Source organism: Anabrus simplex, chromosome 5, assembly GCF_040414725.1.
Source record: "Anabrus simplex isolate iqAnaSimp1 chromosome 5, ASM4041472v1, whole genome shotgun sequence".
Taxonomy (NCBI): domain Eukaryota; kingdom Metazoa; phylum Arthropoda; class Insecta; order Orthoptera; family Tettigoniidae; genus Anabrus; species Anabrus simplex.
Genome location: NC_090269.1, coordinates 453,940,345 through 454,012,433, shown reverse-complemented (window position 1 = coordinate 454,012,433; position 72,089 = coordinate 453,940,345). Strand labels below are relative to the sequence as shown.

At 40.0% G+C, this 72,089-nt stretch overlaps 1 protein-coding gene across 1 annotated transcript; it reads right to left on the bottom strand.

Annotated features, from left to right (window-relative positions):
• Positions 1-35,422: 35,422 nt before the first annotated feature.
• LOC137501078 (uncharacterized) lies at positions 35,423-36,796 on the bottom strand. Its single transcript, XM_068228000.1, has 2 exons — positions 36,726-36,796; positions 35,423-36,516 (listed from the first exon to the last, which is right to left on the bottom strand). Exons 1-2 carry the CDS (start codon positions 36,740-36,742, stop codon positions 36,075-36,077), a joined length of 459 nt encoding a protein of 152 aa, XP_068084101.1. The 5' UTR covers positions 36,743-36,796; the 3' UTR covers positions 35,423-36,074.
• Positions 36,797-72,089: the final 35,293 nt, after the last annotated feature.

Here is a 72,089-nt window from a genome sequence, read left to right as displayed (position 1 = left end):
AAAAGCTTCTATTCTCTTTCTTTCTGAGCTAGTTATCGTCCACGTTTCACTTCCATACAAAGCCACACTCCACATGAAAGTCTTCAAAAACATCTTTCTAATTCCGATATCAATACTTGAAGTGAGAAAATTTCTTTTCTTAAGAAAGCTCTTCCTTGCTTGTGCTAATCTGCATTTTATGTCCTCCTTACTTCTGCCATCGTTACTACCCAAGTAAGAATATTCATCTACTTCCTTTAAGACTTCATTTCCTAATTTAATATTACCTGCATCATCTGCCTTCGTTCGACTGCACCCCACTACCTTGGTTTTGGACTTATTTATTGTCGTCTTGTACTCGTTACCCAAGAATTTGACCATACGATCCAGCAGCTTCCCAAGATCTTCTGCAGTCTCAGATAAAATAACATTATCATCGGCGAATCCCAAGGTTTGGATTTCCTCTCCTTGGATTGTGATTCACTTTCCAAATTACTCTTTGATTTTCTTTACTGCCTGTTCTGTGTAAACACTGAAAATGAGGGGGGTCAAAATTGCAGCCTTGCCTGACTCCTTTCTCGATTGCTGCTTCTTTTTCAAAGCCCTCGATTCTTATTACTGCAGCCTGATTTTTATACAGTTATAGATAATTCTTCATTCTCGGTATAGGATCCCAATCACCTTCAGAATCTTAAATAGCTTGGTCCAATCAACATTATCAAATGCCTTTTCTAGATCCACGAATGCCATGTACGTGGGCTTGTCCTTCTTGATTCGATCCTCTAAGATCAGATGTAAAGTCAGGATTGCTTCACGTGTTCCTATATTTCTTCTGAAGCCAAATTGATCTTCTCCCAACTCAGCTTCAACTTGTTTTTCCATTCTTCTGTAAATAATACGTGTTAAAATTTTGCAGGTATGAGATACTAAACTGATGGTGCGGTAGTTTCCACACCTGTCAGCACTGGCTTTCTTGGGAATAGGTATAACAACATTCTGACAAAAATTGGATGGGAATTCTCCTGTCTCATACATCTTACACATAAATGGAATAACCTTGTCATGCTGGTTTCTAATAAGGCAGTCAGTAATTCAGAGGGAATGTCATCAATTCCAGGTGCCTTGTTCCTATTCAGATCGCTCACAGCTCTGTCAAACTCTGACCTCAAAACTGGGTCTCCGATTTCATCAGCATCAACAGCCTCTTCATGTTCCAGAACCAAATTATCTACATCTTTACCTTGATACAACTGTTGGATATGCTCCTGCCATCTTTCTGCTTTGTCTTCTTTCCCTAGAAGTGGCTTTCCACCTGAGCTCTTAATATTCATACACCTATATTTCCTTTCTCCAAAGGGTCCTTGATTTTCCTGCATGCAGCTTTTACCTTTCCTAGAACCATTCTTCCTTAGCTATCTTGCACTTTCTATCCACCTCATTCTTTAATTGCCTGTATTCTTTTCTGCCCTCTTCATTTCTAGCATTCCTGTATTTTTGTCGTTCATCAATCAGGTCTAGTATCTCCTGAGTTATCCACTGATTCTCAGTTAATCTTTTCTTCCTTCCTAACATTTCTTCAGCAGCCCTACTGACTTCATTTTTCATGACTCTCCACTCTTCCTCTATAGTGTATCCTTCAGCCTTTTCATTCAGTCCTTGTGCAACATGTTCCTTGAAACAATCCCTCAAACTCTTATCTTTCAACTTGTCTAAATCCCATCTTTTTGCATTCTTTACTTTCTTCAATTTCTTCAGTTTCAGATGGCATTTCATGACCAACAAGTTGTGGGCAGAGTGCACGTCTGCTCCTGGGAAAGTTTTGCAATCCAACACCTGGTTTCTGAATCTCTGCCTAATCATAATGAAGTCTACTTGATACCTTCCAGTGTCTCCACGTCTTGTGCACGTATACAGCCGTCGTTTGTGGTGATTGAACCAAGTATTGGCAAGGACTAAATTATGATCAGTGCAGAATTCAACCAGCCGACTTCCTCTTTCATTCCTTTGTCCCAATCCGAATTCTCCTATTGTATTACCTTCTCTTTCTTGGCCTACCACTGCATTCCAGTCTCCCATCACAATTACTGTAGATTCTCATCACCATTTACATACTGTATTAAATCCTCTATATTCTTCTTATATTTGGAGTGTACAGATCGGGAAAGGGTAGCACTGATGCGGATTCGGAATTATTTGATAGGATAGTCAGCTATGTGGGAAACGACATGGAAAGAAATGTGATTGTAGCGGGAGATCTGAATTTGCCAGATGTCAATTGGGAAGGAAATGCAAACGACAGGAAGCATGACCAACAAATGGCAAATAAGTTAATATGGGAAGGACAGCTGATTCAGAAAGTGATGGAACCAACCAGAGGGAAAAATATTTTGGATGTGGTGCTGATAAAACCAGATGAGCTCTATAGGGAAACTGAAGTAATAGATGGTATTAGTGATCATGAAGCTGTTTTTGTCGTAGTTAAAAATTAATGTGACAGAAAGGAAGGTCTTAAAAGTAGGACTGTTAGGCAGTACCATATGGCTGATAAAGCAGGTATGAGGCAGTTTCTAATAAGTAACTATGATCAGTGGAAAACGGTAAATAAAAATGTAAACAGACTCTGGGATGGGTTTAAAGAAATTGTTGAGGAATGCGAAAACAGGTTTGTACCTTTAAGGGTGGTAAGGAATGGTAAGGACCCACCTTATTATAATAGAGAAATAAAGAGACTAAGAAGGAGGTGCAGACTGGAAAGAAATAGAGTTAGAAATGGCTGTGGAAGTAAGGAGAAATTGATGGAACTTACTAGAAAATTGAATCTAGCAAAGAAGGCAGCTAAGGATAACATGATGGCAAGCATAATTGGCAGTCATACAAATTTTAGTGAAAAATGGAAGCGTATGTATAGGTATTTTAAGGCAGAAACAGGTTCCAAGAAGGACATTCCAGGAATAATTAATGAACAAGGGGAGTGTGTATGTGAGGATCTTCAAAAGGCAGAAGTATTCAGTCAGCAGTATGTAAAGATTGTTGGTTACAAGGATAATGTCGAGATAGAGGAAGAGACTAAGGCCAAAGAAGTAATAAAATTTACGTATGATAACAATGACATTTACAATAAGATACAAAAGTTGAAAACTAGAAAAGCGGCTGGAATTGATCAGATTTCTGGGGATATACTCACGACAATGGGTTGGGATATAGTACCATATCTGAAGTACTTATTTGATTATTGTTTGGCTGAAGGAGTTATACCAGATGAATGGAGAGTTGCTATAGTAGCCCCTGTGTATAAAGGAAAGGGTGACATAAAGCTGAAAATTACAGGCAAGTAAGTTTGACATGCATTGTATGTAAGCATTGGGAAGGCATTCTTTCTGATTATATTAGACATGTTTGTGAAATTAATAACTGGTTCGATAGAAGGCAATTCGGTTTTAGGAAAGGTTATTCCACTGAAGCTCAACTTGTAGGATTCCAGCAAGATATAGCAGATATCTTGGATTCTGGAGGTCAAATGGACTGTATCGCGATTGACATGTCTAAAGCATTTGATAGGGTGGATCATGGGAGACTACTGGCAAAAATGAGTGCAATTGGACTAGACAAAAGAGTGACTGAATGGGTTGCTATATTTCTAGAAAATAGATCTCAGAGAGTTAGAGTAGGTGAAGCTTTGTCTGACCCTGTAATAGTTGAGAGGGGAGTTCCTCAGGGCAGTGTTATCGGACATTTATGTTTTCTTATATATATAAATGATATGAGTAAAGGAGTGGAATCGGAGGTAAGGCTTTCTGCGGATGATGTTATTCTCTATAGAGTGATAAATAAGTTACAAGATTGTGAGCAACTGCAACGTGACCTCGAAAATATTGTGAGATGGACAGCAGGCAATGGTATGTTGATAAACAGGGCTAAAAGTCAGGTTGTGAGTTTTACAAATAGGAAAAGTCCTCTCAGTTTTAATTACTGCGTTGATGGGGTGAAAGTTCCTTTTGGGGATCATTGTAAGTATCTAGGTGTTAATATAAGGAAAGATCTTCATTGGGGTAATCACATAAATGGGATTGTAAATAAATGGTACCGATCTCTGCACGTGGTTATGAGGGTGTTTAGGGGTTGTAGTAAGGATGTAAAGGAAAGTGCATATAAGTCTCTGGTAAGACCCCAACTAGAGTATGGTTCCAGTGTATGGGACCCTCACCAAGATTACCTGATTCAAGAACTGGAAAAAATCCAAAGAAAAGCAGCTCGATTTGTTCTGGGTGATTTCCGACAAAAGAGTAGCGTTACAAAAATGTTGCAATGTTTGGGTTGGGAAGAATTGAGAGAAAGAAGAAGAGCTGCTCGACTAAGTGGTATGTTCCGAGCTGTCAGCGGAGAGATGGCGTGGAATGACATTAGTAGACGAATAGGTTTGAATGGCGTCTATAAAAGTAGGAAAGATCACAATATGAAGATAAAGTTGGAATTCAAGAGGACAAACTGGGGCAATTATTCATTTATAGAAAGGGGAGTTAGGGATTGGAATAACTTACCAAGGGAGATGTTCATTAAATTTCCAATTTCTTTGAAATCATTTCGGAAAAGGCTAGAAAAGCAACAGATAGGGAATATTCCACCTGGGCAACTGCCCTAAATGCAGATCAGTATTGATTGATTGATTGACTCATATATTCTTTCGATTTCTTCATCATCCGCTGAGCTAGTAGGCATATAGACCTGCACTATTGTGGTGGGCAATGTTTTGGTGTCTATCATGACGACAGTAATTATTTCACTATGATCATTGTAGCAGCTTACCCACTGCCCTATTTTCTTATTCATTATTAAACTAACTCCTGCATTTCCCCTGTTTGATTTTGTGTTGATAATTTGGTAGTCGCCTGACCAAAAATCTTGTTCTTCCTGCCAACGTACTTCACTTATACCAACTACATCTAACTTTATCCTATCCATCTCCCTTTTCACATTCTCTAATCTACCACAACGATTCAAACTTCAAACATTCCACGCTCTGACTCACAGAATGTCAGTATCCATCTTCCTGATGATCGCCCCCTCTCGTGTAGTCCCCACCCAGAGATCCGAATGGGGGACTAGTTTACCTCCGGAATATTTTACCCGAGAGGGAGCCATCATCAGTACATCATTCATACAGAGAGAGCTGCATGTACTCGGGAGTTAGTTACAGCTGCAGTTTCCCGTTGCTTTCAGTCGTGTAGCAGTATCAACACAGTTAAGCCATGTTGAGTATTATTACAAGGCCATATCAGTCAATCACCTAGACTGCCGCCCTTGCAACTTCCGAAAGGCTGCTACCCCCCTTTCGATGAACCATTCCTTAGTCTGGTCTCTGAACAGATACCCATCCAATATTGTTGCACCTGTGGCTCGGCTAGCTGCATCATTGGGACACGCAAGCCTCCCCACCACGGCAAGGTCACGTGGTTCGCAGGGGAGGAGATAGACGATATTGGTCGCAACTGCTCAATTATACCTTTGTGCAGACGACGCCCTCAGGCGAGTCAATTTAAAGTGTTAATTATTTTCTTTTCCTCCTGTATATGGAGAATTCATTGTATAGGGTTATTTTTAATGTCATAATTCTGAAACCCCCATTATATGATTCTTGTCATTTGTAGTAGTGCTACACAGTATCCAGTAGACAGTTGAACCCAGAGATCCTACTTTCATATTAGATAAGGCTCCATCTTAAGTATTTGTCCTTTTTCTTTTGCGAACGTGCCCCCCCCCCATGTGCTCGAGTTGCCGAGGCCAGCACAGAAACTAGGAGGGGAGCTGTTCGGAGCTCGTCAGGCAATTCGAGCCGCTCTTCACTCTAGTCTCATCCGTGGTTACGCGGAGGCATTCTTATGCGTGGGTCGTCCATTCGAGGCCCGGAAGGGTGTAATGTGGATTTGGTCCTGTTTTCCAGCTGGATGCCCTTCCTGACGCCAACCCTATATGGAGGGATGTAATCACTATTGCGTGTTTCTGTGGTGGTTGTTAGTGTGGTACGTTGTCTGAATATGATGAGGAGAGTGTTGGGATGGACACATACACCCAGTCCCCAAGCCAGAAGAATTAATCAGAAATGATTAAAATCCCTGACCTGGCCGAGAATCGAACCCAGGACCATCTCAACCAAAGGCTAGTGCGCTGACCATTTAGCCAACGATTTGGACTAAAACTTCTTCAAAGTAATAAATAATATTATTTGCTTTACATCCTACTAGCTACATTTTACAGTTTCTGGAGACGCTGAGGTGCCAGAATTTAGACTCACAGGAGTTCTTTTATGTACCAGTAAATCTAGCAACATGAGGCTGAAGTATCTGAGCACCTTCAAGTACCAGTGGACTGAGCCGAGATTGAAGCTGCCAAGTTGGGATCAGAAAGCCAGCTCCTCAACCGTCTGAACCATTCAGCCTGGTGTTCTTCAAAGTAAAACCTGTGAAGTGGTTCCTAATGTCTACCAATTTTAAAAAAAGAAGCTGTGCTTCATACTCTGTTCGAACACAAATCCACACTGAAAGAAGCGAGCACAGTAAGTGGTGCATCGTTTACTTCAAGAATGAACTGAGTTGTCCAGACAGATGAATATTCACCGTTTTCAACAACTTGTGAGGAAAGGCCCAGAAGATCTTAGAAGGCCACTTTAGACAACTTTAATGGACAAGTCATTCACCACATGTATATTACACATAACAGAATACCCACTTCAAAGAAAATTCATGCAAGATTACAGGCTTACACAAATTTTGAACAAATTATTCACACACTGAAAAACATTATTTATATTCTAGGATTCAGGTGGAAGAAACTCAGGAATAACCAAAAAGTCCTCAAGGAACAAAGCTGTACCAGGGCCAAAAGAAATAGGTTACTTAAGAAGTATCCAAAAGTACAGGAATGAGTTCCGTGCAATTGTCTACATGAAGAAGACTTCACACTTCTCATAGGGATTAAGCAAACCCTATTTGAACCTGGTTTGAAACGAAACATTCATGCTGGCGGGAAGTAGGGTTTGGTACCGACTATCTATGTAAGATTTAAATCTGGCCACAAAACAGGAATTATCATGACATGGACTTCGCAAATTATAAAAAGTGGCTGAGGGAAAGATTAATAGCTAATGTACTGTCCTCGTTACATATAATGCTCTCACAAAGTTAAGAAGCCAGTCCAGTGCGATTATAAAATAGAATGACAAGTGTCAAGAATGATGTTCCTAAACATAATGTAACATTCAGAATGGATGAACATATTGCTTCCATAACAAAAGAGGCCTGGAAGGAAATCTCTACAAGTGAATACAGTTCATTTCATGTGATGGTTTACTGGACCAAGGTGACCATAAACATGGGAAGTAACATGGACAGTGATGGAAGCACAAGCGAAGACCATCACTGCCAATGGAAGTGAAACAGGCACAGTTACAGAAGATGACAAAACATTGGGAGGGGCATATTCTAAGAGTTTTCCTGACTGGAAATAGTGACAGTCTTCTGTCGAACTGTTAACGTACTGATTTATGTGTAATTGAATGTGTGTAAGGATCTGCGAAAGTTTTCCCAATAGGAATGCCACAATTTACGATAAGACTGTATGTTTCATAAGGCCAGCATTGCAAAATATCCTAGCTTTCAATCTCCTATGTATGTTCATACCAAGCCCTCAATATCACTCTTCCTTGCCATGCTATTCCTGTCCTGCAAATGTAAGCATTGTCCACTGTTTGCATGAGCTGTAAGCTTTAACACCAATACCAGGAAAGCAATGAATAATAGAAACGAACATCAGCCAAAAGCTTTCCAGTGTACAACCGTTAGATAGAAAGGGAACAAAATACAGCACATATCAGGTGTAATATAGGACCCCTTATTGAAATAGGTACTGTAAAATGCTGTATAGAGAAAGCAGAGTCTATCTTCATGAACATGTGCCAACTCCTATCCTGAAATGATCTAAGCTCAAAAAGAGAATAATGAAGTGTTGTGTCCTCTCCATTCTGCTAAATACTGCACACACCGAGCTTGATAGCTGCAGTCGCTTAAGTGCAGCTAGTATCCAGTACTCGGGAGATAGTGGGTTCGAACCCAACTGTCGGCAGCCCTGAAGATGGTTTTCCGTGGTTTCCCATATTCACACCAGGCAAATGCTGGGGCTGTGTCTTAATTAAGGCCATGACCGCTTCCTTCCCACCCCTAGCCCCTTGGTGTCCCATCGTCACCATAAGACCCATCTGTGTCGGTGCAACGTAAAAGCAAATTGTAGAAAAAGAAAAAATACCGTACAGCCCTACACATTTCATTACCCACAGAAAAGAGAATCCAAACCTTCAAGAAGTAGATATACCAGCGAATGTTAAAAAATCTTGTCAATGAACCATTTTTGAAATAGGGATCTATTCCCTACAAAGAGCTGTCAACTGGAGCTGATCAAAACCATTAAAACAAGGAGACTGGAATATATGGGTCATATTATGATGAATCATTAAATGTACTGTCTGCCACAAGTAATACTTCAAGGAAAAAGTTTATAGCAGAGAACCTGGCAGAAGGTGAACATCATGGCTCGGCAATTTAAAAAACACATCCACACTACACTTCACAAAATGGAGACAGCAGTAGACTGACGAAGCCTGCTGCTGCAGGCCATCTAGTGGAGGGGCTCTGAACAATTCTAGCTATTAATTATTAAAAGGCGTACAACTACTTGAAGAAAATATGAAATGTATGTTTCAAATATTGGCAATTTCACTATAAATACCATCTTTCCAAGCATCTTCAAAATGTCTGCTTTAAAAAGAGGTCACTCATTGAAATTTATTCATTCATTTTCTCACAATTTCCATCATCAGAAAAAAGTTCATTGAAATATTAGATTGCCTCAAATTTGTTCACCTGTATTTGTGCTGGCTCCACCAACTCTGACTTGGTTTCTTCTTTCAAATGTGTCGCCTTCGATACAAGTTCATAATTGTCCTGTGGAAAAGCATATATATATTAAACACATTCTTTAGACACATCTGGCAATTTAGTCACCAACAAATGAGCATGACATTCACATTTTCCTAGTAAATGAGCCAGTTTCGATACTTAACCCACCAGTGGTCGCTACACGAGCAACATGCTCACGGTCATAGAAAATCATCTGCTCCTTTGTACAGAAGGTAATTTCGAAGTTGAGCCCTGGTGTACCTTCTCACTGCAGTTTTGAGAAGACAGATGCATTGAATGGCACATCTGTGACCTTGAGAAGGAAAGGAAGGGAGGAATTATCGAAGACCGTCAATGGTGAGCGTTTTGCTTGACGCGTGACCAGTCACATTGGCGCCAATTTCTATGTGTGTTATAGTTTTGCTATTGTTGTATGTTGTGTCATAGTTGAAACAGTTTTGCAACTTACTGTATTAATGTGTTGTGTAATTAGTACTTCAAGTCATGATATTTTGGCTCGGTTTGATGAAATTCCTAGTGATCACCTCAAGGGCAAGAACACTGAAAGTGAACACAGTGAACAGTTCGAGACAAAACATACCTGGAGGGCAATCTGTAGCTGGCGGAGGTAAATGAAATGACAATGGTTATATAGGGAAAGACAAAGTGGGGCAGAGAATGATCATGTACTTCTACTGAAAATATATTTACTCATCCTCCTTGTGTAAAAGGTGCACACCCTATTTTAGAAAGTTGTGAATAATTTGTTTCCAGATACAGTTATAACCATTTGAGATTTATTACTACTTGTAACTTTATTTGTAATTTTGAGTGTTCTTTATACCTTTTGAGATTTATTTGTATGTTCACGTAAGGTTTTAATAGATTTACGCTTGAAATCGGTTGGTACTTATTATGTAACACGTCATATCGAGCGCGAGCATTTTGCTCAACGTGCAACCACTCGCATTACTTTCATCCTAGTGACCACCGGAGGGTTAATTACAATTCTTTAGGAAGTTTCTACACATCAAGAATTCATAAAATCATGACAACTCAGGGTCCATCAGGAGTGAAAGAGTCCTGTTTGAATGCTCAGGGGTATTTTTTAATTGTGGAACAATTATATAACATAAAACCTTCTAAAATAACACTGAACGATGAGGAGAACATACTGAAAATTATTCTGCTCAATGTAAACAAACCAGAACTTAAAAATTTATCACTGATATCATTCACATCTAGTACCGGCAAATACAGCTTGGCAAGAAATACATATCTCCTGTTTTCTGTGAAGTGCTCAGCCTGAAGGCAGGGAAGATCCTCATCAGCTGCGATAGGTGTCACTTAGTATACAAACAAAGGGAATGAAGAGTGAGGTAGTTTTCCATTGCTTTCCTCTCCTGGCCACACAGTGCTGTTACACTTCCACTGAAATGTACACACAGACCAACCATATGAACATCAATTCCACACCCTTTCCCACAGGATGTGGCTGTATTAGGAATATTGTTACCAGGACTGCTCATTCCTCAGTTACTTTCATATCGTCAGAGTCAAGGATAAGACTGAGACACAAAATACAAGTGACAGAAGACATCAGGTATTGAGAACCAGAGATGGATTAGGGCAGACCACCTCATATGAAATAGGAGATAGAAGTAATCAAGGACACACATATCATATCACTCCTGTAGGTTATGTGAGCTCAGGCGACTGACCTTCATAAGTTATAAGAAGGCATACGGCTGCACTACTAGAGAAGAATATTTAAACAAGGCATACTGAATTATAACTGATAAACACATTTTAATGTTCATACAGCCACAATATTCATTTACTAGCTTATATTTCAGAAGAGGGTCCTGGGAGAGACTCTGGCTAAATAGGGGTGTGATGCGATTATAAGAACTCACCAAGAGAGTTCTCTCAGCCTCTCACACCTCATTTCTTCCATTTCTACCTACACGCAGTGCCCCTGTTAAGCCGAACAACCCAGTGGAAGGTTGATTATCCAATCCCAGCAGGAAACTGGGTCGGTGAGCATACAGGAATGGTGGGTCAGTGGAAGGCAACGAGAAACCACCACTGTTATTTTCCCAAGACAACCTCATGGCTTTACTCAATCTCAAATTAGATTCCGGAGTAAGTCCCCAGTTGAATCTCTGGGGAGGACAAGGTTGAGAGCAGCTTCGCCATATGAAGATTTATCTAAACCATCCTTACGAGTCGTCAGAAGAATAGCAACCTGGAATGTACAAGGTCTCTTGCAGACGGGAAAACTTCACATCATTAAAACAGAAATGAAACTTCATGATCCGGACATACTTGGACTTAGTGAGGCACGTTGGAGAGGCTGTGCCCATTTTATTTATTTATTTATTTATTTATTTATTATGCCTTTGTAGGTGGCGAAGTTAGGGCTCTTGGCCCTCTCTTACACTTAACCACTGTAGTGAATACAGTCTGAGTACATCATATTATACAGTAAATAATAACCTACACCTACACAAAAATACATTACACTTTTCTAACTCACATTCATTCGATCTTCCAGTCATACAAGTTAGTCAGCTGCATTTAGCAGGTAGTCTCGGCAAGCAGACTTGAATTTAGGTAATGAGGTGGAATTTCTGACACTGACTGGCAGGGAATTCCAAAGTCTAGAACCCGCCACAACAAAGGAATTGTTGTACATAGAGGATCGGTGGACAGGAATAGAAAGGGAGGAACCAGAGCGGGTATTACTGCTGTGAAAGGAGGACAAATACTTAAGCTGGGAAGAAATGTACAGTGGCTTGTCTTCAAAGAGCAGTCTGTATATCTCTATCAGTATGTGATACGTTCGTCGTTTGTCAGGTTTCAGCCATGAAATAGTGTGATAGTATGGGGTGACATGCGTATCATAACTCAGACTGTATATAAATCTAAGGCAAGAATTAAGCGCTCGCTGAAGTTTCAAAGTCTGCTCTTTTGTTGCGTCTACCAGAATGACGTCACAGTAGTCGAGGACGGGAAGCACTAGCGTTTGTATGAGTTTGACTCTCACAATACAAGGTAAAATATCGCTGTTTCTTTTAACCGAATGAAGTATCGAAAATATTTTTTACACACATTCTTAATATATTCAGACCAATTTAAAGTTTCGTTCATTGTCACTCCTAGATTTCTCACAGTTTGGCTGAATGGGATAACTCTACCATTCAGTATAACTGGAGGGATAGTTTCGTATCTTAGTGTGGCCAACAATTTTTGAGAGCCAATAATGATTGCTTGCGTCTTGGAGGGATTAAGAAGGAGGGAATTTTTCAAGGAGTAAGCATAAAGTCGCTGAAGGTCAGCATTGATGCCTGTTATGGCATGAGGCAAGTCAGAGGTCTTACAGTGACAATAAATTTGTAAATCGTCCGCATAAAGATGGTAGCTACAATTCTTTAAATTAGATGAAATGTCGTTTATGTACAAAATAAAGAGCAATGGGCCTAAAACACTACCCTGCGGCGTGCCTTCCTTCCTGGTTAGCCAGTGAGAGGTTTGATCAAAGGTTATGATTCGTTGCGCGCGATTTTTGAGGTACGATGAAAAGAAATTAATAGTTCGTTGATCGAAGTAGTAAGACTGCATCTTATTTAGTAGAGTCTGGATGTTTATAGTATCAAATGCGCTACTGAAATCGAGGAGAGTAAGTACTGTCAGCAGTCTTTGGTCCATTGCGTGTCGTATGTCATCAGTCACTTTAAGCAGGGCAGTTGCTGTGCTGTGTCCCTTCTTGAAGCCAGATTGCAATTGGTCTAGCAGAGAATGGTTGTTTAGGTATCCCAACACCTGCTCATGAACCAGACGCTCGAGTGCTTTGGAAATCGCAGGTAAGATAGAAATTAGTCTGTAGTCGGATGGTAGGGAGGGGTCAAAGTGAGGATATGAGTCATAATAGTGTCACTGTAATAATTCCAAAGAATCTTTACAATGCTGTTATGGGTTATGAGCCCATCTGTGATAGAATCATCTGCATTAAGATGAAGCTTCTCCTTGTAATATCAACATCATTCCGGTTTACACCCTCACTTCAGTTTCACTAGAAGAAGAAATAGAGGAATTTTATGACCATCTGGAAGATACCATCAGTAGGATACCTAAAAAGGAAATATTAGTCATCCAAGGGGATTTTACCGCGAAGATAAGGAAGACTATAGATGATAGACATATGAGACTTATGGTTGGACTGTTTGGTCTGGGTGTGAGAAATGAACACGGAGAGCGTTTATTAGAATTTTGTATGAATAACAACTTATCTATCTGCAACACCCTCTTCCAACCTCATCCAAGGTGCCGCTACAGGTAGATTTCTTCTGGGGATAAGGTTAGGAATCAAATTGATTTCATGTTGGTGAAGCAACGTTGGCAGACTTCAATCCTGAGAGACTTATATGCCCTCCCGTTTACATCCTTACTACAACCCCTAAACACCCTCATAACCATGTGCAGAGATCTGTACCCTTTATTTACAATCCCATTTATGTGATTACCCCAATGAAGATCCTAGCTTATACTAACACCTAGATACTTACAATGATCCCCAAAAGGAACTTTCATCCCATCAATGCAGTAATTAAAACTGAGAGGACTTTTCCTATTTGCGAAACTCACAACCTGACTTTTAACCCTGTTTATCTTCATACCATTGCCTGCTGTATATCTCACAACATTATCGAGGTCATGCTGCAGTTGCTCATAATCTTGTAAATTATTTATTACTCTATACAGAATAATATCATCTGCAAAAAGCCTTACCGGTACCTATTATTCCACTTCTTTATTCATATCATATATATATATATTGTCCCCTTCAAATTTGGCATAAAAGAAATATTTGTAATATCTACGAGTGTAAGATTATCATTTCTTTAGTACGGACGGAAATTTTTCCCAACTCCGTGTTACAAAGAGAAGTGTTCGCACGAAACCGGATTTTCCAAGCGAGGGGGTGAGCTATGGATTTTTTGTGTCAAGGTGCCAGCTGTCACCACGTGACCTGCTGGGAGAAACCAAGGCCGTCCGATCGATAACGAGCAAGGCCGCGCTACACCTGACAGTATTTTAATAAAATGTAACAGCCTATCAGGTGCAAGTCATTGACCAATCACACCCTCACCTTAAGATAATTATATAACGGTGTTTCCAGAAGGAATTGTCTCTCTTTGCTTTGAGTCTTCTTGGATGACTGTCTCGCTGGCATGCATGTCGCAGACACGCTTGGGTTCGATCACTCGGCAGAACAGACTCATTATCCATCCTAGATCTATGAGCTTAGCAGATTTTATGGACGAAGTTACGTATAATTTAACAATATAATTCATCGTGTGTGTGTGTACAGGGCACATCTTAAAACTTATTTGTCAGTTTCAGCTCCTATTACTTGTGAAGAAAGAAGAGGAATACTGCGTGCGGATTGAGATAATTCAAGATGCCACTACATCAAGAAGAGAAAGCCTACTACTATTCCATGTTCATCATCGCAGCTACAATGGTATATTAAAATGTAAGGCAATATCAGACATGGAGGAGATGACGACCGGCGGTGGATGACCTACCACATGCCCAGGGTCATCGACAGAAATCTAGTTTCATCAATCATTTAAGTAAAATTTTATAATATCTATCTGTTCATCTTTGTAGAGACAATGTAGAGATAACGCTTCCTTATTAATTTTCTTCTAGTCTTGCCATAGTTTGATATTTCATTTCTTCTTTCCATGGTGTAAGGTAGTTGTTAATTGAGTGTGAATGATTTTTGGTTCCTATTAGTTAATTAGTGATGTACGAGTGTCTTCAACATTTATTCTGGCTGTCCCATTCAATAGTACAGGAGTGATTTAAAAATCACTGACCTCTCCGACAATAATAATTTAATTTTGAAATAATTAACAATTTTTTTGAAGTCATGTGGGACAGATTGTCGGTACGTTTATTACGTCGAATTTTCCCTATACGTTATTATTGTCTTTATGTGGATTTCAAGCGTGTTAGTGTCATCTGGTAATATTATCGAACCTTAGCTCACGCAGATTCGTGATCTCGCACATTTAATAATAATAATAATAATAATAATAATAATAATAATAATAATAATAATAATAATAATAATAATAATAATAAAACTTCGTCACGAGTTAAATAAAGAAATTAAGGGTCATGAGTGTAAATATTGTTTACTCTTGTGTGTGAAATAATATGTGCTCTAGTAGGATAAATGTGAGCCTGGAAGACGGCCGAATCTTGACGGATTATTTATTGCATTATGGATCAGTTATTATGTGTTTGACTTGTGAATCCATTTATTGAGTCTCATGTGAAGAATACGTGTTGTTGAACATAATTTCTTCGACTGGAGCACGTGTTATTCGATAGCCATGGTATTTAAATAATAATAATAACGTCGTGACTCATGAACCATAAATGTGTACGTTTATATTTGACCTGCGTTATGTTCGTTTCTGTAACGATAATTTTCCCGATGATATCTATCGCTGATATTCTCACGAACATCGTTGTTGAACCTAGCTTCCTTATTTAAGTGATAATCCTGACATCATCACATTCGTAGTTGAAGCATTGGTATTTCTTTACCCGATACCATCATCAAAAATTTTCTATGACTTAGATTAAAATTAAAATGTAATACTCATGGATTAGAAATCATCGTAAACATTGTAAACTGTTACCGTGTACCCTAGTGTGAATGCTGTGTGTGTGATTAGTCATTATTTCTATGGACTGTGATATTTCTTGTGATTACAATTTGACTCGATTACTTGTTCGTTGTGTGAGTTCCGAATGGAAATATCATTATTTGTGTTGCTCCCATTTGTTGAGAAGTGAATCTTTAGTGGATTTTATTCCGAAATTAGAGAAGGGTTTAATGTCTTAGATAAAAATGAATAAGCAAGTGTTATGTCCGTGGACAGGAGTCATGAACAATTTATTGTAAAGCCTACAATACTAGAATTTTCAATGTGTGTAATACTGAAGAAGGATATTGCGTTAATTTGAGTAATTATTATAGGAAATTTTGAACTAATAACTATGGAAAAATTTTCATTTTATAAAATTAAATCTGAGGAAGACATGTTGAATGAAATTTCGACAGAAATTTTAAATTTAATTTTTTCTCATTTCAATCTATTGGAAGTAATGTTAATTTAGCACGTTAAACAGGAAGGGATATAATTTAATCACTGATGATAAATGAATCAGAAAATATTTATCAAAAATTTAATTTGTAAATAATCATGATAACATTAGAGAGAGGTCATCTCATAAAAATACGCTTATTATGTCAGATGCAGGCTAATACTCGTCTGTGTATTTCCAGAAATTATGTTACCAGAATTATGGGAAGAATATTTACGTTGTACCGAATAGACTGGCAGAGAAGATGTTTGAATTCCAAGATTCTGTCCAATTTAAATTTGTTATTTAAGAGTGCTGATTTATAATAAATGTTAAAAGCTAATATTTGATAGTTGATTTTATTGTCGCTAGTCCTTATTTCTATTCCTGCCCTTAAAATTTTTGCAAACCCAGAAAACGAACGGTCTACGATTCAGACTCTCGTTCTCCGGCTGAGTAGCCAGGTAATATGGGTGCTATATATATATATATATATATATATATATATATAAAAGGAAACATAAAGGTCCAAAATATTGCCTTGAAGAATTCCCCTCTTAAATACTACAGGGTCAGATAAAGCTTTGCCTACTCTAGTTATCTGAGATCTATTTTCTAGAAGTACAGCAACCCATTCAGTCACTATTTTGTCTAGTTGAATTGCACTCATTTTTGCCAGTAGTCTCCCATGATCCACCCTATCAAATGATTTAGACAGGTCAATCGCGATACAGTTCATTTCACCTTGTGAATCCAATCCCATTTATGTGATTACCCCAATGAAGATCTTTCCTTTTTTAACACATAGATACTTACAATGAACCCCAAAAAGAACTTTCACCCCTTCAACGCAGTAATTAAAACTGAGAGGACTTTTCATATTTGTGAAACCCACAAACTGTCTTTTAACCCCGTTTATCAACATACCATTGCCTGCTGCCCATCTCACAACATTATTGAGGTCACATTGCAGTTCCTCACAATCTTGTAACTTATTTATTACTCTATAGAGAATAACATCATCTGCAGAAAGCCTTACCTCTGATTCCACTTGTTTACTCATATCATATACGAAGAAAACAGAAATGTCCAATAATACTGCCTTGAGGAATTCCCCTCTTAATTATTACAGGGTCAGATAATGCTTTGCCTACTCTAATTCTCTGAGATCTATTTTCTAGGAATATAGCAACCCATTCAGTCACCCTTTTGTCTAGTGTAATTGCACTCATTTTTGCCAGTAGTCTCCCATGATCCACGTTATCAAATGCTTTAAACAGGTCAATTGCAACACAGTCCATTTCACCTCCTGAATCCAAGATATCTGCTATATCTTGTTGGAATCCTACAATTTGAGCTTCAGTGATGTTACGGCCACCCGCCTAAATACGGCTGCCATTATCACGAACTCCACTTGTCTTGCTCTACTCGCCACTAACAACACTCATGTAATCGGCCTTGTACTTTCGCTGCAGCCTCGCTTAATGCCCGACCTGCTGGACAGCTCACCGCATACTGATCTACCACTGTGTTATGTCACTCGCTGCGTCACTATCTGATGTTTCTCGAAGCCATATGCGCTTCCTTCACGAACTTTCTGTGATGGTATAAATTCGTCCCCTGATCCCTCGGTCTTCAGTCCAGCGCTGATACCGAGTGAGGTTGCAGGGCTGCCTAACAGGTTTCCAGTATTCTGCTGGGAAACTCTGTTTATTTTCTACAGCATTGGGTGAGCAACAGAGTGCTTTATTTATTATTATGGTTTGCCTACTGGAGTTTGGCAATCAGAGCCCTAAACTTAACTTCTGGTTTCAGTTTACATGAGCGTTTCCTTTTAACAAAAGAATGGCATCCAATTAATCAATAGATTCAAGAGTTTTGAAGGATTGAATGAACTGACTTTGTACTCTGCATCTCAGAGTGCTTAGGCGACTCCCACTGTTCCGATCCCATCCTTGTCACTCCCCATCGCCCTCCTTCCCTCCTTGTTTATTTGGAAACTGTATTGGTTTATCCCGTTCCGCTGAGCTTTGCAGTTTGCTACGCCCTTTTGAACTGTCTCAATTAATATTATGTAAATGGCATGGGGATTTCTTGTAAATTCATTATTCAAAATAATTGTTTTAATACTGTACCATGTAACAGAATGTTGAGTTTTGTTTTGGTTACCTTTCAAGCAGAAAGAATATATAGTCTTGATTAAACTTTATTATTGTTCTTCCTATTCCTTCCACTGTACTCTCATTGGCCCCAGCCTTTTTTCTTATCGGTCAGCTTGTCAATATATTTTTAAAATAGTTACATAGTGTGGATTGGTGCCTTCCATGAATTACTGCTTATAGATATATGTTTGGTTCTATATACTTCCAAAATATTGTAACAGTGGAATAACCTTTCCTAAAACCAAACCGCCTCCCATCGAACCAGTTATTAATTTTGCAAACATGTCTAATATAATCAGAAGGAATGCCTTGCCAAAGCTTACATACAATGCCTGTCAAACTTACTGGCCTGTAATTTTCAGTATTATGTCTACCACCCTTTCCTTTAATCACAAGGGCTACTCTAGCAACTCTACATTCATTTGGTATAGCTCTTTCAACCAAACAGTAATCAAACAAGTACTTCAGATATGGTACTATATCGCAACCCATCTTCTTTAATATATCCCCAGAAATCTTGTCAATTCCAGCCACTTTTCTAGTTTTCAAATTTTGTATCTTACTGTAAATGTCATTGTTATCATATGTAAATTTTAATACTTCTTTAGCATTAGCCTCCTCCTCTATCTGGACATTATCCTTGTAACCAACAATCTTTACATACTGCTGACTGAATACTTCTGCCTTTTGAAGATTCTCACACACACACTCCCCTTGTTCATTAATGATTACTGCAATGTCCTTCTTGAAACCTGTTTCTGCCTAATAATACCTTTAGATACACTTCTATTTTTCACTAAAATTTGTAAGACTGCCAATTATGCTTGCTATCATGTTATCGTTAGCTGATTCTTTGTGAGATTCAATTTCCTACCAAGATCCTTCAATTTCTTCTTAATTCCACAGCCATTTCTAACTCTATTTCTTTCCAATCTGCACCTCCTTCTTAGTCTTTTCACGTCTCTATTATAATAAGTCGGGTCTTTACCATTCCTTACCACTTTTAAAGGTACAAACCTGTTTTCACATTCCTCAATAATTGCTTTAAACCCATCCCAGAGTCTGTTTATTGTTTTATTTACCGTTTTCCACCGATCAAAGTTACTTTTTAGAAACTGCCTTACGCCTGCTTTATCAGCCATATGGTACTGCCTAATAGTCTCACTTTTAAGACCTTCCTTTCTAACACATTTATTTTTAACTATGACAAGAACAGCCTCATGATCACAAACACCATCTATTACTTCAGTTTCTCTATAGAGCTCATCTGGTTTTACCAGCACCACATCCATTATATATTTTACTCTAGTTGGTTCCATCACTTTCTGAATCAGCTGTCCTTCCTATATTAACATATTTGCCATTTGTTAGTCATGCCTCCTATCATTTGCATTTCCTTCCCAATTGACATCTGGTAAATTCAGATCTCCCACTACAATCACATTCCTTTCCATGTCGTTTCCCACATATCTGATTATCTTATCAAATAATTTTGAATCAGTGTCAGCGCTACCCTTTCTCAGTGTGTACACTCCAAAGATATCAAGTTGCCTATTATCTTTAGAAATGAGCCTTACACCTAGAATTTCATGTTTGTCATCTAACTTTTTGTAGCTTACAAATTCTTCTTTCAGCAGAATGAATACTCCCCCTCCTACCATTCCTATCCTGTATTTACGATACACACTCGAGTTTCATGAGAAAATTTCTGCATCCATTACCGGTATATCATTTCTCAGCCATGATTCAACTAATATTACAATATCTGGTAAAAATATATCTATTAAATTACTTAATTCTATTCCTTTCTTTACAATACTTCTACAGTTCAAAGCTAACATTTTTATGTCATCTCTACTTGATTTCCAGATCTGTTCCCTTATCACCGCACCCTAGGCCACCCCTTTTCAATGAATGTACCTCCCCATTACACTTCCAAACAAATTTCCTAACTTATACGTACCACTGTGGTTTAAGTGAAGGCCATCTTCGCGCAGATCCCTATCCTATCCCTATCTCCTACCCATCCGTTAGAATCTAGACTGGGGCCGATGACCTATGATGTTAGGCCCCTTAAAACACCAAGCATCATCATCATCATCAGGATCTAGACTCATTAGGATCCAGGACTCACAAAGTCCTTTCACATCATGGCCGGTCTTTGCTCCCAAACCAAGATGCCGCGCAATGATTGGTCGAAGAACGGTAGGAGGGGCGACCAGTGTAGATCACTAATGCAAGATTGCAGCACTCTCCAGAAGGCGTAGGAAACGGCCAGATTAATTTATGAAGATACGTATGAAGCTTTAAAGGAGTGTCTTTTCAGTCCACAGACAGAAATTTAATTAAATGTGATATGAACAATTCCAAAATTACCTTGTAGTGCGGGAGAAAAAATATCCATGGTGAGATAGCCAGTTCTGAAGGGGCTTAAACGTGTTATTCCATAACAAGGTTGACATTTGAGTAGAACCCCTTACAACATAAAATTATGTATCCGTATACAACATCATTGAAACTTGAATGATGTCCTGCTAAATGAGGCAGATCATTCCTTATGCTATGAAACATGCTACATTCTTTATCAGTCTCAGTACTAGTTGCCATTTCAGGGATCAGCCCTTATTGAGAGAATTTTTCATATTTTGCATTTTTCTTCACAGACGTGGTTCATTTTGCAGTTAGTCACATAATTCACACAAGAAACAGAATTTCTGATATATTGGAAGTTCATTTTCATAAAATACAGTACTTGAAGCACCTAGGATACATTGGTGAGAGGGACAAATGACCTTCGATGTTAGGCCCCTTTAAACAACAAGCATCATCATCATACATTGGTGAGAAAGACAATAAGAAATATTTTGCACTTATTGTTGTTGCAAATAAATGCAATCCCTCTTAATAAAGAATATGCAAAAAGCATGATATAACAAAAATAACTAGGAATACAGTATCCTATAATATGGTAATGACCCTAATAATGAAGATTAACTGAATACTAGGAGTACCTTGCATCCTTCAACATTGACTCTCGAAAGGAACCTAGGATGAAAACAATGGGATATCTGTCAAAGAGATGCTGGAGGTTTCAATGATGATAATTAAAGGTTAAGGACTGAACACTGCAGTTATGTGCCATGATGCCACTATTTTAACAATAGTTTCCTGGCAATACCAAAGCCTGTATTACTATAGATATACCACAAAAAAATACCATAATATTCATTACTACTGTGCTTGACTCATCAGTCCATGGACTGGGATGATGAAGCTTTCAATGTCACCGTATCCTATTCTATCAGCTTTTTCTCTAAATATTGTACCTCATAATTACTAAAATCTGTTTATCATACTGATATTGTACACTTCCCCACCGCTCTAACCCTTGAACTTCCCACCAAAATTGAACTTTGTCTCTAATAAGATAACACTAACACACAGTATTTACAGCAAGACACCAGCATTGTAACTTCATGGTGGAAGGTGATATTTCATCTCAATGGAACACTGTCCAGATATGTGCCATGAAAATTCCTCCCCCTACCAGTGAATTAGAATGGCTTCCCAAGATTAATGTATTTGTGCAATCTCAATAGCAAATGCATACACAATTGTAAGAGTATTCTGTCAGGTATGCCATAGCTTGATGCAATGCAGTTGTGGTTATTTCATACCTTGATATGTTCCAGTAGCTATTTCCACAATTAATACAATGCTTCTGGTAATTTCAATGTTCCACCAAGATGGGACTCTGTCTTACCGATACATAGAACTTGTACTGCTATCTGGAGGAGTAACTCTTAGACTGCTAGATTGGACTCTGTATTGAGGAAGACCTGGTGTGTTTATAATCCTTCCAAGATGACTGATGTTATTCATTGTGGGGGCGTTTTAAAGACATCATTTAAGCACCACTACTGGGTACTGGTTGTAGGAACACTGACATCACACAGTTTCCCAACTCCTCCATCCTGGAGTGTCCTGTGCAAGCCATAGGTAGACGAGAATAACTTATCATCATCAGCTCTCCCTTAACATAGGTTTTCAGTCATGTCTACAAATGTTTGACATTCTGGTTGTGTTTTTCAGGATCATAAGCCATGAAAACTCAACAGAATGGTTCAGAGTCAGGTAAATATATGCCTCCTCTTGAAGCTGGCTACACATCTTCCACCTGCCAGTACTAACTTTCACATCAGGAAGTAAATAAATTCGTAAGTAAATTACTGAAATTTACACAAAAGATTTAAATAAACTGAGAGGAAGCAGAGGTATTCCATTTTTTTCAGAAACATGTAAAAAGCTGAAAAAAACAAATTGAAAATTTCCATTTAACAGCACGCAGGCCCATGATATAATGACTTGGAAATCACAGTTATCAAAATTCACCATTGATGTAATGAAATCTAGTGAATCATGTGAAAAGACGAGCAAAAATCAATAATTAGCAAACTTCCTGTACACACACCAATACTACCCACAGCCAGTGAACAAACAGCAGTAAATCTGTTGGTGTCATATAAGAAATTATAGAAGAGAGGATCTGATCGATTTGCCTCATGAGTTTAGATGAGCAGGACCCAACGAGTCACCACATAAACAGAACAGTAATTTAAATGTCAATATCACTTATTTTTACCAAATGAAGAACATAAGTCCAAGGCATAGAATGGATCTCAAACAATCCCTCAATTTCAGGTAAAACAAGGGAAAAGTGAAGGTGCTCTGTCACTTGAGCATAGGGCTGTATTAGTTAATTTGACACTGAAGAAAAAAGTATTAAATAACCAAACTTTAAACTATCACTTGGCATAAATTGCTTGATATGTTCTGATGTCTAAAAGACCCACCGTTTCCATTTAACAATGAAGAGAACTTTGGATGTCATCACTGCTCATCTGATGGCCATCAACAGCAATATACTACAACATGTGGTAGCCCAGACTACCACCTGGCAATGAAAGGAGAACACAGTGAAACACCTGCAAAAGTACTTTTAACAAGTGGGAGAGTTTGTTTCTTGTTGCATTTAGGACATTATTGCATATGAATTGCTTTATATTACAATAAATCATTTAGAATAACCCTACATATTCACAAGAGTAGTATACTGAAGGATTTCACTTCTAATATTAGCACTAATTTCTTGAATATAGATTTTCGAATATGAATTAAATGCCAATCACTATTATGTAATCTGGAATGATACTTGCAATGGATGTCGTTGCTGTTACTTCAAGCCAGACTGGTTCCTCCTTGATCTCTACTGTCTGGTCCATTATACACTGGAAATTTATATATACTTGATCAGAAAATTGCTTCCACTGACTGTCTACTGAAACAAGGAACAGAAGAAATATATATTACTAGTAGTAGTGTCATAGTTTATAGACAAACCAGGTAAGCAAGCAGGCCTGCAGCTTTGTGTGATTATCAATACATTTATCGCATCCGCAGAGTCTCTAATCTTGCATGGAAAGCAAATCACATGCTCATGTATTTTATTTCAAACATTTAAATGCCCTGGTTGCAACTGAACCACGGGCACCCTGGTAAGAAGCTACTGCCGGTGGCTTGTTCAGGTCTGAAGACTACAGACCAGCCTGATACACAGTATCCTGTACTTACTTACTTACTCATTTCTACCTACTATATCCTCCATCTGTTCTATTTTGTACCATTGCCCTATCAAATTCCTACCCCACATACTTACCTTTGAAAACAGTTGAACAAGTTTTGGATTTCTCAATATGCATCCTAACAATCTCTTTTTAAGATAAGTTTCTGCCAAGCCTTCCTCCTCTTATCAACCTTATTCGCTATCCCTTTATTTGGGACCTCAACTATCAAACTGTCTTACAACACATTTTGGTAACATCATAATTCAGACATTTCTATCCTCTTTTTTAATGTATCAGCTATATTCCCTCTTCACTTCTATGTAATGAATACTCCACAGTAATGGGTTAAGAATACTTTTATTATAAGAGAACATATACTAGAGTTGAACATTAGTTTTCTTCCAGTAACAGTAACTCTCTTCAATACCGGGCGAGTTGGCCGTGCACGTAGAGGCGCGCGGCTGTGAGCTTGCATCCGGGAGATAGTAGGTTCGAATCCCACTATCGGCAGCCCTGAAAATGGTTTTCCGTGGTTTCCCATTTTCACACCAGGCAAATGCTGGGGCTGTACCTTAATTAAGGCCACGGCCACTTCCTTCCAACTCCTAGGCCTTTCCGATCCCATCGTCGCCATAAGACCTCTCTGTGTCGGTGCGACGTAAAGCCCGTAGCAAAAAAAAAGCACTCTCTTCAATATTGGGTACCAGCTCCAAGTATTACTCACGAACAGTGGGTGGGTTTATCTGAACAGAGGAAGGCCGTTGATGTCACTGATAAGGCCTCCTATACCAAATTTGGAAAAGGAATGTTAATATTGATGCATCACAGCCTGTAATTGTAGTCATGCCATGTCAACAAAACAAGGTGAAACTCTTTGTATTTGGCAGAGAAATTTGCTCTGCATCTTCAGCGACTGTTAACAGGAAGACTTCTACAATAATGAACAGTTGAGATTTTCCCTGAAAATGCGGAGCGAAGTTCTCCGCAAAATGTAAAGAGTTTCACCTTGTTTTGTTATTTTCCACTAATTGTAGGTACAAGACCTGCCCACATGCACTCCCTCGCTAGAATCCCCACATATACGTTAGCTAGGCCAGCTCACTCATTCCCACATACAATCTCACTCACTCGGGAACCCATAAACTTTCATCCGTCCTCCCACTCGTACTGAATATTCATACAGTAGAAAAATTATGTTATGTACAGAAGGTTTCATTATATATACATCCTTTTTACGCCTTAACAAAAAATGTCTGCAGGTAGTTCTTTTATCTGTGGTGGGAGTTCATTCCACAGCCGAGCAGAACGAATAAAGAATACACTTCGATATGATGCTGTTCTTGCAAATGGAAGGAAAAGGGACACACCTCGACCTTGTTGAGTGGAACGATAGTTGAAAGGGTTTATAATGAACGTTACCTGCGAGGGATTTTCTCAGGAAAGCAATATCTATTTGTTTACAGAGGGTTGTTATGGAGGGCAGTGACCTGGCTGTATTTAAATGACCATGTTGAATAATTTGTCATTCTGCTCGGCGCTGAACTCCCTCTAATTTCATCATGTTCTCCACCGTAGTAGGGTCCCAGGAAGGAAGCCCTTACAACAGTATTGGCCGTACTAATGACACATAGGCTGTCTGAACTGCTTTCTTCCTGGCTCCCAGTAGAGATCTGCGGATGAATTCCAGGACTCAGTATGGTTTGCACCTTATTTCCTCAACATACTTGCTCCATTTTAATTTGCTGCAAATGAGAATGCCAAGCAATTTTATTGAGGTACAAGGCATCAGGATTTTACCACACAGTGAAATTTGGTGTTGTAACTGTGATCTTGCTCTAGTGAAGCGTATATATTTACATTTCTGTACATTTATAGACATTCTATTTATTTTGCACCACAGAGCCACATTATCCAGATCTGACTGTAACTTATTTATGTCATTCTCATTGTGAATGGCTCTGTAAATGATGGTGTCATCAGCGTACTGAGCCACAGAAGACAATACACAACCTGGCAGATCCAGAGTAAATATCGTGTACAGAAGCGGCCCTATCACACTACCTTCAATCACACCCGAGGTGACTAAAGTTTGTTCTGACCTGTCCCCACTGAACATAGTGCTCTGCGTCCGACCTACAAGGAATGTATATCTCAAATATTATTATATATTTATAGGTCCACCTGTTCAATACAATACAATATAATCCACTATTTCATGTGGCTAAAATTTATACATAATACATAAAAGTATTTGGTACATGTTTCACCCTTTTTTTACGGGCATCATCAGCCTATATCAATCTTAAAAATAATACATATGAGTCTTTCCAATCTTATGAACTATAGTGTAAAATGTTAGACAATGATTTCATAAAATATTATACTATAACATCTAAAATAACGATATTGCACCAAAGTATGTTAAAAAAAGACAGTGAGTTAACAGTATTTGAAGATTAAAATGTAATTAAACATAAATATTTGAGAGTTTAAAACCCAAATGGATCCCCTTCTTATATATCATTAAACTGTGACGGCCTTGAGTATAAGCACAATCATCAAAAAGGGATGTTTGCTCCATTCCCATAGCATGAATCCAAGATAGTAAAATCACTGTCAGTTACTTAAAACAGAAGTGTGAACGTAATAAATATGTTAAAATGTATTCGGTTGATATATCTGAAAGTAGAAAAGAAAATGGAACTTCTTGTGGAGGCGTTGCTAATGATAAAATGTTGAGTCAAAGCTAGCAAATGTCAGTAATTATGTTGGTAGTCAAATGGATCAAAAAGATGGTCAAGTTCGTGTCATAACCCCGTTGAAACATTTGTTGGAAGAAATGATCGAGTTTTTACTGAAGCAAAATGTTAAAGAAAGTTTCTATACGAGGTATATGGAGCATTACAATGCCTTAAAACATAACAAATATTCAGCGATGAGCTCACGCATGAGTGAAACAGGACACCAGTTTACATCAATTGGTAAGGATCTCACTGTTCTAAGATGCATAGGCAAAGGAAAACTTATGAATGAATTAGAAAGTCTTTACATCTTTTTAGACCAAACTTGTAATAAAGACCATAATCTTAATGATGCCACGGAGGCAAAAAATCCTTTATATGAGCTAACTCCAAAGTTATTAGGCATTGTGAATTCATAACATAATACAATCCCACAGACTTTTAGAACTTTTTGTTCTAAAGCTTCCACCACCTCGTCAAATGTTAGGCCCGCCCATCTTGCTCCTAGCAGCCCTCCAATAACACCTGCGCGCAAGGATCCGCCCACCTTTACCCCCCCTCCATGTCCTTCACTGCCTCAGCCACACCGTCATAATACTAGAAGTAGAAAGCTCAGGTAAGCTAGCGTTGCTGGAACAGCCCGACGCACTTAACACGCACCGTACGAGTAAGTACCGCCTTAGGCATTTTGACGCACGGGAAGTCTCTTGTACAGTACTATTTAACTAACTTTCTTTAACATTTTGCTTCAGTAAAAACTTAATCATTTCTTCCAACAAATGTTTCAACGGGGTTATAACACCAACTTGACCATCTTTTTGATCCATTTGACTACCAACATAATTACTGACATTTGCTAGCTTTGACTCAACATTTTATCATTAGCAACGCCTCCACAAGAAGTTCCATTTTCTTTTCTACTTTCAGATATATCAACCGAACACATTTTAACATATTTATTACGTTCACACTTCTGTTTTAAGTAACTGACAGTGATTTTACTATCTTGGATTCATGCTATGGGAATGGAGCAAACATCCCCCTTTGATGATTGTGCTTACACTCAAGGCCGTCACAGTTTAATGATATATAAGAAGGGGATCCATTTGGGTTTTAAACTCTCAAATATTTATGTTTAATTACGTTTTAATCTTCAAATACTGTTAACTCACTGTCTTTTTTTAACATACTTTGGTGCAATGTCGTTATTTTAGATGTTATAGTATAATATTTTATGAAATCATTGTCTAACATTTTACACTATAGTTCATAAGATTGGAAAGACTCATATGTATTATTTTTAAGATTGATATAGGCTGATGATGCCCGTAAAAAAAAGGGTGAAACATGCACCATTGACTTTTATGTATTATGTATAAATTTTAGCCACATGAAATAGTGGATTATATTGTATTGTTTTAAACAGGTGAACCTATAAATATTATAATAATATTTGAGATATACATCAACTTCAATACGGAACCAAAATGAGAATAGTTACTTGTAACTACAAGGAATGATCGAAACCATGCCTGCAGGTTGCCTTGAATGCCATATTGGTTAAGCTTTAACAACAGTCGTTAATGAGGTACCTGATCAAAGGCCTTACTCCAGTCGAGAGTTATGCAGTCCACTTGGAATATATTAGACTGGTCCAGGGAATGTTGCCACTCATCATTTCCTGTTGTTAAAAGTGTAGTACAGGATTTCCCAGGGAGAAATCCATGTTGGTTGTTATTCAACAGGATTCTCTCATTCAGAAAATCCAGCACATGTTTAACAATTAGGCGTTCCATGCATTTAGACTGGGCGATAGTTGTCTACATTTTCCCTGTCACCGTCTTTGAATGCGGGAACGACATTTGCTTTCTTCCATTCTTCTGGCACAGTCCCACTTTTCATTGAAATGTTAATTATTGCACAAAGAGAAGATGCTAATGCTTCTGCACAGCGATGGAGAATTCTGGCCGGCACGTTGTCTGGGCCGTTCGCAGCATGAGGTCTAGCTCTCCGAAGACTTGTTACGACCTCGTTAGCAGTGAAGTACAAGCTAGTTAGGGGCGGAAAGGGAGGGGTTGTCCTTGTAGTGAACTTGTCTTCATCCTTGTCAGCAGTAGTGAAGATATTTTTAAATTTACAGTTAAATGTGTCTGCTATTTCTTGGGGAGAGGAAACTGATAGTCTGTTGTACTTGGAGACGGATGGAGCACTGTTGCCGCTTTTGTTTCTGATGAACGCCCATAGCTCCTTACTGTTGGAAGTAAGGCTGTGGATATATGAACAGTACGCATCACGGATTAATGATCTGAGTTTGTTCCTAGCCAGTCTGTACTTCTCTCACCTACTGTCACTTGGGTTTTCTTTCCATTTCCTGTATATACAATTTCTCTTCCGAATACCTGATGTTACCCTTTTAGTGATCCATGGCCTTTTTCGCTTATTAGGGATGGAAACTTTCGGCACAACTTGATCGACACATTCAAAAAATACTTTTTTCCAGTTTTCCCAGATCTCGTTGATATTTATATCGCCGGTGAAGGACGCGAGGGTAATAGGAAGACTTTTTGAGAGAAGAGAGGAAAGATCATTCCAGTTGGTGCGGGAAAATTATATATTGTTCTGGAGTGGAGTTTTGGGGAGGGTTTTCTGTAGGTCAAAGTTGTAATTATAGCTTGTGATCACAAAATCCTAGTATTACGTCCAAGAACTGGACGGATGATGGAGAGTTAGTAAGGAACAGGTCTAGTGTGGAGCGGGAATTTTGAGCAATACGAGTCGCTTCGAACACTAACTGATGGAGGAAAATGTCGTAGAAGGTGGAGAGAAAATTATTAGCAAGGGGATTGTTTGGTACAGGAGCGGCATTTCTAGACCAACTAATTTCCAAATTGAAGTCACCGACAATATAAATTGCATCGTAATTATTCTGTACTTGTTGCACACAATCCAGAGAGGATAGCAAGGCATCGTTCATCGTTTGCGAGGACTTCGGTGTACGATACACTGATCCAAAGAGGAATTTATTATTACCGCACGTAATTTCTACCCACACGGCTTCAGCTGTCGTCTCCAACTCGGGACGCCCAGTTGGATTACACTCTGGTTTTGCAGCAATAAGAACTCCGCCTCCTCTTGTTAGGATCCGGTCCTTACGGAACAGGAAAAATAATCTAGTAGCACTTCTGAGTCATTAATTGTGTCTGAAAGCCATGTTTCACTGATACATACAGTGAAGGGATCTAGGCTTGAGAGCGAAGCGAGAATATATTCTTTTCTACCTGGACGTAAAATGCTGCGTGCGTTAAACACAAAGAGAGTTAGATTATTATTTACATATTTACAGTGTAGCTATTTACAGAGTCACTGGTAACGTTACTGGTATTGGAAAAGAAAGAGTTCGTTAGTGGCGGCAAGTCCACGTTCTTTAATTTCCTGTATTGTACACATGTCCTGTGACTACTTGAAGAACAACTGTTACAGTTCACAAATAGTTGATTACGACGCCCACTGCTTTCACATACTGTACAATGCTGAGGTCCGGGGTTCAATTCAATGTCTCCAATTAATGCGAGAGTTAGGCACCAGAGCGGCCGCCCAAGGCTTTCACTGCCACACCAAGTGAGACACTTACGAGAACATTTCTTTCTTCAAATCACCACAAGACTTATCTGATTGCACCGTTATGTCACGGCTCTTTTTACCAACAAAACTACAATTAACGCACTTGTAACCACCGGCATCTTGAACTATCACGGCATAAACCCAAAAGCCCATATCATGTCTTGCAAAAAGAAGTATGCATACCACAGAAACAAAGGAACAGAGTCACTGAACTTACTAATCCTGTGAGTAGATACGACACAGGTGTACCATTTAGGAGAAATGAACCACGGTGCAATCACAGTTACTCAACAAGTGGTTGCAAAAGGAAGTCTGCATAGAGAACGGTTTTGTGAGGAAATGAAAGGACTTGGTCTATATTTACAGGGGATATATGTGTAAATATAGGGGAAATGTGTTGTCTGCCCAGCAAATAGAGAAATGATGTCAGTTTGCAAGAGGGCAGAACGACTGAGAGATGGCGTGTATCATCATCACATGCGCAAATACTGAGCCATGGCATGTTCAGTAGAAGTAGGTAACTTATAGTAAAATGGTCTATTCCTTTAATTCACTCCGTATATATGTGCATTTAGCAATGATTTTTATATTCTAATGGAATCTTACCCTGGAGCAGTTATGTTGATGCTGTATTTGATGACATCACATATGTGCAACAGATATTGAACGTATTAAATGCTGTACATAAGTCAAAAGGTTACAATGGAACCAGAAACTAACAATAAAATAAACCTTTTGACGTCACAATTGTTAGGTATAATGGTAATCTGTCATACAAAGTATACATGAAGCCCACTCTGAAGTCACAAGTCGAACAACCCCTTACACACACAAAACTTCAAACAAAGCGTCACACAAAGTTTGAAATAAAACAACCACCCTCTGGTCACCCTAACACACACATCCTCTTAACCAATACACCGACGCTCCCGTGGATGCTTACCCCTCTTCACGGGCTGGAACAGGTTAAAAGAGCCTGGAGCTGGACTCGTGTGTAGACAGAGCAATGGGTAACAGCAATATTAAGAACCCGCACCCCTCCCAATAAATGAAAGAACGGGGTCAAAAGTATGGGGTTTATTGACAAACATAAAGCCATAGGGAAGACAAATAAACTAGGTAGCTTCAAATATTACTTACAGAGAGATGCGTCGAATACATAACACGTTGGCTTAACATCCAGTAATACTAAGAAGCTCATCGAATACAAACAAGAGTAGCCACACTCGCCTCTTATAATCCAATATCTCACAACCTATAGTTGACTTGTCTCGACTACGTGATGTGTGACATATCAATCACAGTAGTAAAAGTTGGACATACTTCGGGTAAAATTCACACAACATCAATGCAGTATGTACATCTCAATTGTAAATTAATATGCTCCGAGTTTCAAACGAGCATCACAAGAGACGCGCCTCTAAAGCAATCGACGATCTTGAAGACAGCATCCCAAAGAACAAAAAAAGATTAAGATAAAGATGGTTGCCATAGGTACGATGCGGGGTTAACAAAGTCAACAATGAAACAGATAAATCAAAGAAACAAAACAAATGTAACTAAATAAATAAACTAGTTCCAAAACGAAAATAAGGAGAAAAATAAAGCAAAAATGAAAATAACACCGTGAGATTACTATCAATGAGGCAGACAGACAGCACACACCCTAGAGACCAGAATAGGCCAGAATGTCAAGGTACATTACGAATAGCATGACGTGTAGTTTCATGGACTCACGAGCTCATATTGTAAGGAACGCCGCATTGAGGCAACGCATATCCCAACATTATCCTAGCAATAGTAATCACAATCAGCACGCCCAAGACGCATCCATATCGCCTCGCCATGGGCGAACATGAATATCAGTCACTACCTACCTCATATCAAAATCTCAGCCATGAAGGAAACCGATGAGCAACAAGAATGGTAGGTCCCAATGTAGGTCACAGGCACACGAACGAAGAAACCGACGAGAAACAAGAATGGTAGGTCCCAATGTAGGTCACAGGCACACAAACCAATCATACAACCGACTAATATCATTTTCCGTTCTCACGTGTTTATATAAGGACAAAATAGAACACACAAAGAAAAGGCAAATAGAAACCTGCAGTAAATAGACACGTATAAAGTCTGCGGAATGAAAATATAATAATTATAATGCCCACAAAACTACAGCACCACCAAAATATAACAATTACCTGCATGATAGCTGGATAGAGCGCAGAGACTACGTAATCATAAAACATCGACTCAAAGGAAGAGTCGGGCAACAGAATGGAAAAATCCAAGGCAGGAACAGCACACGACATCTATATATATATAATAGCTTGTCCTGACTGACTGACTGACTGACTGACTGACTGACTGACTGATTCATCATCGCCGAGCCAAAACTACTAGACATAAAGAAATGAAATTTTGGGGATACATTCATATTAAGATGTAGGTGCTCGCTAAGAGAGGATTTTTGGATATTCCGTCCCTAAGGGGGTGAAAAGGGTGTGAAATTTTAAAATGAGTGTATCTATATCTCAAAACTTCAAAAGGTTTACACATGTAAAAACTGGTATTTAGAATCTTCTTTAAAAATAGGGAAACACGTATTTTTTTGTTTTCAGAAAATCCCAATAGGAGGGGTGAAAAAGGGTGAAAATGGGTTGAATGCCTATAATGAGGATACTTATATCTCAGAAACTGAAGATATTACAGAACTGAAAATTTGTATACGGTATCTCCTTTAAAAGTAAAGAAACACGTATTTTTTTGCTTTTGGAAAATCCTATTAATGGCGGTTAAACAGGAGTGACAAATTGGGGTAAATTTTTTCGAAAGACTATATCTACAGAATATCTGAGAAACGTAAAATGTTACAGACGTCAAAAGTGGGTATTTCAAATCTCCTGTAAATGTAAACAAACATAGGTGATTTGTTTTTGGAAACTCCACTTTAGGGGAACTAAAAGGGGTGAAATTTTAAAATGAGAATTTCTACAGTAGGATATCTCAAAAAAGTTAACATGTTACAGAAGTGAAAAATGGTATATTTTATCTCTATTAAAAATAAAGAAACGTGTATTTTTAGTTTTCGGAAATACCACTTGGGTGGAGGGGGGAGGAAGTGACTGAAAATGGTGTTGAATCTTTTAATGAGGCTACTGATATCTCAAAACGGAAGATGTTACAGACGTGAAATTTGATATTTGGAATCTGCTTTAAAAGTAAAGAAACACGTATTCTCGGAAAATCCAATGAAAGGGGGAGGGGGTGAAATTAATGACAAATTAATTGACTTAATTGTATGAGAATACTTACATCTATTAAAAATTAAAGTTGTTACAGGCGTAAAAATTGGTATTTAGATCTCCTTTAAAATCAAAGAAAAACACGTTTTGGGGGAGGCGGGAGTGAAAAGGAGTTGAATTCCTTTCATGAGGACACATAAATCAAAAACTGAAGAAGTTAGAGTCGTGATAATTGGTATTTAGAAGATCCTTTACTATTAAAGAAACAAGTTTGTGGGCGGAAATTCACTTGGGGGGGGGGAGGAGTGTGAAAGATGTGAAAAAAGTGAATTATTTTTATGGGGATACTTATATCTCAAAACTGTAGGTTATAGACGTGAACATTGGAGTTTGGAATCTCTTTTAAACATAAAGAAACACGCCTTCTTTTCTTTTTTGGAGGGGGGTAAATAAAACTAACGACGGTGGGGTGTAAAAGGAGGTTAGACCAATTGATTTTACTGTATTGATTTTACTGTTTTGTGCTCGACAAAGCGCAGGAGGGACAGGTCTTTTCTCCGGGTACTCCGGTTTTCCCTGTCATATTTCATTCCAGCAACACTCTCCAATATCATTCCATCTGTCATTCATTAGCCTAATCATTGCCCCAGAGGGGTGCGAGAGGCTTCGGCAGCCGGCTATATTTATTCCATTCCTGACCCTGTCGAATGACTGGAAACAGGCTGTGGATTTTCGATGTACTTATTCTGATCATAAACCGATCATTTTTAATCTTTCCTGGGTTCGTTTTCAAGAGCCATCTTTTCCTTGGGAGAACGTTCTTAGATTACAGTAGATTCTCCTGGCACATAAATAAAAATTTAAAACATTTGAAATAAACGATAGGAATGAGATTGACTGTCCAATTGTTCACCTCTATAATAAGGTCAATAATGCACGGAAGTACAGTATGTCATTCGTATCGCCAGAAATTCCGCGTACTTGCCTACGCGCGACAATGGTGCTGGTCACAATGTCCAAAATGACAATGGCAACAGATGGAATTTACCACCAATTAGCGGTCTTGCATCTTGCTGTGGGGTCCAGAACATTTATAATAATAATAATAATAATAATAATAATAATAATAATAATAATAATAATAATAATCTGGACCGTCGTCAAATGTGTGGAGCGCGCTGGAAACGGGTCCTGGACGGGTAATGACTACAAATGCAGTCCGGCCGCGGGTTCAGTACCGCCAAGGCACCCAAGAAGACACCACGCCGAATCTCCTCAAGAATTTGATCCATATTAAAAATGCTTATAGGAAAAGATGGCAAACATTTAGGGACCCAACTGACCGAGTGGAATACCTGGACCTAGCCCGGGAAGTACGAAATCGATTGCTGGAAAGAAAGATTGAAAAATGGGAGGGAACTTGCCGTAATCTCTCAGAAAATGAGTCAGATCACGAATTTTGATGGATTATATATAAATCGATATCCATTCAATTATAAATTTCAGTATAATACCGTAACGAAGCACGGGTATCCTGCTAGTAAGTTATATATCTCGAATCTCGGTATGCCAAACTTTTTTAAAAATCACCATGTTGGCTTAACCGTTAAACAACCTTTCTCCAAGGAAGGCAAGCACGGGAATGATGACACTTCGGCTGATGGCCGGAAGCGCTATCTGTGAAGGAGTATATGAGTTATACGTCACGTCCGGAGAAAAATATCGACAAAGACGTGGAGGGCCGTCAAAGAGTATGATGGTGCGGCACAGTGGAGAAACTATGAAATAAGCAAAAGAAAACCACCCAAAAATCCACACAGGAAAGAGAAAATATATTGTTCTCAACTACATTAATAAGAACACTTACAAAATATGTCTCAAAGTAGCCTTTAGTATAAACAACATACTACACATTAGCAAAAGCAACCTCAAGAAGAAAGACCCTTTCTCCAAGTCAGGGGTCTATGAACTCAACCGCAATACCATATATATATATATGTCAAACTAGTCATAACAAAGAACACAAAACGTGATCAGATACAACCGACATTCAGCTTTTGGAGAGCACATACATGACTGTTCACACAATTTCACAGACATAGATCTAACTTGCACAATGAAAATAAAAGTAAATCTTTTGAATACTAAAGAAGCAAATTTACATCAGAAAAAGATAACAAAACCAACATGAATGACCCCACCTTTTTTAAATGCACCCTATTCACCCTACTTAATTCATATCTGAACAACTTTCACACTTTCTGCATTAGCACTTAACCCATTAACGCCTGAATTATTTTTTCTAAATTTTGACTTGTTTTTTACATTAATAATGACTCTAAGTAACACAAACACACTGAAAAAGAAATGTTTAATGTTATTCATCACTCAGTTTTGAAAATATTTGCCGTTACCATATGGCAACGCTAGGCGCTTCTACTACCTACTTATATTGGATATCACTTTGATTAAAAATGTACACTCTGAATCATCGGCAGGCTACTATTCTACATTATGATTATTATTAAATGTAATACTACTAAAATTCAATAACAATTAGAACTTCACGTTTGATATATTACACACATCACTTCTTTCTGTGTTTGTAAAACCACACGGTCTGGCCAGTATGAAAAGGAACAAAACAGTCGATGCACAATCCCACTCCACACTTCAAGCACATTGTCCTCACACTGGATTTACAGTTTTCATTAGCGCACCTTTTCCTCTTCTTTCCTTCTGTGTGCTGGACAAGGTGGTCAGTTTTATCAAGTCTTACAGAATCTGATATGCGGCCGCTAAGAGAGGTCCGTGAAACTGCTGGTCGTCCAGCTCCTTCGTTGGATAACTTTACTTCAGCGTTAGCCAGTAATTGACGAGACGTCAGGTTGTCAGCTAATCCACCTTCATCCTCATTTCCAGAATCCTCATCTGTGTCTATATTTGGTATTGGTGGTTCAATAAACACATCACCGTCAATATCATCATTGTAAATGATGTCCAGTGCTTCAGCAAGTGAAAACCCGCTCCTAAAACAATAAAGCAAAATATACGTTTTACTGAGTATAAACGCCTATCGTTACCATATGGTAAACTTGAAATTCGGAAGCCATAACTTCCACATGTTTTGAGTAAAATCATTTGTTATGGTCATAGAATGTATATTACACTATACAAATAAGTATAACACCAAAAAATAATCCATGTAATAATTATAAGCTTATAAAAATGCACTTACTCGAAGCGGATGTCCATTTTTGCTGCACATTCAGCGATAGCAATTTTTGAACTGTCTGTATGCTATTATTGTATCAAACACGTCAATGAGCGCTACATTGTCGTAAGCGCGGTTCCCTTATAGAGCGATAAGCAGTGGTACCAATCCGCCAGCACAACTGTTGAAAGTACAGTAACAGCTTTAATAATGTATTACATGTGTTACCATATGGTAACGCTAGGCGTTAATGGGTTAATGAATCCTACAAGTGGTAATGTCTAACTTAAAGGTCTGGAATTTGGGTCAAGATATTCTTATCTGAAGTAATTCTCTGAATTTAAGCACCATCTACGCCACACAAGACGATCTTTCAAATTATCATTTATTGCTAAAAATAACACCACACGAGAACTCTCGAATTCAAAAATATAATAATATTACTGGTATAATAGGCAAACCATTATATGCCCATCATGAACCCTTGCGTAGTTCTTTTCTACTTTTCTGTGAGCCATGAAAGAGGGTAACAGTAATGAATCTGTTTAAAATGTGTTTATTCCGTGATAGCTCTTTGATGGGTGTAAACTCTTTGAATGGCCAATGTAGGTATTCTTAACAATGGTACTTTCATGGACAAGATGTCCGACTGCATCAGGCTTTAAGTTGAGTGAATTTGGTGTATCCAGCTACATCATCATGCTATTGAAGATATTACAGATGTTAGGAATATGAATGTTGCACACCATTACTCATGCCTTTCGACTATGTACAGTATGTTCTGTGACGTGAAGCAGCACATTAAGATTACAACAGCCTCGTGGCATGTTGTCCTTCGTTATCAAACTAAAGTATCACTACACCCAAGAGTAAGGATAGAAACAACAAAGATAATACTAAGAGAACAGTAGGGGTAAGGCAACTTAAAGGAAAGTGCAGCGTGTCATTGACCTGACCAGGGTGGGGACATGACTTACTAGAGGGTCAGAGCACTGGCAGGCGGTTGGATATGAGCCAACAAAAGAGTAACGGTTTTTAAACACCTCAGTGTCTGCTGATGTGGTGATAAGGCATGAATTAATAGAGGGTCGCAGAACTAGAGGACGATTAGAGTGGAGTGGAGACAAGGCGCAACTTAATACAGAGTTAGGGAACTGGAGGATGATTGGAGTGGAGACAAGGCATGACTTAATAGAGGGTTAGGGGACTAGAGAGTGGTTGGAGCGGAGTGGAGACAAGGCAGGGCATAACAGAGTATCAGAGAACTGGAGGGTGGTTGGAGTGGAGTTGAGAGAAGGCACGACTTAATACAGGGTCAGGTGACTGAGGGTGGTTGGAATGGAGTGTAGACAAAGCACGACATAATGGAGGGTCAGGGAACTGGAGGGTAATTGGAGTGGAGTGGAGACACGGCAGGTCTTAACAGAGGGTCACGGACTGGAGGGAGGTTGGAGTGGAGTGGAGACTAGGCAGGACATAATAGGGGGTCACAGAACTGGAGGGTGGTTGGCGTAAAGTCGAGACAAGGCACGACTTAATAGAGGGTCAGGGAATGGAGGGTGGTTGGAGTGGAGTGGAGACAAGGCAGGACATAGAGGGCCAGGGGACTGGAGAGTGGTTGGAGTGGAGTGGAGACAAGGCACGACATAACAGAGGGTCAGGGGACTGGAGAGTTGTTGAGTGGAGTGGAGACAAGGCATAACTTAATAGAGAGTCAGGGGACTGGAGGGTGGTTGGAGTGAAGTGGAGTGGAGTGGAGACAAGGCAGGACATAGAGGGTCCGGGGACTGGAGAGTGGTTAGAGTGGAGTGGAGACGAGACACGACATAATAGAGGATCAGGGGACTGGAGGGTGGTTGAGTGGAGTGGAGACAAGGCACGACGTAATAGAGGGTAAGGGAACTGGAGTGTGATTGGAGTGGAGTGAAGGCAGGACATAGAGGGTCAGGGGACTGGAGAGTGGTTGGAGTGGAGTGGAGTGGAGTGGAGACAAGGTACGACGTAATAGAGGGTCAGGGAACTGGAGTGTGGTTGGAGTGGAATCAAGGTAGGACATAGAGGGTCAGGGGACTGGAGAGTGGTTGGAGTGGAGTGGAGTGGAGACAAGGTACGACTTAATAGAGGGTCAGGGAACTGGCAGGAGGTTGGATATGAGCTAATGAAAGAGGAACAGTTTTTTAAACACCCCACAGTGTATGCACGAGTGGACATAAGGCACAGTTTCATTAAGGTAAGTTCCAAATTTCTAATTTACAAGTGTTTAGACAGGAATGAACAATACTGAATGTGACTTGGTAGAATCTTTTAAGACTGAAACACGTCATTCATACTGTTATTTAAAAAGTAAAATGACGTATGACATTTAGTGCCGGGACATGTTCGGCTCACCAGGTGCAGGTCTCTTGATTTGACATTTGTAGGCGACCTGCGCTTCGTGATGAGGATGATATGATGATGGAGACGACACATAAACTCAGCCCCCGTGCCACCGAAATTAACCAATGGGGGTTAAAATTCCCAACCCTGCCGGCAATCGAACCCAGGACCCCTGTGACCAAAGGCCAGCATGCTAACCATTTAGCCGTTGAGCCAGACTATACTGCTATTATTTACACTGACAGAGCAAATGCAACACCAAGAAGGAGTGGTCGAAACTTTATGCCAATTGCAGGGTAGACTGACGCCACTGAGGTATGCTCATGATGTGAAATGCGCCGCTGTGCTGCGCACGTAGCGAACGATAAATGGGACACGGCGTTGGCGAATGGCCCACTTTGTACCGTGATTTCTCAGCCGACAGTCATTGTAGAACGTGTTGTCGTGTGCCACAGGACACGTGTATAGCTAAGAATGCCAGGCCGCCGTCAACGGAGGCATTTCCAGCAGACAGACGACTTTACGAGGGGTATGGTGATCGGGCTGAGAAGGGCAGGTTGGTCGCTTCGTCAAATCGCAGCCGATACCCATAGGGATGTGTCCACGGTGCAGCGCCTGTGGCGAAGATGGTTGGCGCAGGGACATGTGGCACGTGCGAGGGGTCCAGGCGCAGCCCGAGTGACGTCAGCACGCGAGGATCGGCGCATCCGCCGCCAAGCGGTGGCAGCCCCGCACGCCACGTCAACCGCCATTCTTCAGCATGTGCAAGACACCCTGGCTGTTCCAATATCGACCAGAACAATTTTCCGTCGATTGGTTGAAGGAGGCCTGCACTCCCGGCGTCCGCTCAGAAGACTACCATTGACTCCTCAGCATAGACGTGCACGCCTGGCATGGTGCCGGGCTAGAGCGACTTGGATGAGGGAATGGCGGAACGTCGTGTTCTCCGATGAGTCACGCTTCTGTTCTGTCAGTGATAGTCACCGCAGACGAGTGTGGCGTCGGCGTGGAGAAATGTCAAATCCGGCAGTAACTGTGGAGCGCCCTACCGCTAGACAACGCGGCATCATGGTTTGGGGCGCTATTGCGTATGATTCCACGTCACCTCTAGTGCGTATTCAAGGCACGTTAAATGCCCACCGCTACGTGCAGCATGTGCTGCGGCCGGTGGCACTCCCGTACCTTCAGGGGCTGCCCAATACTCTGTTTCAGCAGGATAATGCCCGCCCACACACTGCTCGCATCTCCCAACAGGCTCTACGAGGTGGACAGATGCTTCCGTGGCCAGCGTACTCTCTGGATCTCTCACCAATCGAACACGTGTGGGATCTCATTGGACGCCGTTTGCAAACTCTGCCCCAGCCTCGTACGGACGACCAACTGTGGCAAATGGTTGACAGAGAATGGAGAACCATCCCTCAGGACACCATCCGCACTCTTATTGACTCTGTACCTCGACGTGTTTCTGCGTGCATCGCCGCTCGCGGTGGTCCTACATCCTACTGAGTCGATGCCGTGCGCATTGTGTAACCTGCATATCGGTTTGAAATAAACATCAATTATTCGTCCGTGCCGTCTCTGTTTTTTTCCCCAACTTTCATCCCTTTCGAACCACTCCTTCTTGGTGTTGCATTTGCTCTGTCAGTCAGTGCATATTGAAATTGTTGTGTGTTTGACGGACTAGAAAGTTTCATGTTACATGTACTGGAAAGTATGGCTTCCTTCTGACCAAACAAAATCGACAACATCAGATGAAACTGGATCAGGTTAACCCATTAACGCCTAGCATTACCATAACACAAGTAACACATTATTAAAGCTGTTACTGGATGCTGGAGGATTGGTACCACTGCTTATCACTCTGCAAGGGAACCGCGCTTACGACAATGTAGCGCTCATTGACGTGTTTGTTCCAATAACATAAAGACAGTTAAAAAATGTGCAGCGAAAATGAACATCCGCATCGAGTAAGTGCATTTATATAGGCTTATAATTATTACATTGAATTTTTTTTTTTGGTATTATACTTATTTGTACAGTGTAATATATATTCTATGGCAATAAAAAGATGGCGCGCGCTGTACAACGCGAGTAAACGTGCTCCGCAATTCACCTGCTATATCAGTCAGATAATAATTATTTTAATTTTCGTGGGTGTGCTAGCGTTTTTTTCCGTGAAGTACTATGAAGCTGAAGGCGGTAAATGAACATCTTCCGAAGTTCCAGAAGCGAATGGCAGAATTCCAAGCACGCTTGGAGGAAGCCATGGCTGCTGGCGCGACCAGTGCTGCCAACCCAGGCGACACACTAACCGGCCTCGCTTCAGAGTTCCAGGACTTTCGGGAAATAATTTCAGAGGAATTAAGTGAAATGAGGAAGCATGTGAGCCATCTACAGGAACGTCTCGACCAGCAGGACATCCTAATTGACGAGGCAGAGCAATATAGCAGAAGGAACTGCCTAATCCTTCATGGTGTCTGTGAGACCCCCGACGTGGACACGTTCGCTGTGGCGCTGGGTACATTAAAACAGTCTGAACATCGAATTGTCTATAGACAGCATAGATTGATGTCATGACTCGGACGTATGAAGAGGACAGCAGCTGAGGTGGTGTCCGCAGGAAATAGGCCGATCATCATTAAATTCCTCAGGTACCACAAAAGAGACCGTATCTGGCGCGCCAAGCGAGCTCTTAAAGGTACCAAATTATTAATTACCGAATCTCTGACATCCACAAGGAAAGAAATACTGCGTAAAGCTCGGAACTTCTGGGGTATACGGCGAGTTTCAATGCAGGACGGCCGCATTATCGTTCATTTGGAAGACGGGAAAAAGCTCCACATTAGTTCACCTAATGAACTGAACTTACATATGAGGCAGTTAGGTGGATTATCAGAGTGATATGACCATTGTCATGTGCCCAGTAAATATTATTATTATTATCATTAGGTGTGTGTGTGTGTGTGTGTGTGTGTGTGTGTGTGTGTGTGTGTGTGTGTGTGTGTGTGGTGCCTTAACCAGTCAGCAGTCCATTTATTCAGGAAATACAGGTAAGATTTTTTGTCTCAGTTAAAGTATGCCCATTAGTCAGGTAGCTACGGCATTTCCTCATGACAGTGACCTCTCTAAGAACAGCACACCCCTCACTCCTTCACAGAACATAGATTCCGGTAACCTTTTGAAACAAGAACTTTCACTATATCCTCATACTCTCCAGTGTTGTCACTTGAACAGACTAAGCTTTCCCCACACAATGACGAAATTCAGGCTATATTTAACAAAAATAGCGTCCATTTGATAGGTATTAGTGAAAGCTGGTTATCGCCGTCAATTCCAAACAACATGGTTCGCCTTGACGGCTATAACCTCTACCGCCATGATCGTACAAATTGTTCTCTACTGTAGAGATGACCTGAAGAGCCATGTCATTTGCATCTCATCGACCGGTGAATTGACAAGGACGGAGTTTATGTTCGTTGAAGTAGTTGCTAGTGGACAGAAAAGACTTATTGGAGTGGTTTACCGACCACCTAAAGTATCTTACTTGACCGAGTTTGAAACGCACCTATTTAACTTGCTACCAGCCTATCAACATATCATTATATTAGACGACTTCAACACAAATCTATTTACGAAGAAATACGACACTAAAAAACTAGAAGACTTGTTTTTCTCATGTGACTTGACTATCCTTCCCTCTGACCCTACTAACCATGTACGTACTGCCAACAACATTTCCCACACCTTAATAGATCTCAAAGTGACTAACAACCCTCAGAAAGTGGTAACCCGAGGACAAATTTCAGTACCGTCTTGTGTCCACCCACGATCTGATATTTCTTACGTACTCACTTCGCGTTCCAAAATATAAACCTAGGTGTATAACGTGCAGGAATATGAAAGATATTGACATGTATGAATTAAGACATGATGCCTACAATCTTTCGTGGAATAGCATTTTAAATCTGACAGACATTGATGAAAAAATAAATATATTTAATTAGCTAATACACGATCTATACAACAAACATGCACCGAAAAGACACATCAGAATATCCCGCAAACCCAATCCAAGGCTAACCTCTGCAGTTAAAAATATGATGTTTCAACGTGATGCTCTCTACCGACATTACAAACGTACTCAGGACACAAATAAATATGAAAAGTATTGAATAATTAGGAACAAAACTAAACAAATCATCCGTGATCTTAAAGTGAAATATGTTCGCGAATGAGTAACCAACCTAAATATGGCTAGTGCCTGGAGGCAGGTAACCTGACATTCCACTCGACGATGTAAATGAGAGAGAGCTCAGTCTAACGTCCCTGCCTTGCCTTTCGTATCGTCAGTCTTGTAATCTATTAAAGCGGTGTCGATGAAATTCCTATTACTTTCATACATAATATTATTGGCGCTATTCCACCCATTCTCACCCATATTTTTAATTACTGTCTCAAAAACGGCACATTACCGACAATTTGGAAGTACGCCAATGAAATTCCACTTCCTAAAAACCCAGGTTCGAAACTCCTATCCGATTACCGTCCCATTTCGATTCTCCCTGCTCTCTCCAAAGCGTTAGAACTCTTGGTAGATGCGCAAATACTGGAATACCTTCAGGCTCACTCTCTTCTTGACCAGCTGCAATCTGGCTTCAAGAAGGGTCGTAGCACAGCCACTGCCTTACTCAAAGCGACTGAGGACATCAGACAAGCAATGGACGAAAGACAAGTGACAATACTCACACTCCTTGACTTCAGCAGTGCTTTCGACACGATAAACATCCAGACATTGCTGATGAAGCTCAAATCGTTTTTCGGTAATGTTGCTTTAACATTTTTCATCGCATAACTAACAGATCGTATGCAACGTGTTACAGTACAAGATACTGCTTCTCAGTGGCGACTCCGGAAGGCAGGAACCCCTCAAGGTTCTGTTTTTGGTCCCATTTTGTTTTTCCTCTATATAAATGACATCTGCTCTAAGATAAAGTATAATAGATATCACCTCTTTGCCCCCGAGCTCCAAATTTACTGCCACGTTAATATACATGATATATCGAATGCAATTAGAGATATTAAATCCAACCTTCAACAACTGAGTGTGTACGCCAGTGAAAACTCTCTCCCCCTCAACCCTCAAAAACTCAAACAATCATTATCGGTTCTGAGAAATTATTTAATAATGTTATTTGTTTTACGTCCCACTAACTACTCTTTTACGGTTTTCGGAGACGCCGAGGTGCCGGAATTTAGTCCCGCAGGAGTTCTTTTACGTGCCAGTAAATCTACAAACACGAGGTTGACGTATTTGAGCACCTTCAAATACCACCGGACTGAGCCAGGAACGAACCCGCCAAGTTGGGGTCAGAAGGCCAGCGCCTTAACCGTCTGAGCCACTCAGCCCGGCGATAAATTATTGAACATCGTGTATAAAAATTATGCTATTCCTCCGGTAACATTAAATGCCACCGTAATCCCGTTCAGTAAGGAAGTGAAGAACCTAGGTATGACCCTGACTGAAACTCTTGACTGGTCTGCACACGTAAGAAATACATGTAGAAAGATGTACGCGACGCTACACCCTCTGAAACGACATAAGGACATTTTGCCACAAGACGTAAAGATAAAACTACTCCAAACTCTGATACTATCAATACTTGACTACTGCCACATTGTCCTCATTGATGCGACCCGTGAACAAACTATGAAACTTTAACGAGCATTTAACTCTGGTCTTCGATTTGTTTTTAACTTGAGTTACGATGCACACATAACCCCTAGCTACACCTCTCTCTCCTGGCTGAAATCCGAGAGGCGACGGAAATTCCACGTACTTACGTTGATATATCGAACTCAGAAGGAAAATGTACCCAAATACATCTCTTCAAAATTCCATTTATTATCCTCATTCCATAATTGTAACACTAGATCTGGCACTTCCCTCGCTATTCCCGTCAACCGCTCTTCAATGTATAACAGATCCTTCTTTGTGGCTGAGTCACAACTTTGGAATTTACTCCCAGCTGCTGTCAGGAACTCAAACTCAATATCGAAATTTAAGACTGCATGTGGAGATCACCTGTTGAATACCGCTGATTGTCTCGTGTGATAGGTTGTGTGATTGTATCGGGCGGTACACCTCCGCTCCGCTAATTCAAACATTGCGCCAGTTGAAACTCCTCTACTGGAGGAAGCCGGAACTTTAACTTCCACTTTAATTCTCTGAGTTCTCAGAAGATGTCTCTACTGTAAATTTTGAAGTGTTCCGAACTATGTCAGATTCGATGTGTATTTGTTTGCTCTGTAGTAACAAGTGTGAACATTCTCTTCTAGATGGCACCTCTTAAGAACTACAATTGTGCACCCGCGTGCGAAGTGAAGGAACCTTTTTTTTTTTTTTTGAAGAAATTTAGTATTTATAAGTTTGTTCTATATTAAATTTCTTTCAGCCATTGTTTAAGTTGGCAATGTTAATCCTTTCTTTCCTCCAGTTTTGAAATTGGCCAATCGCAAATTTCTGTAATTAATTTTCCACCAATCCTGGTTTTCTTCTCCAGTTTTGACATGTAATCTTTTGGCCGTCCAATAAAAAGCTTGTGGGCGTGTGTTATCATTCATGAAAGGTCTCGAATGTTCCACGAGGGTATATAAACTGCTGATTTTGGGGTCTCCGCGCCACTTCGGTAACATCTCTCATTGTGTAATTATGTAGCAGGGGGCGGGAAGCGCCTCTTTCTTCGGGCAGCAGTTCAACCATCAGGTAATGGCCGTTTTATTACTTATTTTCTTGCTAGCTCAGCAGTTTAAACCTCGGGGCGGGTTCGAAACTTTCCTCATGTAACCTATATTTAAAATGTAAAAGACACTTCGTATAAATTCTGTTTCTTTAACTACAAATTGGGATAGGGAGTGCCTAACCCTCTCGAGCTCCCATTCATTTTGTTTTGAGGTGACTACGTTTTTATAACAGTTTCCTTTCTACTCGTAATGTCATAACATTTTTCAATCGTGTCACCTCCGTAGCATGGGATTAGCCCTTGCATAAGCGGCCTAGTGCCAAATAGGTTTTAAAGAAGTGTATTAGGAGTGCAGCTACGTCTCCTCTCAAGTTGGTATTTTGGGGGCCATGTAATTGTCCTGTTTCTTTATTGAATAGGCCTCAGTAGGTTGGGTATTTTTACCCGTTTTCATGTGCTTAGAGGACAGCTTGAAGGTGGAGTTTGGTGTGGCCTTTGATAGGCTTGAACTTTGAGAGCGGGTTGCTCTTTCTTAAATTTGGTTTCTGTGTGCCTCGAGCAGGCTTTACTGAGTAATAGGGAGCAAATGCTCCGGGGCATGATTGGGGTTTTCTGCCCCTTTGTCAAACCTTGTATTTGGGTAAAGTTGGGCTAATTGCTCAAGAATTGTGTGTCTGGGTCTCGGAGCCCAAATCCCGTAACAACCGTAATTGTACATTCTTGATTTGTTGCTAGGCGACTGAGTACCTGTTATATTTGTTATTTCTTGATCTTGAAAAGAAAATATAACCTTGTTAAATTTTAAATTAACTTTAATTTCGTATATTGAGACCTATTCATCCCAGCACCTTCTTTCACCTCTGCTGATCCACCAAACCACGGTAACAATTATTATTATTATTATTATTATTATTATTATTATTATTATTATTATTATTATTATTATTATTATTATTATTATTATTATAAAATTCGCTGGGACCATCAAGGACCACGTTAAATCTTGTTGCATTTGACACTGAACTTGGCCTTCTTTAGAGCCCATACCTGCCAACTTTTAGAAACCAAAAATAGGAAGATTTTTTAATTCTTGGATTTCATCACATTTATTCCACCACGGTCTACGTGAAAAAAGGTCAGGATAAAAGGCATACACATTTACAGTTACAATGCGAATTGACCATTACATTTAACATCTTAAACTAATACATAAAAATGGTTACAAGAAAATGTACCTAATCACTCTCATTTATGACACTTACATACGAATAATATTTGTCACACCGACACACGCAACAAAATGCGTAATACCGTATTTTCTCGCGTAATTAATGCACTTTCTTGACGAAAAATACAGGCGAAAACCTCGAATGCGATTCAAGGAATTCTGATATTTACAAATTATTTACAATTCATTTACATTTAAAAGATACATAAATATAATACTAACGCAATTGGTTCAACTCATTTGCAGTTATCGTCATTTGGCGTAAAATTCCGGCGTGAGATTTTTTTTCTTAAAAGTCAAATAGGATACATCAGATAAGTTAGACACGTAGGTTTGAAGTACCGACACTGGAAAATATTCCTCCCATTACGAGCTGACAATACGACGTGAATGACATACCGGCAAAAAAAAAAAACTGTCCAACACGAAAAGGGCCGGGCATCGAAGGAGGGAGCCTGTTACAATACCCCAAACCGTTCGTATCCAATCTTGTACGAGTGACGTGTCCATCCACCCTTTTTCTTGAATACGAACGTGGATCACTCGCGGAAATTTTGCTTTAGGCATTGTTTTTCGTTTTAGAACAATGTAAGGTGCAAGCTTGCTGCCATCAGCTGTTACAGCAAGCATTGCAGTACATCGTTTTTTGTTGTTTTTTTTCTTCCGGTAGCGCGTGCGATTACACTATGTTCCTTTCTTATCAATTGTTCGACTTTGTGGTATATGGAAGTTGATTGGCGTCTGACCTGCGGTTCCTATTAGGGAGATCAAATATTCCTTCACTTTACGCTTCTCAATCACAAAGCGATGAAAATGGTTGAAATCATTCGTCACTTTTTGGCATAATGTTGTTCTTCGTCTAAGTCCATTTCCCTTCATAAAATGAATTCAGCCTCGGCTAACCTTCAAATACGAGACAATGATTCCACGTGCCGCGGCTATTTCTCATTCTTTAAAATGCAGCATTTTGTGAGAAACGGCTTATCCAACATTGCGTAACAAAATCATATAGTTAAGCAGATAATCCTCTACTTGCGGAAACTTGCCGCTTTTTGGTTCGCGAAATGCTTTGCGAGACTTGTTGTCCGCTTGAAGTGCACTTCTGTTACCGCGCATTTGGACACTGAAAACTTGCTGCCCGCTGCTCTATTCCCGTATGTTTCGGCGTAACTGATCACCGCGAGTTAGTATGATGCAGTATTACTCGAATACTGTGGACTGACAAACAATTTTGAGATCACAGAATGTACCGTACGCGAAACACTAGTAAAACTAGTGCAGTGGGATTTCCTGCCGGCTTATACGGCACGTTGCCCTGTATTTGGAACACCCGCTTTCGCAATAGGAAGCCTGCTACCTGAGTAGTCAGGTTGGCATCTATTATTTTTATTTCGAAACACATCCGGAGCTGATTGATGGATGTTCGAAGTTGCGGGTGAGTCAAATTCCACTTTGGACCAAAAATATTGGGATGTGTAAATTATGCAAGGGCGTCGATTACGGTACGCGAGAAAATACGGTAGTTTCCTTTAATAGCCGGTAAAATGAACGGAAATTTATAGGCATCTCTGAACAATTGGAGATAACGTTTGTCATATTTTTTGGCCATAACGAGAAAAGAAAATACCAGAAACTCTCACCGACACAACCCCCTTAAAAACATTCAACACATTAAAATTATCCACTTAAATACGCCAAACTACCACATACAAAACAATTCAATATGTCCCATACATTATTAACATAAGACTTTGACACGGGGGGAGGGGGGAAGCATAGAAATGCAAGGAAAAACACGTGGCCTACAACTCAGACAAAACTACGCACAGAAACGATGTTAACAGCGCGCGAACAACACAATAACAAACTCTTTCTTTCGTCCCGTTTAACGGAGTCGTTAGCGCGCACTAGCCTCTCGCTTGCAGGACGACTGCCACCCCGAATCCCCAGCTGTATAAAGCGCACAAGCTGCTGTGGTGAGCGGGAAACACGATACACGAAACACTCACGAAATAAAGCATCAAATACGCTTGAAAATTAGGTTTCGTAAATTACACAAGCACATAAGAATTTATCCTTTATTCTAGGGTAAGGGTATTGACAGTACTTGAGTTTATATTAGTCAAAAATCGGAAGAAGTAAAAATAAATCGGAAAACCGGAAGACGAGTTAAAAACCGGAAAGTTACCGGGTAAATCGGAAGAGTTGGCAGGTATGAGAGCCCAAATTTCCCTCATTCTTTGTGAGTGGGCCTGCTTACCCTCCTCTGTCCAAGGGGCACCGTGTCTTCTCTTCGGTTGCTCGTCTCGGTTTAGCCCGTTCGTCAATATTTTCTTGCGGAAGAGACCCCTGTTAAGGGTGTCTTCAGCTGAGATGTGTAGCATTTGCAGGTCTTCTTTGGTATTTCTAAACCAGGGAATTTTGCTTTTGGGGTTTGAATCAAAAAAGAGAAAGATTACTTTAGTTAACTTTCTTCCGTCCATTCTTTTCAGATGACCGTGAAATCGTGCCCGTCTTTTTCTGATTGTGTCGGTAATTTTCTCTATTTTGCAGTAGACTTCCTTGTTGGATCTCTTTTGATGGATTCCATTTCTGTACTTTGATCCCAAGATTCCTCTCACAATTTTGCGTTCTCTTTTCTCCAGTTCTTCAAGGAGTCCTTTGTTGGCATTTAGAGACAGGGTTTCGGCTGCATATAGAACTACTGGCTTCAGAACTGTTTCATAGTGACGTATCTTGGTGTTTTGGGAAAGGCATTTTTTGTTTTAGATTGTGCGGGATGTTTGGTAGGCTATTTCCAGTTTGCGTGCTCGCTCCTGAAGAGCTTCTTTGTCCAGTCCATTTTTCATGATGATCTCACCCACGTATTTGAATCTGTCTACTCGGGTGATGTCCCCGTATTTTGTATGGAGTTTTGGTGGAGCCTCTTTGATGTTAGTCATTACTTCTGTTTTCTCAAACGATATCTGCAACCAGTTTGTTCAGCAATTTCCTTTAAAATTTCAACTTGAGCTCTAGCGGTTTCTATGTCGTTTGAGAGAACAGCAATATCATCGGCAAATGCTAAGCAGTCTGTTGCGATCCCCTTGGATTTGGTTCCTATTTTCAATAGACTGTAGTTGGTTTCCTGTAATCTCACCCGCCAAGTTCTGATGATCTTTTCAAGAACACAGTTGAAGAATATCAGGGATAGCCCATCACCTTGTCGGACTCCTGTTTTGATGTCAAAGGAATGCGAGAGACATCCGTGGAACTTCACCTTGGATTTTGTATCGGTCAGGGTGGCTCTAACTAATGCCAGCAATTTCAAATCAACTCCAAATTCATTTAAGATGTTTAGCAGGACTTCCCGGTCAATGGAGTCGTACACTTTCTTAAAGTCCACAAAGACAGACACATACTGCTTGGACCTTAGTGTACAATATTTGAGAATCGTTTTCAGATTTTGGATCTGTTCAGCTGTTGAGCGACCTTTTCTGAACCCTCCTTGGTATTCACCTATTTGATGTTCGACTAGTGCTTCCAAACGCTCCAGGATGGCAAGTGATAGAATTTTGTAAGTCACGGGTAGCAAAGATATTCCTCTGTAGTTGTTGATGTTCTTCATGCTGCCTTTTTTGTGTAATGGATGGATCAAAGCTATTTTCCAATCTTAGGGTAGGGTCTCCTTGTTCCTAATTTCTTCTATTTGCTTTTGCAAGATATCAAGTAATTCCTCTGAGGCATATTTCCATAGTTCTGCTACTACTGAATCTTCCCCCGGCGCTTTGTTATTTTTGAGACGGGCAATGTGGAGCTTGATTTCATCTCTGTCGGGTGGTCTGGAATCTGGGTATCTGAGTAAGGGTTCCTTGGTCTCAATGGCGCTTTGCGGTTTAGAGCAATTAAGTAAATTCTTTAAGTAATCTGCCAGAATGCTGCAATTTTCTTCATTTGACGTCGCCAGTCTGCCGTCCTTTCGCTCAAGGGATAGAGATGGTGGTTTATAGCCAGTGAGTTTGCGTGTGAAGGCTCTGTAGTACTCTCTGCTTTCATTCTTCCTAAAGTTTTGTTCTATATTTTCAATGAGAGATTTTTCGTATTTACGTTTCTCATTTCTGAACACCCTACCTGCTTGGGCACGTTGGGTTTTGTAGGTTTCCCAATCATTTTCTGATTTCGTAGATTAGTACTGTTTCCACGCATTGAGTCCTTTTTGGAGGACTGATTCGCAGGTACTATTCCACCAGGCATGCTTTTTGCTTCTCTTGACTTCTGCAACGTCTTTGGCGGCCTCAACAAGGAGACTTTTGGCGTTGTTAAAGTCACAGTCATTTGGTCTAGCCTTCTCCTGGAACTCCTCGACCCTTTGCCGAAGTTTATCATTGTCGAAGCGTATGATCTGTTCGGTTGTCTTCCTTGTGTTTGCGGGAATTGGATTGAATTTGATTAGAGACATATAATGATCTGAGGCCACATTGATGCCTTTCTTTACCTTGACATTCATAATCTCAGGGACTGTTTCTCCTGGAGATTGCAACATGATCAATTTGGAACTCTCCCAGAGCTTGGAAGGGAGAACGCCAAGTCATTTGCTTTCTGGGCAGATGGCGAAAGTGGGTCGACATGACCTGCAGGTTGTGATTTTCGCAAATGGACACCAGTCTTTTGCCGTTGGGATTGGTTCATTTGTGAGCAGGGTAATTTCCTATAATTTTCTTGTACTTCTGTTCACGACCTAGTTGGGCATTGAAGTCACCCAAAAGAAGCTTGACATGGTGTTTGGGGATTTTGTTTAATTTTTCATCCAGTAGGTCCCAGAAATCAACTTCGTCTGGATCAGACTTGTTCTTATCGTTTGTAGGAGCATGTGCGTTAACTAGGGCGCAGGTTGTGTTCGCGCATTTAATTGTGAGTATAGACAATCTGTCATTCACAGTTTCGAAATTTGCAACCGATTTAAGGATCCTGGTTCTAACAGCAAACGCGGTTCCAAGCATCACAGCTCCATTGAGGATTCCTCTTTGCGTTTTGCTCTTGAAAAATCGGTTGCCTTCGATTCAAAAATCTCTTCATCTGGGTACCTTGTTTCCTGTAGGGCCATTATGGATATCTGATTTTCGTGAAAAGCTTTGGTGAGGGTTTTCAGCTTGCCAGTTTGTGTAAGTGAATTTATGTTGAAAGTTGCTAGAAAGGTTTTAGATTTTGGCCTGAGTTTTTGACTCTTCGGTCTACACCGAGACGCTCCGACTCGTCTCTTGCATGATGTCGAGTCTCCCCCACAATCCGAACGAGACTTCTTCTTCTTATTATTATTATTATAGTGTAATGTACATAGATCACTTTTATGGCCATACTAATATTTCCGTTTACTTTATTACTTATTGAGTTCTCTTTATGCATTGCTTATTTTTCAGTTTGTATCTTACTTTCATTATGACTTTGTCCCTTTATCTTTACGCTCCGAATTTTATTCTATTTTATTTGTTGAACTCTGCTTTCTTTCCTCAGTAGATGTTGTCCCAATATGTAATTTTTAGCTTATCTTTGATTTTATGATAGAATAGTACATTGCTTTTATATATTTATTATCTGTAAATTAATTGTGGCTACGTGTAAGAGAGGGCCACGAGCCCTAACTTCGCCACTGCTAAAATAAACAAACAAATAAATAAATAAATAAATAAATAAATAAATAAATAAATAAATAAATAAATAAATAAATAAATAAATAAATAAATACATGAATGAATTACCATTTCAAAGGATTTTACTAAAAACATGTAAAGTTATGACTTCCGAATTTCAAGTTTACCATATGGTAACGCTAGGTGTTTATATTCAGTAAGACGTATATTTTTCTTTATTGTTTTAGGAGCAGGTTTTCACTTGCTGAAGCACTGGGCATCATTTACAATTATGATATTGACCGTGATGTGTTTATTGAACCACCAGTACCAAATATAGACACAGATGAGGATTCTGGAAATGAGGATGAAGGTGGATTAGTTGACCACCTCACATCTGGTCAATTACTGGCTAATGCTGAAATAAAGTTATCCAACAAAGAAAAAATATGTGTGGACGAAAACGAGTACAGCCCATCGGTACAGCTACCCGCTCTAGAGGCAGCTTCACCTGAAATTATATCTACCCCAATATCTGAAAATGTTACCAAATGGGTCGCTGAGAGGGAAATACCTGACACGCAATGGGAGAAAGGAACCGAGTTCGACACTGATAAACCTACTGCATTCCCCATTCCAGATTATTCAAGATATGAACACTTGTCAGTAAGTGAATTTTTTTAAATTGTTTATAGACGAAGAATTCATAGAACATTTAGTGGAGGAAACCAGACACTAGGCTTTATTTTTAAATTATCAGGACCCAAAGATAACAGCAGAAGAAATACACTGCTTCATTGCCATTCTATACGTCAGTGGCTACAATAACATGCCTTCTAAAAAAGGCACTTCTGGGATTCGAATGATGACTTGAAGAACTTGGCAGTTTCTCTGTCAATAAAAGATGGATTTCTTCAAATCTGTAGGTTTCTGCACTTTGCAGACAGCTCTAGAATTGAGCCTAATAACGCATGGAAAATAAGGCCTATAATGGAAAAGTTAAAGAAGAGAAGTATTGAAAATTTCATACCTATCATTTGATGAATGTATGGTGAAATATTTTGGTCACCATGGGTGCAAACAATTCATTCGTGGTAAGCCCATTAGATCTGGGTACAAGATCTGGAGCCTGAACACCGAGGATGGATATTTACTGAATTTTGAGTTGTACCAGGGTAAAGGACCAAAATCTAATGCTGTCTATGACAAGTTATTTGGTAAGGCTGCAAGTCCCCTACTTGTTCTGCTTGAGGAAGTTCCAGATGAGAAAAGGGAACCAAGCTACACCTTCTTTATGGACAATTTATGTTCTAGTGTTCGACTTTTCTCATTTCTCAAGTATTGTGGCTATTCTGCCATTGGTACCATTTGAGAAAATCGAATTTCTAAAGGATGTCCTCTGGAAAAGAAGCAAATATTTTCCAAAAAAGATCGTGGGACTTATGAGACAGCATTAGAGAAGAATGATGGACTGCTTTATGTCCAGTGGATGGATAACTCCGTGGTCACAATGATCTCTTCTTCATCACAAGAAGTCGGTCAAGTGAAGAGATACTCACAGCAGCAGAAGCAAAATGAAATGATTCCAAGGCCAAGACTGGTCGCCAAATACAACACCATTATGGGAGGTACTGACCAGATGGATCACAATGTTGCACTGGGATACGAGGCAAAAAAAAATAGTACTGGCCTTTCTCATGTGGCTGTTCAAAACAGCTGGATTTTACACAATAAAAGGAGAAGACAAAAAATTGCTCAGCTGGATTTCAAAAGAGAAATAGCTACAATCTACCAGAATGTACCAAAAGGAGCTGGAAGACCAGCAGCTTCATGGACCTCTCTTTGCAACCGCATATCAGATTTTGTAAGACTTGATAAAACTGACCACCATGTCCAGCACACAGAAGGAAAGAAGAGGAAAAGGTGTGCTAATGAAAACTGTAAATCCAGTGTGAGGACAATGTGCTTGAAGTGTGGAGTGGGATTGTGCCTTGACTGTTTTGTTCCTTTTCATACTGGCTACACCGTGTGGTTTTACAAACACAGAAAGAAATGATGTGTGTAATATATCAAATTTAAAGTTCTAATTGTTATTGCATTTTAGTGATATTACATTTTGTAATAATAATGTGGAATAGTAACCTGCTGATGATTCAGAGTGCAAATTTTTAATCAAAGTGATACCCAATATAAGTAGGTAGTAGAAGCGCCTAGCGTTGCCATATGGTAAAGGCAAATATTTTCAAAACTGAGTGATGAATAACAATTTAAAAAATTTTCAGTGTTTTTGTGACACATAGAGTCATAATAATGTAAAATATAAAAATTTAGAAAGAAATAATTCAATTGTTAATGGGTTTAAGTAATTACATCTCACATTCTCTTTTTTTCATTTCTCATTCCTTTGATAACTTCTTAGAGCTGCAGCCATGTAGGAGAGTCACTTTGTTAATACCTGCCTCTGTGGATCCGTGGTACAGTGTCGGCCTCCGAATCCCAAGATAGCGGGTTCAAACCCGGCAGAGGTAGTCGGATTTTTGAAGGGCGGAAAAAAGTCCATTCGACATTCCATGTCGTACGATGTCGGCATGTAAAAGATCTCTGGTGATACATTTGGTATTTACCCGACAAAATTAATTACATCTCAGCCATAGACGCCCAAGAGAGATCCGGTTTACTCTGTCTGCCATCTAGCGGACCTAGAGTAAAACGGAACGTCGAAATTGACGAGCAGACAGCCAGATGGCGTCAAATCGAAATGTCTGTACACGGTAGCTGAGGCCATACGATTATTATTATTATTACTTTGTTAATCAAGCAATGTCAGGTTTTTACATCAAGTAACAATAAATTTAAACACATTTTTCAAAGCATGTTTCATCAGCAAGCCACCACGGCTTGGAGTTACACTTCAATTCATGACTCAGAGAGCAAGACAAGATCTTTTAAAGGAAAAACTTATTTACGCTATGACAACTGCTGTAATAACTTTTGTATTTAATTTGAAAAGTAGCACATTTCTGAAACAAAAGACAGTCCTTCACCCAGTAAAAACTCCAACCATAGCAGCAATCTTAGGAAGTAGAAGTTACGCAAATGTTACTTGAAATTCCTTTCAGAGGAGAGATGTGTCGCCCTCACAAGTACATTTACTTTTATAACCTAATAAAGAGGAGCACTCACCATTACTAGCATTGCTATTGGTCAACGTAATGTCATTTCTATTAATCATAATAATTAGGTTGTATTACCAACGCAGGCAGAATAAGAGCAAAAAATAATAGAACTGATAGGTGGGGATATGTCAAATCAAACATACAATGTTCTGCTATCATTCTAGGCCAAATAGAATGCCCTGTTATAATTCAGCTTTCCACCAGTAGACGCTATAGAATATGCTGTAATCATCCCATACTTTCTAGCACAAAAATTTTATCAAAGTGGTGGCAGACTGTTTGATGTATGCTAGATAATGAATCAAACTGAGTTATTCTGGTACTGTGCATTTGCTGAACAAAGTCATGAAAAGACTTCTCTGGTAATGGCAGAACCTAGTAAAATACTAAGTTTATCTCCCACATACAGAAGACTGCATATGGCTAAAGAAAGACCTCAGCAAATTTTATATGTGCATCACACAAGAATAAAAATGAACAGTTTACACCATGGTCATTAACTGCCTACATAATCATACAATGCAGGGGAATGCTGAAGGTGAGTTGGTAGACCAAATCACAAATGATGAGATAGTGAATTAAACTGGTGAAAGGAAAATGATTTGATGAAATTTGATTAGAAGAGATCAAAGGATAAGACTTGTCTTTGGACACCCAGGAATTAGACGTATTCAGTTAGTTTACAACGGAAGTGTAAATGGCAAGAATGGTAGGGGTAGACCAAGGCATGAATATGACAAACGGATTAGAGTAGACATACGATGTAATAGTTACGTACAGATTGTAGGGTTAACAGAGGAGAGGGTGGCATGGACAGCTGCATCAAACCAGGACCCAAAGAGCAACAATTATTTTCTTCAAGAAAATCATCCTTCAAACATAATGAATAATTGGTCGAGTACATCTAGAATAGGCTATATAAATAAGAGTACAAAAACAGTAAAGTACAAACCCACACCACACTAGCTCATGTCAAACGATGTTGACTTGCAGAAGAAACTGGCTTTCACAGCCTAAATAGTGTTAAATTAAAATGCTTGCACATGGGGTTTAGCATGTTAGAGGTGATATTCACAGTAAATAGTTCAGAAAACCACAATTCTTCAATGTCGTACAAAAATAACATATTTAACGGAATAAAACTGCACGTCCCAAAAACTTGATATTAACCAACAAACCAGCCACTTTGAAATGGAATCGTAGAAAGGTAAATATATTTTTCACAATTATAACTATTATGGTGTTCTTTGTCCATACGAATATACCCTGGATACTAATCGCGTAACTTAATAAGAATATCGATACCAGTACCCAGTATGAAGTTGGGTGATGCTAAAGAAAACATAGTCTCTATACCACACATTTGAGTACCGGCACCAAAAGCAAACATCAGTGAAGTGTACATCAAAGCAGAAACAACGTGTAGGTACCAGTTAACCATAGGAACAATGATAAAGAGGCAGGAATTTTTCAATATTTTACTTAAAGTATTAAGAATTGTATCGTTAATTTATCGGGAAACGCACTGAATTTTTTATAGCAATGAGGTCTCCCACCCATCGCACTCCTAACCGACTTCGAACATTACAAGTTATAAATCTCATTTTCCAACCGTATTGGAAAGATGGTTCATTAATTATAATAATTTGAGACTTCGAAAATTGCACTAAAATTACCACGTGAGTGTTTATTTTCAGCTTACCTATCGACAAGTGTGACCAGATTACCAGAAGATCTAATAATCATGTTTAGTTGCTTGACTCCTACCCTTCGAGAGAGGGCGCTGCAGGCAGAACACGATGCTGGGCACGATGTTGGGCACCTATGGCGAATATCTCGTCATTCCCTGGACACAAGTGACGCAGTTGGCGTGTACTGTACAGTTCGTGATTATTAGAATTTGGAAAAATCTCGAAGATACTGTTAGGTAAGCTGAAAATAAATAAATACACTCGTGGTAATATAGAGTGGGATGGTTCAGAGGCCTCATTGCTGTTAAAAATTCAGCGCTTCTCCCGACAAATTAACGGCACATTTCTTCATACCTTAAGTGAAATAGCGCTTGCATTACTTTCTCTCTGTTCATCATTATTTTTAAAAAAAACTGGGGCAAGGGATATATCTGCAAACACTGTAGGAGTTCCCAATAACCAAGAAATAACGAAAATGAAACAACGCATGATGAGAAACCCAATGTAAAAACACCAGTAAAATTGTAAAAAATTGTAAATTGTAAACCAGATTGTACATTTTGAAAAGATCAATAAATACTTGGGCCAAGAGGTCGAGACCCCCTCCCAACTCCTTCAACTTAGCAAAACCTCTATCCTTCTCTTCCAAATCCATCAAATCCTCCAACCCCGCCAAATCTCCTGACCAGAGAGAAGGCGTAACCTTCTAGGTGGCCCGCCCCTTCCCTTAGGGAAGGGGAATGAAAACATTCCCCTTGGTCCCTTGGTAGAATACACCTCTCACGGGAGATCCTCAAGCCCACTGCGGGGGACACACGCACAGGCTTTTCTTCTCCAAATTGGACTATACTTACGTCTACGCCTCCCTTCGTCTTTTTTTGCGGCCGGGTGGCCATCATCTATATTGCTACCCAGCCGATCCCCTAAAATAAAGGTTGACGCCTCGTTGGCTGAAACTATGTACACCTGCGCCATCCCAGACATTGATCTAGCCATCTCCGAAGATGATATCTACACCGCCATCCGCTCCGCTGGCTTTCGCATACATGACGCCTACCGGCTATTGGACGGCAACAGCTCATTAGCATCTCCACTGATTCTTCTCTACATAACAACGTTGGACGACCAGCAGCGCCTCATCGACGCCAGTGTATCCGTGCATAACCGCTTCTACCCCGTGGAATCTACTCCTCCACCCATACTTGCCCAACTCTTCGCCGACCCTACCACCTTTCGAGTCGTCCACATGCCGTCAATCTTAACCTCGCAACAACCCACATCGACTACCTCTTCCCTTTCCTCTACAACAACTATCACCACCACGACTTCTGCCACGACGCATTTGTCCTCCTCTCACATCCCGGCTACATTTGTCACCACTAGCCACCCATCGCCCATTATGACCTGCCTTCCACTTTCTACATTTTCTACAACGGCAAACCCCCTCCCTCCTCATAACAACACCTTGGCATCCTCCGACTCAACGCCGCCATTGCCTCAATCATCGCTTCAAGACAACGTCGCAGCAGCACCACCGTCATCAACGCCCACGCAGCAATCCACATCTCATCATGGTCTCCTCAGCTGTGTGATCCGTGGACTCGACCCTTCCATCTCCAGCTAGGACATCCTACAAGAACTTCACGCCGCCGGAATCCCCGCCTGTCGTGCGTTTCGCATTCAGACCAGTTCAGGACCAACATATATGGTACGTCTCCTCCTCTCGACTATCGCCGACGTCCAGCGCCTCATTGCCACCGGAGCCCCCATCTATGGTCATCGATATAGAGTGGAGCCTTCTCGTTCACAACCAGCACGCTCTCAAACCTACAACATCCGTCGTCGACCCCGGCCGACCCCTCCTCCCGTTCCACCTCCTCAACCCGTTAGTCCACCCCCTCCTCCAAGAAATTTCTTCTTTTCGCCACCACCGTCCCCCGCTGACCTTTTCCGACTCTTACTCACTTCTCTTGTAACCTTCTGATCGGTGTTTCATCTCCTTGCTCTTCAACTCTCACATCACCCCCTTGCTTAAAACTTGTCTTCCTTCAGTTCCGTCATGTCTTTCTTAAGTCATACATTAAAACCGTCCACATGCACCTCCCTATTCCACAATTCTACTTCCCATCAATCTAACTTTTCCTCTTCGAACACATTCCCTATCATTTCTCACTTCGTTTACCCACCTTCCCTTTTCCACACATCTCCTTGACCCACCAGCACATCTTGGCCAGAGCGAGGGCGTCACCCTCTAGGTGGCCCGCCCCACCCCTTCAGGGTGGGGAAAGAAAACGAGAATGATAGTAGTAGTGTTAGAATATCATTACCTCATCCCAAACTATTTTTGATCCGGCCGGGTGACGCAGCAACTCCAACATCGCACCCAGCCGACCCAACAAAGCATATCGGTCAGACACCAAGTTGGAAGTCGGCCTTCCCGCCATGTATTATACCTGTATAATCCGTGATGTTGACCTTGCAATCTCCGACGAAGCCATCCAGACCGATTTGCGCATCCTCGGGGTTCATAGTGCCGCACGACTCTATGACGGCACCGCACCATCACCGGATGTACTTCTGTATATCGACTCTGCAGATGCCTACTTCAACCTTCGCGATAATGGTGTGTTCATCCAACATCGCCTTCACCGTGCGGAATCTACTCCTTCCAACGTCTTCGCGCAGCTCATGGACAACGCACCTGCTACAGCCTCTTCGCCCATCACAACCCCTCCATCCCCATCACCACCAGCACACGCGTCCTCTAGCTACACCACCAACGTTACTACCATTACTACTACCACCACCACTACCACCTCTGCGCACACCTCACTCAACACTCCTATTACCACCGCAAAGATGTCCCATCTTTTCCCCCTTATGATGTCTTCTCTCCCCATCCCTCCCAGCCCTGATCTATCACGTCCCCAGAGCACATCTCTTCAGCCACCTGCCGAGGGAACTATTACTCCTGATACTCCTGGAACTATGTTACGTCTACCATCGACGCAACCGCCTTCGAACCGTAATATCCTGTATAGCTGCGTCGTTCGCGGTGTGGAACCAAGTATACCAGCTGACGTCATCGCCCAGGAACTCCGCCAGTCAGGACTGCCCGTGCGAAGAGCGTTTCGCATCCACAACGTCGACGGTCCGACCTTCTTAGTCAGACTCCATCTTCCAACTTCCGAAGACGCTCAACGCTTCATCGACAACGGGGTAAACCACTATGGCCGCCACCATCGAGTTGAACTATCTCGCTCGCCTCCCCAAACCTTGCCCCGGCATACCACACCTCGTCGCCGTCCCTGGGCTGCCCCTTCTCCTCAACCACCTAGTCCACATCTCCGACCTTATCCACCCCTACCCCGTTACTTTTCGCAACCATCGCCAACCTCTAGCCTCCTTAGCCTTCTACTCACTTCTCTTCTTAAATTCTCTTCCTTCTATCACATCCTTGCACCTCATCTTATCCCTTGCAACCCTGCTTAAACCTTCCCTTCTTGGCTTCTCTCCTATACAAGTATTTGTAAATCTGTACACAAAGCACTAAATAACCTACACATCCGTTATTCTCATCTCCTTAACTTCTTCATACCGCATTACCCACCTTTCTCATTTCTCACACCTGCCAGTTCTCTTCACTTCTCACGGCCTGAGCGAGGGCGTCACCCTCTGAGAGGCCCGCCCCGCCCTTCGGGCGGGGAATGAAAACAAAAAAATAATATGTAGAATATTTATTTACACACAGAATCACGTCCAGTCCCACCATTTTTGCGGCTGGGTGACCCTCTCCTCTGCGGCAACTCAGTCGGCCCAAGAACAATCTCAACGGCAGACGCCTCGTTGGCTGTCGCCTCCCCTCTTCATCATGTATGACCGCCCCGCGCATTACCGCCTCATCCTTGGTGTGGACGATGATCTTGCTGAGGATACGATTATGGATGCGCTCCCAATTCATTCTTGTTTGCGGCTTGAGGATCGCACCACTGGACTGTCCACACAGGTCATGGTCGACTTCTTCGAGCCAGCCGACGCGATAGCGTATCAAACCATCGCCGGACGACTCTATGATGTGGTCCCTGTTTCTGAGTACGTTCTCCAACAACTACGCTCCACCTCCGACGATGTTCCTAGTGTTCACTTATACACACCTCGAACATCTCCGCCACTCACTACCTCTACTTCGTCCATAATCACCACTCCTACTACTACCTTTACCATTTCTGCCCAACTTCCTCCTCTTCTTCTGTCCTTCCTATCACTTTTAGTCATCCTTCTCCCATTATGTCAACGTCCCCCACTTCCTTACCTCCCACATTACGTCACCCCCAGCAACCCCCTGCCGACCATATGGACGCCACTTCCACCCCTCATACAGTCTCCCAAGGACCAGCAAATGTTGTCTCAGTCCCACCGCGGCGTCCGCCACCGAGTTGTGTCATCGGTGGGATTGATCCTACGATCACCGGTCAGGATTTCCTGAAGGAACTTCAATCCCAGTTGGTCGCGCGATCCGTATTTACAACGCTCATGCTCCGTCTCCAACTTTCATCTGAAGCCGATGTCGAGCATTTCATCAACACAGGCGTCATTCTTCGCAGAAGAACTTACCGTGTGGAGCCCCCCTGTCTTGGCCGTTCCTCCTCTCCTACTAGCCCACCACCTGCCCCGCCACCCACCACCCTGCGCCCCAACCTACGCCCCTGGCGATATTGGATCTTCTCCGACTACTTGCTACCTCCATCACCAATATAACGACCTTCTGTCCCAAAACTGCTTTACTCCTTCTTCCAACTATCATACCGGCTCAACATCTATAAATATTAGTTCACTATGTCAACACTTGTAACTCTCTGTAATACTATACCGTACCTTTTCCAATTTGCGCGCCCGCTGTTTGTTGGCGTCCGCTCATGCGGGGTGATTTGCGGGTCCCCCCTGGGATCTGGCTTGTTGTCGCTGTGCCCCTGCGCCAACCAACACTTTTGCGTCCTCTCATGGTATGTACAAGACATACCTCCTCTGTTTCTTCGGTTTTTCTCTCTATGGCCAAAGAGCTACGGTACTAGTTTAGCTGTCGGCCCGACCTCTCCTCGTCTGAGGGGAGGGAATGAAATAACCACTTTTATTGGTTTTGTAGAATATTTGTCTTTATAGGTTAACTGATCGCCACACATTGCTTCTGCTTTGATGTTCACTTCATTAATGGTTTGTTTAGTGCGGGTTGTTTTCTGTAGCATATTATTATCATTAAGTTCAGCGATTAGTACCAAGGGTGTATTCGTATGAACAGAGATATATATGCCGTTCGGTTTCGAAGTGGCGTTCTGTTGTTATACTACAAATTTGGGGATTATCGCATCACTTGTCAAAAAATAAATAAATAAAAAGATGTATTGACAAGTTGGAACTTTCTCATTTATAATAAACCTCTAGGGCATATTTATTCCGGTAATAATTTTATTTCTGTATGATTTCCTTCATTTAAGAATTCTGTTTTTATTTACTTTTCACTGCAAATGTAACCTCTTACGCACCTCAGCTACCACGTGCAGAAATATTTAATTTTACTATATTTTGGCTGCCTCAGTGCCAGTTTTTTCTACAAGTCGACAGTGTATGGTAGGGATGTGCCGCTCGAGCAGGCTCGAGTGCTGACGTCACGAACTGGTGTGTCGAGCTTGGTCGAGCAGCACGGAATTCCCTCGTGACGTAGGCTTGCATGCGCTTGAAGCAGGACCTGTGTGTTGTGACTGGAGCCACACATCCGTCTTCACTAATTCTCTTTGTTCTTCACATTCCGGCAATACATTGTAGTAGAGTAATTAACGATCACTCTACAGAAGTACAGACGTACCAGTAGTCGTAGTGAACGCATCAGTTTATGCCCAGAATAACTCTTTGTTATCACATGGAACTGAGTGCTCGACGTGAAGATTAGCTCTGCATAGTGATAATATATATATATTTTTTTTTTTTTTTTTTTTTTGCTAAGGGCTTTACGTCGCACCGACACAGATAGGTCTTATGGCAAAGATGGGACGATGGCATAGGAATGGGCTAGGAGTTGGAAGGAAGCGGCCCTGGCCTCAATTAAGGTACAGCCCCAGCATTTGCCTGGTGTGAAGATAATATTTCTGTGGTTTACCTGTCGTTATTTGATCGTTACTTCCATTTCTGGTTCTTCTGATCATTGGATGTAACATTTTAATAACATATTCTTTTCATTTTTATTATAGTGCTATGGTACTATTTCCAGCTCCGTGGCTAAATAGTTAGCGTGCTGGCCTTTGGTCACAGGGGTCCCGGGTTCGATACCCGGCAGGGTCGGGAATTTTAACCATCATTAGTTAATTTTGCTGGACGGGGGCTCGGTGTATGTGTCGTCTTCATCATCATTTCATCCCCATCACGACGCGCAGGTCGCCTACGGGAATCAAATCAAGAGACCTGCACCTGGCGAGCCGAACTTGTCCTCGGACACTCTCGGCACTTAAAGCCATACGCCATTTCAGGTTTTTCACTATTTCTCCTACACGAAGACGTGTTTATATAAAATACACCATTGGTACGATGGGAGCTTCGATATTTAATTTGTATCCATTCAATTTATAATTATTCTGCTGTCGTAAATGCTAATTAGGGAAAGGGAAAGGAGGGAGAATAGTAATAATAAGAAAATTTGAACAGAACTGAAGTCCTGAGTCCGATAGAATATAACTGATTTCAGGATATTTTGAAATTACATCTCACAATCCGTAGATATTGCATGTTGCGATAATGCATCACTGGACACATACAGCTGGTATTATGTTCTTGTAATTCTAGTGTATTAGTCATTAATAATTCAACATATTTCGATATAAACTTATTTTATTACCACGACCATGCGGTACTTGACATCAAAGAGCATAGAAGATTGCCACGCAACTGATTCAGTACAAGACTATCACTCATAGATGGCGGGCCATACTCCCGTTCGAGTACTGCTCGATCTGCATCGAGCTGTGACGTCACCAGCTCGAGTTGCTCGAGCTGCGCTCAGGCAACACCGCCTAGATGACAAAGCCTTCCAGCTCAACCATGACGTCACTGCTTGTAGGCGAATGCTGCCTATCTGACATCCGAGAGAACCAGTAACCAAATCGAGTTTCGTTTCGTTTCGGAAAAAAGCCGCCACCTCCTGTATTATTCTTCATAATAAATACAATGCAATAATAATATATGGAAATAATTCAAAGTTAGCATTTGTTGGTTAGCATTTAAAAGTCAGGAATTCAATTTTAATTATGCTGATTTATCACGTCGTAAGTTTCTCACAAAAATATCATTTTAAATTGGTTTTATTACCATAGCATAGTAGCAATGCTCGTGTTAGATAGCCTACATTAATTTTTTTACCACATTTTGTGATAAAAATAACTGAAAATATACAAATAATATTGAGTCATTACCTTTGAAAGGAAAACAATCTGACCCTCTACGATTTGAAGAAAATACTTTAAATACTTGTTACAAAAAGCAAGAGATGGCATTTTACAAAATTATGTATCTTCAAGATAATTATCTCAAGAGTCATTGATAAATGAATTACTGAAATATTGCTAAAATTAGAGATGCAGCATTTCACATATTTTGATATATCTTTGGTTTTGCTTAAGAAACTCAATTCAGTTTCAACTTATTTTCAAAGAAAAATATCGGTCTTTCATTTTAAGCACCTTTCAAGTCCCATATTTTTTTTAGTTTTAATTTTCAAGCACAAAATGACAAGAACTGTAATTTTAATTTCTCAGAATCCTATACCTTACATTTAAAATGAATATATTAATTAAAGTCTAAAGTTGAACGCAAAAATGTGCCTACCATACTGTATTCTTAAAGTCTGACGCAAGAACTCAAAAAATCTTGTTATTATTTATTTTGTTAAGTGGTGTGTTCATTCTGAGTCTAATTACTCTCACGATGTTTTTGTAACATACCTACAATTAAAAGTTTGATAGGCCACCACTACTGAAATTTGGAACTTTGCTCTTTCTGAGAAAAAACAAGAAAAGGTAAAATTGAAACATACATACCATTTCTTCTGATGGATCAGCTGCACAGTGTAGGAATAAAAATTCTAGCTGCTTTACGTCGCACCGACACAGATAGGTCTTATGGCGATGATGGGACAGGAAAGGCCTAGGGATGGGAAGGAAGCGGCTGTGGCCTTAATTAAGGTACAGCCCCGGCATTTGCCTGGTGTGAAAATGGGAAACCACAGAAAACCATTTTCAGGGTTGCCGACAGTGGTGTCCAAACCCACTATCTCCCGGATGCGAGTTCACAGCTGCACGCTCCTAACCGCATCACCAACTCGCCCGGTGGAATAAAAGTGATTTGATTAACCTTCGTAACAATGAGGCTGATTTTAATGTGTATGGTTAATGGCATTTCTACGCAACATCCAATGGGAAGAGTGCATATGATGGTGTGGCAGGAATTCTTATGCGACTAGCTACACATGTCAGACAACAGCATCAAATTTTGGCAACTCTTCAGCTTTATGATTGGTGCATAGAAAATATCATAACAAGCTGTAATTTTGCATACCTTACAACTTAAAAGTATTGCCAAGAAGAGCTTATTTGTTTATAAACCCAAGAACACTGGCAGGAACTTTGAGATTACATACCTTCATTCCGATCAGTTTACACAAATTACCAACAAAATGTTACTCAAATGCTAATAAATACTGAAAGAAAACATAACACTGCAACAGGAAGAGTTAAAGTTTGAAGATATTTCAGCATTTGTTGCTTGTTTTTGTTTTTCTATATATTTTAAATCATACTGACACAGACAGGGCACATGGCAACAAGCATGCAACTGTGTTCTTAATTAAAGGACAGCCAGAGCATATGCCTCGTGTGAGAATGAATATTCAAGCCTGCGAGTAGTGGGGTTTGAATGAAAGGTGACAACTACGTGACCCGCGTAGCCATCTCACTCAGTTCATTTGTTATGATAATAAATGATTGTTGTATGGGGTAGTTTCATTTTATTTCCTTTCATTTTATTTGTGTCCCCCAAAACCAGGCATTCATAATAATTTTCAGAAATCAATTATAAAAGTTGATGTGAAAACTACTACTGGAAGTACCTACTGTATTACAGCTACAGAGACTTCCACATTATTTACAAATATGATTATAATGTGCTGAAACATAATACCTACTATGTATAGCACAGTCAAATTGAATTACCATGTAAGAGTTTAGTTATTATATAAATAACTTGGTGCATGTGGAATTACAGCTCACTATCTTAGTCTATGTCAAGATGTATTTTTTAAAATAAAAAATTGCCTACACCTGATATTCTAGCAGTTTAGCTGATTTTATAAAACCAATAACTCCAAAAGGCCTATCTAGGAATATGCTTGTAATACTTTGTATAAAGTACCAGTTCCACATATTATTAGGCCTACGTTTGTGTCAAACCAGTAAAATCCAAAATGGTAAGTTTGAAAACAGTACTTTGGTTCATTAATTTCACATCTTAATCTTATTAGCACAGTGTATTCAATATTTACACCTTAGTATTGAACTAAATGCAATTTTATTTTCATGAAAATATTACCATTGGAATTATTCTTCACAATAATTAGACTACAACAGACAATTATGATAATTATAACAGACTTAAAATGTAAGCAAATCAAGTTTTTTCATACAAAAATACTGTATAATGAAGTATCTAAAACCTAATAGCTCTATACTTATAAAATATAGGTCTACCATAAAATAATACTTTATCACTAAACAAATTATAATAAGCCCACATAACTAAAATTATTTTCCACAATCTAATCACATGGACATTTTATTTACAATGATTATTATGTGCAGGAGCTTTTAAGTAACAGCGTGGAAATTAAATTAGTTTCTTTCTGATAACACATGGGCTTGTTTTGCTGGCCAGAGTACTCAACTTTCTTTTACCAATATGTTTTTTGGACAGATTTGTCATTGTTCACCATTTTGCAATAATTGTTCATCAGGATATTAATACAAATCCATGTAATTTTTCCCCAAACCTCCTTACATTCATGCTGTGTACAAAACTGATACATAACAAATTCATCAATCGACCAGATTAATTCAGATATCAGTTTCAAAGCTGTTGGCCTTTGATTTTTTAATTTAAAAAAATGTTTCAATGTTCTCCTCACCTAACAGCTTCTGCATGAACACATATGTATACATAACAATCATTACTGGCAATTCCTGAGGATATTTTAATCCTCCCCTATCTAACTCTGTGATTAACTCATGTTCTTTACCACATGCCAATTTCTTATCCAGTACTAAAAATTCAGAACAGTTTTGACACTTGAGCTTCCTTAAAATAGAATAACAGCAATAGCCAGCATCATACATCAGCACTGCCAAGTCTGAATCAGATATTTTCCAATCAGTTTCAGATACATTTATGTGCTTGAAATGTTCAGTTTCTAAACAATCATTATGGAGTGGATAATCTTCTTCATGTGCATTTAGTTTGCTTATGGTTAGCTTACTGGAGGTGCCATGCTTTAAAGATAGTTGCAGTGAACTTGAAAGTCTTAATTTTTTTTCAGCTTCAAATATCTGTCTAACAGAAACATGATACTGAGAACCAGACAACCGCCTATATAAGCCAAACCTTGCTTCCAACGCATCAGTTTGAAACTTACCAGGTAGAAGATATGACATTTTGAGCTCAGACAATATTCAGCCAATTCAATTAAACCATAAGTGGTTAATTTAAGAGCAGAGTGAGTCTCGTTTGTTAGTGTTCCATCTGGTAAATTCATATTTTCCCAATCATCAAGCCAAAGCAGAAACTGTTTCAAGAAATTTCTTCATTCATCTGATGGATTGTTAGTTAAAGGTTTCTGCATCTCCTCCCTTGATCGTAATCCTTTGAGTGGTGTCTTTACATTTACAATACTCCACCATTTGTTTATTATTTCTATAAACTTGGCAGTGCCTTCGTAGTTCTGGAGATTGTTCGTAGGACCTAGCTTTAAGAGACTGTTCACAATATGAGCACTAAACACTTGCATTACAAGCTTGACATTTTGCCTCTCTAAACTTGATGGCCATACAGCCTTAATACTCAAACCATATCCAAATTTTAACAATTTATGACTTTCTGAGTCAAACAGACCTCGAAGAGCAGAAAATGAAGCATAGTTAGTGTTGTCCCTTTCAATGAAATCAGGATAGACAAATGTACAGCCATCATTCTTCAAATTTATCCAATTATTTCTTATGCACTTAAATATATGGACAGCATCAATTAAAAAGAATAATGGCCTTGTAGGTTCAGCTGGGTGGGGGTACACAATACTCATTTGAGGTGGGTTTGCAAAATTAGAAATAGCTCGCCTATTTATAGAGTTATTATCAGTAATTATACAAATTACCTTAAAACCTAATTTCTCCAAGCCAACCACAACATTTTTTGTTACATCAAACAATTTGTCTGCAGTCATTTTATTGACAGGCAAAATATTAACCACATCCTTGAGAGAGGAAACAACACCCTGAACCATAAACACATGTGCTGTTGTAGCAAGCATGGCTGTATCATATGCCATACCAACAACATTACCACCTTTATAATCTAAGTATGGTTTTAGGTGTATTTCACCTAACATGAGTGTTACTACACGCTCATAGTCCTCTAGTTGTGGTACCTTATATTTCATGTATGACAAAAAGTTTTTATTACTAGGATCAACATTCACATATCCACATAACTTTCTTATGGTGTTTGGATGAGGTAGAATAATACATCCATAACTTCTTAAGAATTTATATGCATGGGCTGATATGAAAAACAGTAAAGATGGGAATATCAATACATTTGAGTCAAACCTATGTCTTTCAGGTTGTGTAACACATAACTGAAGTTGGGATTTTAAGAATTCAACAGTTTTTTGCTTTTTTTTCTCCACAATTTAAGTTGTCCATGAGTTGCACAATGAGATCACTACACTGGTGATTATTAGTTCTTTCTAACATGAAACTCTGACAGGTTTTCATGATATTTTCTATTTCTGGAATAGAAGACACTACTTTAGGAATATCTTCACAGTTAATTTCATAACCACCTAAAAATACACTAACACTGAGGTTTCCATCAATAATTATATATACGATATCATGTGGCACTTTGTCAGAATCTATGTACAGAAAAATAACACTCTGGTTCTTATTTACAACTGACCATTTAACACCAACACTTACATAACTTAATCTCTCAGTTAAGTCATCAAATGTTTGAAAGGAATATTTTTCTCTGAATTCACTTAATGTGTTTAAACTGTTGGCAATAGCTGACTGTAATGCTCTTGCTTCTTGCATTTCTTTCTTTTCTGATGGTGCATCTCGATGGAATGTGGATGTCTTGTTTAAATATGATGGGCAGTTTGGAAGTTTACATGTTATAGCTGTTTTAGTTAACTGTGGTTTACTTAATGGCACAGTTAAGGTCTTCCCAGTCTTTGAATCTACAGCTTTCGATTCCCACAATATGTCATTTTCCATGAAATGTAAGTGACACACCTGTTGAAAATTAAAAACATGGCATTAGCTAGGTAGATTACCATAACCAAATAAATGATCCTGATAGGCCTAAATGTACCTACTCCTGTTTTAAGAACCTTCTGTAATGACCCAGGGAATGACAGAACGTCACTTTTTATCTGCATGAGTCGGTTTAACTACACGGTTGGGTAAGTAATGTAGATACCGGTACTTGACCTATATCATCTAGACATAACCTCATTGCTGAATCTCTTATTCTTATAATAATTAAAAGCTATAAACCTGCTCATATCTGAGGAGGAGGGAAACTGGTTGTCCCGAACAGTATAACATATGCCACGATAAATAAAGTCAATAACTGTACTCACCACTGAATTCTTTGTAGGTTCAAAATCTTTCCTCTTAATGCCTCTTAACCATTTGTTCCTCACATCTTCATTTTGGGGCAATTTAAAAACATGCACTTTGTTTGCACTATCGTAATTCCCTCTGCAATTAAGGACACAGCACTTAAAAACCATTATTATATCAACAGCAATAACCTGTTAAGAATATTTCCACTGATAAATCAAACACCACGTGCACACCACTCTCGACAATACGACCACGGAACTCACGTTCGCCTGTTGATAGTGATGTCACCAGCTTCAGAGCAGAGAGCTGGTAGGCTTTGTAATCTAGGTGGCGTTGGCTCAGGCCCATCCCTAGTGTATGGGATGTGATAGCGTGTTACATTCCCACGGGTATATAGTTGACTTTTTGTATTGTAATTTATATAGCATATACTAGATATATTCAACACAACCTAGTAACCTGAATGTGTATTTCAGATGTTTTAAATAAGAATAAAAAATAAGCTGTGGTACGGTATGTACCACTTACTCATTTTGTTTAAAGGGTGTTGTTTGTGAAGGTATTAATTGTTATCTGGGTCAGTAGTTTGTTGACTGGTTTGATATAGCTCTCCCTAGCACCCTGTCCTCTGCTAACCTTTTCACTTCTCTGTAACAACATCCCAAATTCACTCTAATCTGCTTGTCATATTTATGCCTTTGTTACCTCTACTGTTCTTACTACCAACACTTAACCTAACTGAATCATGATTCATTGTTGCGAGTGGTTGGTTGTTCCAAGTGCTCTGTATAATCTCAGTGATAAAGTAGTTAATAGTTGTAGAAATTAAGCAAATTTTGATTGTGTGTGTGTGATACATTCAGTTCCACAAATATTGGTGTTGACTGTTTGTAGTAATTGAGATTGAAATCCACAGCCTCTTTCCAGTCATTCGACCAAGTCAGGAATGGAATAAATGAAGCCTCCATCTAGCGGCGAGGATAGGAATTGTGCCGGCTGCCAAAGCCTGTTGCACTTCTGTTGGAGCAATGATTAGTGGATGATAGATAAAATGATATTGGAGAGTGTTGCTGGAATGAGATATGACAGGGAAAACCAGAGCACCTGGCGAAAAACCTGTCCCACCTTCACTTTGTCCAGTACAAATCTCACGTGGAGTGACCAGGATTTGAACCACAGAACCCAGCTGTGAGAGGCTGGTGCGCTGCCGCCTGAGCCACGGAGGCTACAAGTAATTGAAATTAGTGGTATTAATTTACATTTTACACTCAGTAGTTCCATAGGCATTTGCTAGATTACAAATTGTGGGTTAGGAGTTTGTGAAAGAATAAATATTTTTAAAATATTATTATTAACATATCAGTATGTTTGTTGATAAAATATTTATACACTGGACGAGTTGGCCGTGCAGTTAGAGGCGTGCGGCTGTGAGCTTGCATCCAGGAGATAGTAGATTCGAATCTCACTGTCGGCAGCCCTGAAGATGGTTTTCTATGATTTCCCATTTTCACACCAGGCAAATGCTGGGGCTGTACCTTAATCAAACCCACAGCTGCTTCCTTCCAACTCCTAGGCCTTTCCTATCCCATCATCATCATTAGACCTATCTGTGTTGGTGCGACGTAATGCAACT